At 38.7% G+C, this 72,089-nt stretch overlaps 1 protein-coding gene across 1 annotated transcript; it reads right to left on the reverse strand.

Annotated features, from left to right (window-relative positions):
- Nucleotides 1–30,420: 30,420 nt before the first annotated feature.
- Nucleotides 30,421–60,302, reverse strand: pcgf3 (polycomb group ring finger 3). The gene is made up of 8 exons (XM_079249614.1): nt 60,185–60,302; nt 54,595–54,691; nt 50,419–50,474; nt 50,013–50,120; nt 42,934–43,022; nt 36,311–36,448; nt 33,145–33,225; nt 30,421–30,730 (listed from the first exon to the last, which is right to left on the reverse strand). Exons 1-8 carry the CDS (start codon nt 60,291–60,293, stop codon nt 30,683–30,685), a joined length of 726 nt encoding a protein of 241 aa, XP_079105740.1. The 5' UTR covers nt 60,294–60,302; the 3' UTR covers nt 30,421–30,682.
- Between the last annotated feature and the right edge of the window lie 11,787 nt (nt 60,303–72,089).

The raw sequence follows: 72,089 nt of genomic DNA on the forward strand, positions 1-72,089 counted from the left end.
TAAATTTATAGTTTACAAGTCTAAAAATCCTCACACAGCAGCAGAGCAATTACTTCCCTCCATCACTGATATAGTTTTAACAGTAACTATTGAAGTAGCTACCAGTAACCTAAAGACTACTTTCTTTGTACGTGTTGTTGTAAACGTACATTAACATAGATGGAAAGATGGACCCTGCAGAAAAGGTTTAGGAACAAATGTCTTAACCTTCTAAAGCCAGACATACATACAGTTTCTGAATAATGTTTCATCACTTTATAGTAAAAACATAACTTAAATCTGTGTTGTACATCATAATATAATGGTCTGCACCCTGGAGGAAGCACACACTACAATGTTTTTGAGCTATCACGTAGTAATAAATGGTAGGAAATACCAAAACAATAAATTGTTTTTTGTTTGTTTGTTGTTGTTTTTTTACAGGTTTTGTTAAAGGGTGAAATAAAGATTTAAAATTGTAAAAATTCAATTTTTCTCCCCAGTCATTCTGAGGTTGAGATTTACAGAGTTAGATTAACTTTATAGCTGGCAGGTATAACATCAGGAAACAGCAGTTCTTAATCACTGATTGGAATCTTAGCTAAACTTGTTCAAGGAGCAAAGATGGCGATTCGGGACATTTCCTCTGAGTCGAGTCTGTCATGTTACATTATCCTATAATCTGAGTTGCTTCTGATGTATTTTCAGAACATTTAAGTCTAAATAAATTGCAACATGACATAATTTTTTTCTTGAATCTTTTCAAGACTCTCATTTAAGTTTATAAAATTTCCAACTGAGATTCTGGGAGTTTGAACATTAAAACCGAGCTGACAGGTTTTTCAGCTGCAAGGGAAGTGAGCTGAATGTTTTTCTAATCATTTTGTTTGCAGTTCAAATTTCCAGCAATGCTCTGCTGCATTTAGTCAATTTGTTCAGTGTAATATTTGGAGTAATACTGGAAGAATGATTTATCAGCTCAGAAGAAAAGAAAAGCGAAGCACAGCAAAGCATTGAAGCCTAAGGGAATTTTTCTCTTTTTTCATGGTGAATCTAAACCTGTGTACAACACAACACAATCTCTTAAAAATCTTAAAGTATCACTTCACAAATAGGCTAATAATGATATTTGTTAAAAGCAATGAAAATTGTATTATCATTTAGTTTGAGAGTGTTTGTTATTAATTTATTTATTTGTTCTTTTACTATTTATTATTTTCTATTATTTCATTCATTCATTCATTTTTCTAAACCGCTTAATCCATTCAGGGTCGCGGGGAAGCTGGAGCCTATCCCAACTGTCTATGGGCGAAAAGCAGGGTACACCCTGGACAGCTCGCCAGTTCATCGCATCGCATCTATTATTTTTTAACCTGTCCTGTCCAGTACCCTGGCAGCTGTCGTATTGTGCTGAACAAATTTATTCTTCCAAGAGGAGCTTTTTGATGTAAGGGTTCTCTTTAATTCTTAAATTTTATTCTTTATTTTTTTATTTACATCATAAAAATGTTATGTCTGCTTATAACTGCTGGACCAGATGAGAGGGAAAGAGACAATGGAAAAAGAGGATGGAAAAGAAGATAAAAGAAAAAAGAGAGATAATGGAGAGAGGAAAAAACAAAAAAGAAAATAAATGTTTGTGTGTAATGTGTTTGAATATTCACAAATTCTGTGAAAGTATCAATATTTAGGCTGTTATTAATAAAAGGGTTTTGGACTGGATAAGCAAACTTCCTCCGAAACCCTTTTTGAACTTTGAAAGTTAGATTTTTTTATTTGTTTCTTTTTAGCTATTTTATAGAGTATGTGTTTATTTTAAATTGTTTTACCTGTTCTTATTATTTTAATAAAATTATTATTTCACTTTATTTTTATTTAGTGATATTTAACTCTGTGCGGCACTTTGGAGACATTATGTTTTTAAAAATGTTTTTTATAAATAAAGTGGATTGGATTAGAATGGGATCTTTGTGTGACATTTTTTCACCTTATTATGTTGGTAACTTTTATTTTTAGAGGAGAAAATACATTTACATGACATTGTGCAAAGAAATTCTTATCTTACAAAAAAATGTGTTTAAATATGCAAAATTATCAGGCAACTTCTTGGAAATGTCATTGATGCTACATTTTGTCCCATTGCCAGTAAAATAATGACTTTATTTAGTTGGGAGCACAGTGATGTTTTTGCTTGGTTCTGATTAGCTGCCATGCCCATTCTTAAGCTGCTCTTGTTTAAGCTAAGAGACTTTAATTTGGAAGACTAATTTATATTATAGTGTCATTTTTCATCAACTGTGTAATTAAAAGTGAAACTGTATTTCTGCACTTTGCCTCTATATTTTATGGGTTCATCCTGGAACCAAACCTGGTCTACTGTATCTGCATCTCGGTGTACTTTACCTTTTTATACACACTCCTGCAAAGGATTTTACCACCAACCTTTAGGTTTTTGACTGTGTTTTTAAATTTATTTACCCAGTTATTGACCTCATCTTTTGAACGGTAAACACAGTTATAACAACCTAAGGCACTGTTTGTTCTGCATGTCGTCCTCTGCAGGTCGTCATCTGCAGGTCGTCCTCTGCATGTCGTCCTCTGCATGTCGTCCTCTGCAGGTCGTCCTCTGCAGGACAACACACTCAGCTGACTGAGGTGCTTCATCTTTTCTGCAAATCCCGATAGGCTAGTGCTTCACTTCATTCTGCAGCCGATGGATTAAACAGCAGCTTAATGGAGCCTCAGGTGACTGATGCCGAGTTCTGAGAGGCAGATTGGGCGGGGCCGAGGAGGTGGCGGGTTTTACTCTGCACTCCAGTAGAGAGACTGTGTCCTAGTATTATTTGTGTGCTTAAAATGACCTTGAGAGAAAAATTTTGCTGAATATCACAAATTGTAATGTGAAGAAAAAGGCTTCATCTGCTTCCCAAAGAAACAATTTAATCAAACTGCAGACTCAGTGTGCCACATCACAGGAAGAAATAAACCTAAAGGGGGAGCTTGATTGATTAATATAGGGAGGATTTACTGATTACTGCTTTCAGTATTTATTTGAAGTTTTGGCATTTAACACTCTGTAAACACTTCACCCAACCACATTCTTCCTGCAGGCTGAGTGACTGATGGTGAAAAACAAGCCTGGAGTACATGCTTTACAAGTTGTTTTAAAGCCATATACACTCCAAATGGGAGAAGAGGGCTGCATGTTGGTGTTAGTTTGATCACAGAGCTGCAAAAAGCTACTGGACTGAGATCCATCTGACCAAACAGCCCCTTCGGTTTTCTGCCTTCCACTTACTCATGAACCCTTTGCTACTGTCTTGTTACTTGCAGTTGGTTTAGGTTAAAAGTTAAAAGCAAATGGTTGGTGACAGAATTCATTAAAAGGGCAAGATGGAGTTACAGATAGATGGTTACACATAACGACTAAACATGACTTAGATTTGTTGTAGCAGTTCCTTTTAAAGCATGACTATGTTAGGCCTTGACTATGTTTTCCTTTTGCATTTACACGTCGGACAGGTATTTTTAACAAAAAAACAGTAAAGGTTAAAACATGTAAAAGTACACTGTCATGCCACTTTATAAAATCCAATATATATATATATATATATATATATATATATATATATATATATATATATATATATATATATATATATATAGCAAAGATTCAACGAGGCCCATATAAACATGGTAGCATCACACAGTATCCCCCCTTCCATCACATCCCAAAGCTGTACTATTGGGTTGAAATCTGGTGACTGCTGAGGCCAATGGAGTACAGTGAACTCATTGTCAAGCTCTAAGAACCAGTTGGAGATGGTTTGAGCTTTATGACATGGTGCATTATGCTGCTGGTTGTAAATGGTATAGGATGTTACACTGCGGTTACAACAGGACAGGCATGGTTAGCAACAATACTCTGACAAGCTGTGTTGTTTCTACCATGCTTAGTTGGTACTAAGAGGCGAGTGTGTGCCATACCACTACACCACCAGCAGTCTGAATCAAAGCTACAAGTCAGGATAGATTCATGCTTTCATGTTGCTTACCCAGTTCTGACTTTACTATCTGAATGTGGCAACTGAAATGGAGACTCATCAGAAAACGCAACATTTTTCCTGTCATTGTTGCCCAGTTTTGATGAGTCTGTGTGAATTGTAGCTTAAGTTTCCTGTTCTTAGCTGACTGTCATCTGGTATCATTGGCTGCTACTACGCTTCAAGGTTTAATGTGTGTGCAGAGAGGGTATTCTGCACACCTTGGTTAGAATCTTTCTATCATCTCCAACCAATTAGCCCATTTCCCTTTGGACATCTGACATGCAGAGCATGTAGATCTGTTGTGGTGCATTTTGATTTGTCTTTCCTGTCCTCTCCACCCCGACCAATAGAGGCAGATGGCTGCCTACCCTGAGTTGGGTTCTGCTGGAGGTTTTGTCTTCCTATTAAAAGGGACTTTTCCTTCCCACTGTCGCCTTATGCATGCTCCCAATAGGGGGTTGGATTGAAGTCAATATTCATCACAATCAGGGGATTTCTATTAGCTAGGTTATTTATCATGAATTGACTTGAATGTATGTGTGTGTAAAGTGACCTGAGACGACATTGTTGTGAAGTGCTGCTATATAAATAAAGCTGAACTGAATTAAATCAAGCATTTTCATCAAGATAACTGCTGTTGACTTGGTTTTTCTTTTTTTTTTTCCAGATCATTCTCCGTAAAACCTAGAGCAGGTTGTGTCCAAATCTCAGTAGAGCAGCAGTTTCTAAAAACAAAAGTTACTTAAATCCAATTTTTTCCTCATTATTATGCTTAGTGTTTACTTCATTATTGGCTTTGTTTCTTGTCATCACTGGTGTCTCCTTTCATTTTAGTATAAAAATGATTAATAATTTAGTGAATATTGCCAAGTAACAGTTAAAATTATGTTAAGTATATGTTACATGCTAAGTGTGAGATTATACATTTTTAGTCATGAGCCTTTGAGAGGCTTGAACTGTGATACTTAAGTTGAAATATACAAAATCAAAATGTAGAATTAAACAATAACAGATTGAGGTGAAATACATTCTTTTTACAATATAAAAATTGTCCCTATAATTGGCAATTTTTACAGGTTGCCATGGTTACATATAAACAAAACACCTTATGACAAAGGTTTGTAATTTCCTGGTTGGCTTTATGCTGTTGTGTCACTTATGTCTTTTTGATGATTATAATACATTTTCACAATGCCACTATCACTGTCATTATCGCCATTTTTGCCCCTCGTGTGTACAAAGCAATACAAATGATGAAATGTAAACATAATTTATATTTGTATGCATATATGCAATGTTGATTTATTTTTTTAAAGAGAACATTTAGCAAAAGAAGAAATATCTTTGATTACTAGCTTATGTGTCTCTTTGTTATTTCACACTTATCAAACAGATGAGGGTCAGCATCACCTTCCTGCACGCTCACGCACAGAAAGTCAGTTTTACAGAACAAACTGGTAACGTTAAAGCAGAGAAACAAGTTGCACACACAATGATCACTGCAGATTTCAGCTCTTAATTGCACCAAAGCTGTCACCTAATGACAAATTTAAAAGCACTGTTCGAGCAACAAGCTCATTGTTTGAATGCAGTTATTGAAATCTCCTGACAAGTTCTCCCTGCCATTTTTAATATCCATGAATGTGCAGTCTCAGCCATGAGCACCACCTTAGACAGATTTAACAACAATGAACAATGTAGAGAATGGAAAGTGTTGAATTGCAGTTGTTATGGTGAGTCATGTCATGAATGCTGTCATTTTCTGACATTTTGAGATTGCTATTTCATTTCTGAGTCACTACTCTTTTAGAATTTTGGAAAAGACAGACTGATGTCCCGATTCGTGTGTGTGTGTGTGTGTATTTTATACAGCTGATAATTTACCATTAAATTGCAGCTGAGCTGAAGATGTTAAGAGGGTGGAATCTGTCAGCCTTAACTGGTCTAAAGCAGAGATGTTGAAGAGCTTATCAGCTGACATGAGTAAGAAACTAAAATATCAGGTGTTCAGATCACAAAGTCAATCATTTCACATATTTAACTTCTTGTGCACAAGATGAAGAAGCAGCCTGAAGTGTGTGTAGGCGTGCGTGTGTGTGTGTGTGTGTGTGTGTGTGTGTGTGTGTGTGTGTGTGTGTGTGTGTGTGTGGTAGTGGGGTATTAAAGGCTGTAGCTTTCCTTTTTGTGGGGAAACTGAAAAACCTCATTCACAAGAATCCAGATTCACAGTAGACTCATGGGTGTTGGATCCTCTTCCTGTTATTCCCTGGAGAATAATTTTCCCATCTATTCACTTCTTGTTCAGCCAATGTGCCACCTGCTACTGCAATATGCTCCTGGACAGCACCTCTGTGGATCAGAATTAACTGTCAGTCGTGAATAAGATGGTAAATGAGAAGAAAATGCGACATGCTAAGTTAACTATTAGCTTTCTGTTTTCATTGCTATACATAATTTAACAGCAGTGTTGTGCAAATATCCCTGCTCAGACACATCAAGCTGTCCACATGTGATGATGTAACAAACCCAAAGTTTTCTCCATTCAAAGCATAAGAGAATTTATCCATGCTGTACCAAATCGGTGACTCCTATTAGTCTGAGTAAACAAAGATCTACGTGTTGCTACTGTTTGAAGCTATTCATAATGCTAACATGTATATTTTAATAAAAACCATTTACAGGAGTTTAAATGGTCTTATAGCTTTGACTCCAGATTTTTACTGGTTCTAAATCAACATCATGTACATTTCCTAAAGCACCAGTTTGTAAGTACAAAGCTCCAGATTCTCTAAGTTTCTATTCATAGTACCTGTTGCTAAAGAGGTCTCTTGTGGACATTTTCTGGACTTTTTTTCATCCTATTGTTATTGTCAGAGTTGTCATTGCATTAATTTCCTACTTATCCAGAGTCACTGCATTTGGACTAACTGTGAATGTTTATTATTCGTCTTTTTCAGTTCACCAAACATACCTGAATACACCCCTATAAACAAACCTGATCATTATTTGGTTAACTGGAACAGAAGTTACTCATAAAAGTGCACCTGTTGGATCCAATGAAAGATGTTAACTGAGCTCCTGGAAAGCTGCAGTTTTCCTTACCCGAGCTTTAGGCAAGACTTGTGCATGCTATCATTTATATCCCAGTGTTATTTCAATTCATTTACAGTTGTCATTATTTTGTTTATTATTTCTATAACAAAAATGTGACAGTAACCAGATAGAGAGTAACATGTGAGGACAAAAATAAAACAAATATATCCATGTGTCCATTTAGAAAAAAAGGAAGAGATTTTCACCCAAAATAAGATCCAGTCAGACTTGATTTAATATTTTAAAAAAGATAAATAGGTTTCAGTAAAATCCAATCAGATCTCACCTCTGTGTGTGGTAAAGAAGGCGACACGTGTTTGATCTATACCGGGAAAGAAGACACAACTAGCTTTGCTGTGTTCTCATTAATAATTCAACAAAATGTCACCACCTGGGAGCAAGCAGGGAGACGACCTATAGACACTTTTCACATAAATATGCAAGAAAACAAAATAACATGCATTGTAAACTGTATGGAAAATGAAACAATATTTCGAGAAAACCATGCAAAGTTCAGCATTTTAAAGCTGTTGTAATGTAATGAACAACCAACCACTGGTTGGACATAAGACAGATTTTTGCAAGGCTGGGAACTTATCGATCCACTGTTGCTGTGTTAAAGTTACTGATTAAAGACGTAATCTGTGATGTAAATCAACAGTTCACCAACAAAAATTGTAAAAAAAAAAAAAAAAAAATGCAACTGATATAATAAGGGGTGATATTTTTCAGATCCACATCATTTGCAGAAGGCATGAGATTACGACAGTGGATAAATGGGATGAATCGTATTAATGAACACTATTCAACGGGAGCCCCACTTCAGATCCATCTCAATCTGGGTAGACAGACCTCCACTTTAAACCAGGAACCCCGCTGATCTTATCTTGTTCCTGGTAGGAAATGTCTACACAGACAGACTGTGGCACCCTTTTGAAGTTGGACCCTGAGCCTGTTGTCCATCACCCCAGGAGGTCCCTTTGTATCCACAGCACACAAAGACCAAATTCCAGAGCACAACCTTTAAGCTCTGAATTCTAAACTGTATAAAATAATGGATGTATCCTCAGCACACCTGGATAAATGGACTCTTCTTCCTTTCTAAATTAATCCAAGACTTTAACCGTTTTTCAGATGTGAAATCCACAGAAGTTAACAAGTTAGTTAATTTCTGTGATTCCTTGGGTGGAGCAATGGCACCATCTAGCAGACACCCTCGAACAGGTTGAGATATGCATTTCAGGCTGAATAAATACACCGTGAAATCCATATTATATGCTGTTGTTATTAACGACTCAAAGTAAGAACTTGTTGTATTGAAATGTCTTGAAATGTCTTGATGATATGTCTTGTACCTGTTAACAAACCTTTTCCCCTTTTGACAGCAGCACAACTGTTTTAAAGTTCATGTTTATAAGGATCATTCATACTTCTTCTCATCTACAAATGGATTTTATAGATATGTTTTGAGGTTGGAAAAATGTTAAGTTTAATTCCCCAAGAATTTATTTTTGACCAAACCTTCAGACCCCATGTCCTGACCCTGCGCTCTAATTGGATAATCTAAAGTCCGCCCCAGAGCGCCGGCAAACTTAACTGCGGGTCTTCCCGGAACTCACCTTTTTTTGTCTTCCTCTCTTACCTTTTTGTTTTTTCCTGCTCTTGTTTTTCTGCTCTCGTTTTTTCTCTCTCGTTTTCTTTTGTTTCTCTCTTGTTTTTTTCTTTTAATTTTCGTTTGATGTTTGCTTTAGTCGTGTTTTTGTCCGTCTGGCGTCATGTTCGTTTTTAGTAAGTAAGCTCGCTCACTCGACTGCTTAACACCAGAAAACTCATCCAATTCTGGCTGAACAATTTTTGCTTCTGACACACCGTCGAAGCTGCTCTCCCGGCCCACAAAGACTGTGACCAGTAACGTACGGACGACCCGAACGTTACTACTCCAGCTGATCCCAGGACTTTGCCGGCACCCGTGACCCGTGGATTCTAATCGGAGTTGGGTCCAGCTTCAGACGTAGAACCAGGCGGTTCCAGGCAAGCTCCTGACTTCTGTGGAGGTCCCCTTTGGACAAGTATCAGGACGACCACTGAATCCTTGCCCACTGGACCCAAGGTTCGGGTTCTCGACCACCAAGGCGCTGAAGTAAGGCCGACCCATTATTCCACTGTCTCCGATCCAACTGGTGTCTTAGCAGAAGCTGCCCTTTTTTTAATCCATTCCCCCGGTATCCGCCTGATAGTCTACCCTGACATATTTAGTTAACTTCATTAAACTTGCCATCTTTCCAATCTTCCTAGTTGTGTAAGTTATGTAAGCTGCTTACATAACTTTACCTTTAATAATTTATTTTACATTTCTGTTGTTGGCTCGGCTCGAGCTTCCATTCTCTCTCTCTCTCCCTCATCTTGGCTAATTCAGTATTTGATGCTTGCTGACGCCATTTCTAGTTTACATTATTAATTTCATTTGTGCCTGATGATTTTAACCAGTGTGGTTTTTAATAAAGTGTGTTATATTTTAAGAAGTAATGGTAGCGTGATCAATCTTTAAGGAAGTGATTTGTTCCCTCTGACGAGAACTTACAGTAAACATATTTTGAGACTGATGGTTATCTGTTATTAGACAAATATCATTGTCATATTACAGTATTCCCTGCCTGACCGTATAACAAATTTAGGGCTGGGTGGGGCCCCGAGATTATCCGCTTTTCTAAGGACACAGCGAATTAATAATTAAAACACCCATTGTCGCTCCGACATTGGATCACAGGTTAACGTTAATGATAATACGCTACACAGCCAATCAGTGAGCAGTCTGTGCAGCTACAACAATGGTGATGAATAAACAGAAAAGATGCTGACAGGGTCCATAATGGCAACTGACAGTCCAAACATACCAAAAATATGAAAGACAGACTCTTATCAATGTACCATTTGTGCCTAATGGCTGATTTTTATCTTGGCTAAGCAAAAGACATGACTACATTGTGGAGGTGGACATGTCATTTGGTTGATACCACATTTTTTTCTTCTGGGAGAAGTAAATGACAGTCATATTGCTAAAATACCACTAACATAAGTTACTAGGTTTTGAGAAACAGAGATTTTCTCGACCAAAATCGTGCTGTGTTGGTAAACAGCTTCCTGCAGTTGGTGTTGCAGGTAGGTCTACAGAGACCAACTAGAACATGTCCACATGTACTGTCTTCGTCAGTCTCAGGAGAGGCTGTAATATTTACACAGATCACCTTCCGCGATGCTGCTAATTGGCTCAGCAAACACAGGCCTATTTCTCCTTCACGTGTGCACATGTGTATAACTTATAAATCTGTCAGGTGGTTGGAGGTTTACAGTCACCATAGGGATGAGACTAGGGCTTTTGGGAGATGCTCCTCAGAGCATGATTAATCCTAAGCCATTCTGTTGACACCATCAGTAAGCTAATTTAGACCTGGATCTGTCAGCTAATTTTGGCTGCGTTGTTAAGTTACTACCAAACACAGTGACACACAGTGTTTTTTTCCCCTTTATGAGACATGTGTCATATGTCATCATCTTTCAGCAGTGACCTAGTGGCAGGTTGCATTTGCAAGTGGCGTTTACAAGTTCAGTCAAATACATATTATAATATGCACAGAGGTGGCAATTCCTGGTCCAGAAAGTAAAAGTCCTGTCATGTTTTTGGATCTACCTGTACATTTAGAACAGGTGTTTTCACCATAGACTGTATATAAAAAGATGGACGGCACCTCTGTGACGTCACCCATAGGTTTCTGAAGAGCTGAATTGAAGCTCAGTGGGTGGTTTTTACCAACACCATCTTGGCAGAGGCATCCGTGTCATCTCGACCGTAAAATACAAATATAGGCAAAGAGGTGGAGTTGAGAGGGGGCTGTGAATGTCATGGTGGATGATTGACATCAAGCGAACTCCGAGCTTTCTGTAGCTAAGAACTAACCAAGGTAACCTGGAGATAATAGGAGCTAACCGGCTAACAGAGGTAAGCGGGCTAAAGCTAAGTCACGTTGTTAACCGGCTAAAATGTTCAACGTTCTTCTCACTTCAGGCGGGAGAGCGGGTACCTGTCAATCAAAAGGACATGCCCCTAAATATGCCAAACTTCGAGATTAAATTACTTTTAAACGGGCGAGTTAGAAAAAAAATTCACTCCCCTCACAGTTGTCATGAAGGTAAACCCGTCCTATCAAACCAAAAATGGATTTTTGAACCAGGCTGTAAACATGTTTATTTCTGCCGTGGAGTTGGCCTTTTTAACATGGGAGTCTATGGGGACTTGCTCTGTTTTGCAGCCAGCCCCTATTGGATGAAGGGAGAACTGCAGTTTTACGCACTTCCACATAGGCTTCACTTCTAACCGCTGAAGGCTCCGTCTATCTTTCATATATAGTCTATGGTTTTCACTAACAGGCTCGTTCACCTGGCAAATAAGCTCCGCTCATTAAATTCAGCTCGTTTGGTGACTGGTTGGAACAGCTGCAGGACAGGACTTTTACTTTCTGGACCAGGAATTGCAACCTCTGACTATGCTCCATGTATGAGTATATATTCTAATTCCCTAAATTAAAACTCATCAAATCTCAGCCAACACAATGCAGATTGCACCATGATCGGGTAATAACTGTTGGTGGAAGCAGTGTGATGGTGTGGAGCGGCATCTGGAGTAATTGGGCTTGTCTACACTAGAACGAATTTCAATACTGAGATGAGATTCTGTAACCAATGGCGACCCCATACTTCTGCAGTGTGGGACCAAACTATGCTTCAAGATGACCAAGTTCAATACCAAAAGTGGACTTCATCAGAGACTACTTCCAGAATATAGAGATGGGAAGGCCATCCAGACCTCAACCCCAGTGCCAACAGGTGCCAGAGTGACGATCACGACCCTATCAGATGAATTGTGATAAATGCTGGTCAAAGATTGACAGTATTCCACAGCAGTGCGTGACCAAGAGACTGACCAGCATGAACGAGAGGTGCCGGACTGTTGAGGCTGTGTGGGGATTTTCCACATGCTGCTGAGGCTCCTTTTTGTTTAATGAGTGCATTAAATTACTTTTCAGACCTTGATCATCCATTTCATTAAAAAAAAAAAAAAACTAGAGTAAGTAGCAGAATAAACTCTCTAACACTGGCAAAGTAGCTTTGGCCATTTATGCTCATCCCAGAAATCTATCATCCTTACAAACATGCTCCCGTTTGTAAGGGAAAGCCAAGAACCATAGCTTATTTACATGCCTTAACACAAAAGCACTGGCTCGTCTTCAGACAGTGCAAAACTCAGCAGCAAGGCTTCTGACTAGAATCAGCAGAAGAGCCCATATCACACCCGTGTTGAAGTCTCTTCACTGGCTTCCTGTTAAATATTGTTTTAAAATCCTGGTACTTACTTTATGAGCCCTACATCAACAGGACCCTAGTTACATTGAGGACTTAATAAAGCCCTACAGTCCGGCTCGAAGTCTGAGGTCATCTGGGAAACACCTGTTGATGGTCCCACAAACCCATTTTAAAACCCGGGGAGACCGTTCTTTTAAACCTGTTGCTCCCCAACTATAGATGGAGCTTCCTGAGGATCTGCACTGTCTGTATTCAGTAGATACTTTTAAAAACCTCTTAAAAACATATTTGTTCAGGCAAGCATTTTAGCTCCAAAAAGACTCGGTGACACTGCTGTGTATTTATACTGGGGTTTTTTTTTTCACACGTTGCAGGTTTTCTGTTTTTATTGTTGTGATGCACTTTGTGATCTTGTGTCTGTGAAAAGCGCTATATAAATAAAGTTTATCTTATCCTATCAGTGTTACACACAGAAATTACCCAAACACAAATTTCTTTTTTGCTCAACTTGTTATGCTGATGTTAAGTGCATGGCATTCACATGCGGACTCGGCTCGGAGTTCCAAACAATACTTTATTTGTTTCTTTCTGACTTCGGGTTCTTTCCAAGGTGGATGCAGGAGATAGGTTAGTCAGCAGGCAGGCAAGCGGGGAGGTAAACCGGCTGACAGAGAGGCGAGCAGGCAGGCGGGCGGGCAGGCAGGCAGGCAAGCGGTAGGGCAGCAATCGGGCATGTAGGCAGGATCTCTGACGGGGAAAAAACACACAGGTTAACGATCTGTGATTCACACTGGAAGAATCTTTCAGGCCGAGAGTTGTACCGCAGGGCATTCAACAATCTGGCGATGAACAGCAGGCTGAGCAGGTCTTAAATAGTGCTGTCGCTGATTGCCCAGATGAAGATCAGGTGCTGATCCAGGTGCTAGGATGCCAGACATGCCCACCAGGGAATAGGACCACAACACAACTTCTAAAATGAATTTTGCTTGGACGAATTCAATGAAAGGTCCCAACATTTAAATTAATTAAAATTAAATCCATTTAATTCTTGGGTTCTTGTCTGATCCCATAATGTAAAAACAGTGTTTTAGGAGTTCTATTTGCTTTTTAGTATCCAATGGTTTCTTCTTTTTATAGCTGAGTGATTATTTTGTACCACCTGTGTCACAGTTGATGAGTTATTGACCTTTCTTTTCTCCACTAGTGTCTCTGCCCTGCATTACAGACCAGTAATAACCTGGAGCAACAACAACCCATAAAGGACCAGAATCTGGAGGAAATGAAAAGACATAAATAAGGTTAAATATAAAGTCTGAAGGATCACACTTTAGCAAGCCTGCAAGGTTTTTCATCTCTGCAATGAAATCTTCACAAACTGCTCCGCTGCTGAATGGAGTGTCATATTGTACTCATTTACAGATTGTAATTTGATAATGACTAAACTTAGAGAGCCTGTCTTACACAACTGACACCCAGACAGGTGAAACACAGAACTGAGTCACTGTAGCTCTCCAAGCTTTGATTTTTTTTCAGTCGCAGCAAGAGAGGAGACTGAAGGGGAGGATGCTGTCAAAACCAGCAGTATGAGAGAAATCACACAGCACTGGGCTGCTCTCACTGTCATTCCACCCATGGCTGTCTAGACACATCAAGAGAATTGGGCGGTGGAGCTCAGAAAACAGTCATGCAACTTACCATCCATCCACTCACCTCCTGCTGCATCCAGCCTCATCTGCTGGGCCACTCAGTGCAAAAGTCTTGCTTATCCATAAAGCTGTGTCAGGCCTCACTGATCTGCTGCACAACAGCAGTCAGAATTGATGAATGGATGATGATATAGATCATAGATGATAATTGGTAATCATTGAATAAATTACTTCTTAATCAAAACGAAGTAGATAGATAGATAGACAGACAGACAGACAGACAGACAGACAGACAGACAGACAGACAGACAGACAGACAGACAGACAGATAGACAGATAGATAGATAGATAGATAGATAGATAGATAGATAGATAGATAGATAGATACTTCATTCATCCAAATTCAGGGTGTTCCGATTGCGGCTAGAATGAAGGACCTTCTGAACCTCTCAGTCCTGCATCAAAGAGAGATCAGTCTCTCACTGCAGCTGCTCCTCTGTCCTGCCAGGGTATTATGGAGGGGATGTTTTTTATTATCCAAAATACCCTGAAGTTTTCTCCTCATCCTCTGCTCCACCACAGCTCTGACAGGGTCCATACTTCTACTGAGGACAGAACTAGCCTTCCTGACCAGTTTGTCCAGACGTTTGCAGTCCTTGTTTGTAATGTTGCTCCCCCTGCAGACACCAGCGTAAAACATCACACTTGTGATGAATAGGTGATGGAACATCTGCAGCAGGTCACTGCAGACATCAAAGGACCTGAGCCGCCTGAGGAGGAAAAGGCGACTCTGTCCCTTCCTGTACGCTGTGTCTGTGTTGGCTGGCCATTCCAACCTCTGGTCCAGAACCACCCCCAGGTACCTGTAGTTCTTCATATTCTCTATTTCCTCTCCATCAATGCAGACTGGCTATATGTGTGATGTAGATGTCCTGAAATCCATCACAAGCTCTTTGGTCTTGGAAATGTTCAGGAGAAGACAGTTCTTGTTAGTCCAGTCAGTGAAGGCCTCTACCAGGTCCCTGTGCTCCCCTTCCTGTCCACCTCTCACACATGCCACAACAGCTGTATTATCTGAATACTTCTGTAGGTGGCAGGACTCTGAGTTGTGTCTGAGGTCTGAAGTGTATAGTGTGAAGAGAAAGGGAGCTAAAACAGTCCCCTGTGGAGCCCCAGTGCTGCACTCCAGAGTTCCAGAAACACTTCTCCCCTTCCTGACGAATTGTGGTCTTAATGTTAGATAGTCCATAATCCAGGATGTCAGGGAGGGGGCCAGCATGTAAAGAACTCAACTCCTAAGTGTTTCTGGTAGTCAAACTAGAGAGGGTCGAGATCCTCAGCAACCTGGATTCTCATGAGACGAACAAGGAGCCGCTCAAAGGTCTTCAATGTGTGAGATGTCAAAGCTAGAGGTTTGTAGTCATCCAGCTCCACCGGGTACCCTTTTTGGGCAACGGTATGAGAAACGATGTCTTCCACAGAACCAGGACTTTTTCCATCCTAAGGCTCATATTGAACAGCCTCTGAAGAGGAACGGCTAGCTGCCCTGCACAGTCTGTCAGGAGCCTTGGACATAACCCATCTGGACCTATAGCCTTGCTTGGTCGGAGTTTTCTGAGCTCAACTGCAACCTCTGTAGTTGATACACACAGATGGAGAAGCTCAGCGGGCTCATGGGGAGGATTATCAGCAGAAGTGGAAGCTACAGCTGCAGTGCTGGAGACAGCAGCCACATATGTCGAGGAAACCGCCACGGAGGTGGAGGAAGTAACCGCAGAGGTGATGGAACCAGCTGCAGAGGTGATGGAACCAGTTGCAGAGGTGGAGGAGCCAGCTGCAGAGGTGATGGAGTCAGCTGCCGAGGTGATGGAACCAGCCGCAGAGGTGATGGAACCAGCCGCAGAGGTGATGGAACCAGCCGCCGAGGTGATGGAACCAGCCGCAGAGGTGATGGAACCAGCTGCAGAGGTGATGGAGTCAGCCGCCGAGGTGATGGAACCAGCCGCAGAGGTGATGGAACCAGCCGCAGAGGTGATGGAACCAGTCGCCGAGGTGATGGAGTCAGCCGCCGAGGTGATGGAACCAGCCGCAGAGGTGATGGAACCAGTCGCAGAGGTGGAGGAGCCAGCAGCAAAGGTAAAAGGGGCATCCACGAAGGTGGATTGAGCATCGTCAAACCTGAGGTAGTACAGGTTGAGGGAGTTGGCTTTGTCTACATCATGCACTGTAGAATGACAGTTGTCCAACTTGTAGCCAGTGATGGTCTTCATTCCCCTCCACACCTTTTTGATCCCTTTGTTTTCCAGTTGCTTTTCCACCTTCTTTTTGTACTCCAGCTTGTCATTCCTCAGAGACCTTTTAAGCTCCTGCTGCACATTCTTCTGCTTTTCCTTGTCCCCTGACTGGAATGCCCTCCTTTTTGGTTCAGGAGACCTTCTATGCCACTGGTTATCCATGGTTTATTATTATGATATCCAACAGTCCTGACTGGAACCACAGGGTCTCTAAGGAACAGGGCCCCCAGTTCTCTTCCAAAAACATGACACAAACCAAACATACACAGGCTTTACTTGTGTTTTGGTAACTTTTCAACACACATATCAAGCCAGTGACCCTTTTGTTTTTTTAGGAGCATGGTTCATCCTGCCACAAATTTCTCAACTCCTTGTCTGACGACATAATTTTATCATTTAAAGAGTTTATATCGTGCTTACAAAGTTTATTCTTCTCCTTCAGTGTTCTGTGCTTGTGTTGAACTGCCTGAAAGTGTCTTCCCAATGTTTACATTTTTGTCTATTTGTTTTCCTGTTAGCTATAAAACCTGACAATAAGACATCAAAATAGCCTATAGATATGAAAGCTGCAATTGGGCACAATTTGCCCATTGAAAAGTTTGTGTGTGTGTGTGTTTGCTTTCCTTTTTTATTTTCAATGTTTATTTTGAGACATTAAGAAACTTTTCACATTTAGCCCAGATTAGCTGTGTAATTGGATATAATTGAGGTTTAATTACAGTATAATTTCATATTATACAATATATACCATGTAAATTGCTACAATATACAGTGTATGATTATGTATTACACTCAGGAAATGAACCCGGGACTTCTTTCTGTTTCTCATAGCTATGCAACCACTATACATTAACTGGCCCCGCTACCTGGTAGCCTACACCTACCGAGTTGCTTGTTAACGCAAAGCCAGTCACACTGCAGCAATTTTTTCATTTACATGACTTCCTGAGGTTCAAGAATGAGCATCAGAATGAAGAAGAAATGGGATTTAGGTGACTTTGTAGTGTCGGTTGTTGGTAAAGACAAGCTGTTTTTTTCAGAAGCTGGGTCTACAGAGAATAGCCTGAAGAATAGAAAATATCCAGTGAGAAGCAGGTGTCTGGACCACAATGCCTTGTTGATGTCAAGGTCATACCAGACTGGGCAGACTGAATGAAGATGATTAAAAAAAAAAAAAAAAAAAAAAAAAAAAAATGGCAACAGTTATTCAAATAGCCAGTAGTTACAACCAATGTGATCAGAATATTATATTTGAGGCTACAATTCACACAGACTCACCAAAGCTGAACATTAGTAAATGAAAAAGCCATTGCATGTTTCTATTTCAGCCTTAACATTCAGACAGTAAGCAAAGCCCAGAATTCAAGGATGTTGGGACACCGCAGAAACAAAACGATTATTTGTGGATTTAAACAGAATCTTTTACTGTGACAGCGAACTTTCACATACAGAAACTTAATTCCCTCCAACTCTAAATATAAGCCACAAGACTCCACTTATTTCCATGCACAAACTTCTGCCTCTAGACTTGCAATGGGATCACACTTCTCCTTGCTGTGATCCTGTAGGATGAATGAAGGAAATCTTCCCCCCTTTGTCCTCGGTTAGCCTTCTTGCTAACCTGTCCAAGAAGTGACCAGTCTCCTTCTAACATGAACCCAAGGCTACATAACCGAGACCCACCTGGACACAAGTGGATATGAGGTGACAACACAGGTGATTGTCTTTATTGGACATATGTTGCATGGAGCAACAGTAAAACAGGAAGTAAAACCTCCATTAGATGTCGGCCATCTTGCTTCAACTAGTTGGGCATAGATAGGACAGGAAATACAGCAAACAAACCCCTTAACTCTAAGCCAGGGAGACTTGCTGAAGACAGCAAAAGAGAAACACGAGTTAATATAAACCATGTCACATATTTATACATGGAAAACAAAGAGCAAGAGAATAAAAACTGCAAGAAAGTGTTCCTTACATCACCACAGCACCATTTCAGTGACTCATGCTGATAGACTGCAGTGAATTGGATTCTTGTTTCTCCTGCTGTGTAATAACAGCACCATGTGGGAAAACACACCAGCAATGAAAAATAAAAAAACACAATCTCAGTCTCCACACCAGACTTGGTTAATGAGCTCATAATATGGTTTTCCTCTTCTCATTTTACACATCTGAGCTCCCCGCCCACAGATGCAGACTGAAATAGCTGCCATCTTAATGGTCCTGAGAAAACAAACAACTCATTGCTTCCTGTTGTCTCCTGAGAGTAATTTCTCCTCAAACAGCAACAGCAAATAAAGTTTGACTGTTTGCGCCAGAAGTGGCCGCTGATCCAAAAGGAATTCGTGTTTGTAATTTTCAAATAAAGCATCAGTGGCACTTTAGGGAGAATTAAAGTAGTCCATTTATGTTTAATGCCATGCATATAATCATTAAAGGTCTGTTTATATGGCTTCTTTGAATAAGCTTTTCTCTGTTTTTACATGAGTTGTTGAACAGTATTACTATTTCAGCATTAATGCACAGTTAAATTATAGTCATGTGGGCTTAAATTCCTGGATTTTTGTTGTTTTTCTTTCACACTTCACACAAAAAGTTAACTTTTGGAGTATAAAAAAAATTGCAAAAAGTTTATACTACATTGATATTACATCATGAATGTCAGACATTTAGGGGGAACAATGTACTGATAATTCCTAAAATTATTGAAATAAAACAGTAGTGGGTATACCACAACATAAAAATGTCAATGTCGCCATCATTTATCACATGGGCTGTTTTGATCTGATGTCTAAATGTGAGCAGTCCATTTATGTTCACCTGTAAAGGTTATTGTACATCTAGGTTAATTCTGACATCATATAACAACCTTAATATCCCCAACTTTTGTGAGTACTGTGTGATTTCTGTATGAACAAACATCTGACTGTAATAATTAATATGACTACATAGCAATTTATTCAACTGCACATCTAATTCCACTTTATTTAGCTGATTTTTCACTTTCTATCACATCATTCATGACATTTCTTATTCAATTTCAGTTTATTAAAATTAGCCTTTCTTTCATTTTGAAGTCAAAACACTTAAGCAAAAAGTTAATAATTGATTAACATATTGTTTCTTCCCTTTTGTTATCATCATTCAGTATTCTTCAAATACTTTTCTCCAAAACCCACTAACACCTGTAAAACAACCACATCTCTCAGGCTTGAAATCACATTATAAGTTCAGCTATTAAAGCCTCTTTCATGCAACATGGATTAATTATTTTAGCTTGATAAATAAAAGCTATTAAAGTGGAACTATTATGTGCATTTCGGGCGAATTTAATTTTATTTCTGAGACCAGAAGGGCTGGGATTGATCGAGTTATTGTCACAAATCGCTTTATTTACTTCAGACCGACTCTCTCCGTAGGCTGTCAGATCAGCCTGTGGGCAAAACGAGTGGATTGAGACTCTTAAGCCCCGCCTCCCGCCACTGCACTACATCGGGGGCGCGCACTGCACCTGCTTTCGCCGTCATTGTAACATCTCATAAACAGAAGGATTAGGCTAATATGAACTCAATAAAAACAAAATACAATGTAAACACATAGCATACAGCCCTACATGTTGGAACCTGAATTAGACCCTGAAAACGAAGTGGAAAACAGCAACCCACAGCAACGAATGCAGCAGGATGTCTCTCTTTGGTAAACTCACCAGCCATCGTTGGAAATAACTTTATCCGACGTTTTCCACCCGCCTGATGTATTTGTACATGCCCTTGTTAACCAGTAGAAGGTAACCAATCACCGAACCTTATCCCCGGGGACGTCACAAGGATTTCCAAGTAGAAAAAACTCTCTAAAACGACGCGTTTTTCGTCGCCATGGAAACCGAACGGAGAGCGTGCTGGAACTCAAACTCAAACTCAAACATGCGTTTAGGTGATAAAAAACAGTGCTGTTCACATGTCTGATGAGGATTCAACACTGTAACACTGTAGAAAGCTCAGAAAACTCAAAATACCATGATAGCACCACTTTAAATGAGACACAATCTGTTTTAAAAACCATGTGCCATACGAGATGTACATACTGACTTTTGCTGAATTGTAATATGTAAACTTCTGCTAGATGAGTTCACAAATGTGTAACATACCTCGATAGGCATTGTATATGAACAGACGAGGACACGTGAGAAGCTCCTACCACATCTTTTATTAAAACACTTCCATCTCATCTCCATATACAGTCCGACCTTCTTTTGGGTCCTACCTCTAACATTGCACCGTGGTTCCTACTACCATTCAGTCCTCCTACAAAAGGGTGGACTGAGTTTTTAATATTCTCCAATATGCATCTGACCAGTCTGCATTACATTCATAATGCACTTGCATCGGCCAAAAACAAAAATTTGATTTAGTCACTTATTGTTGCTATATTACAGCTGAATGACACATCCGAATAATTCTAATGTTTTGTTTTATTTATTTTACCGCTAGTCCTGTCAGCTAAGTATGACAGGTGATAAAGGTGATAACTCTTGGTTAATTTCAAAATATTTTTCTTCAATGAAAACTTGCTAAAAATGCTATAGAATGCTATGAAATAAATTACTTATAAGCATATAAGCTGGTAATAAACGCGGTACGCTGTATGTACTGCACACTGCATATTACTTAAAAGCATATAAAGTTGTCATTTTTGGAAACTACTAAGCTACATATGGTTTAGAATAGTATGGTGTCTTTTTTTTTTTTATACAGTTTATCCATTTCACACGCTAGACTCAGAGTAAATTAAGGTGTTTTAGAGTGTTGATATGCACTTGAAGTAACTAAATTCAACTACTACTAGCATTTTTCCAATATTTCATATTCATTGCTTCACTCATCTTGTGGTTAGTTAATAAGTGTAGCGGTGAAGCTGGAGCTTATCCCAGCAATCATTGGGCGAGAGGCAGGTGACATCCTGGACAGGTCACCAGTCCATTGAAGGGCCATCTTTAGCATGTATTTTAACAATTCTTTCTTTATTTTGATTATAATCTGGATTAGAATTTATAAAGTTATACAAATCTTTGAAAACAGATGCTTCGCTCCCAATGCAGTAAACACACACATGGTGGCAACATGTGCCTGCAGCTAAAGATGTTGTTGGTGGCTAAACTAGAACCTACTTCCTTTGTAAGACCACCTCTGTGTGCAAAAAATTCTTTTATAGTAATAAAGAAATTTTAAAATGTACGCAAACTATAAATATTCACTATGATGTATCTTTGATATCTTAAGGACTTTTGAAGAGGTGATTCTGTATGTGCCACAATTCACTTCATTTGTCCATCCATCGCCACTTATCCGGGGTTGGCTCGTGGGGTCAGGAGGTCAAACGGGGAAGATTGTCCAAGAGTATCTTGAGGCAATCCCAGGCCAGCTGAGATGTGTACTCCTTCCAGCTTGTCCTGGGTTTTCCATGAAGCGATGGCTTCAATCCAAACCCTTTCCAGACGAATGGACCTCTCACTGTCATCTCATAGCGAGAACCCAGCCACCCTCAGAAGGAAACTCATTACGGACACTTGTGATGACAATCTCTTGCAGTCTTTTAGTCAATAGGTGGAACACATGAACAAAGACTGACATAAATTAAGAGCTCAGTTAGTTCCATCTACACTCAAACAGACCAATGCTGTCAGTCTCCCTCTCTGTTTCTCGCCCATTCCTGACAAGACTCTGAGGTACTTGGACTTCTCCACACAGATCAGGACCTCATTACTGACCTTGAGAGGACACTCTACCTGTTTCTGGCTGGTCAAGGTCTCAGGTTTGGATGTGCAGACACTGATGCCTTCACACTGGGTTGCAAATCACACCAATAAGAGTTGGATATCACAACCTGATGAAGCTTGCAGAAACACATCATCTGCAAAACTGGATGTTCAGATTGTTCAAAAATACAAGCACTTCCTGTTGCTAGACGAAAAGCTCAACTGGTCCAGTCACACCCACCATCTCGCTACAGGAAAGGTCACAGTCAGCTGTGTTTCCTGAGGAGATTGCAGTCGTTCAGCATCCTTAATAAGCTCTTGGGATGTCAGAGCAGTCAGCAGTGAGATGACCTTTTACTGTTTTTAACACTGTGCTGTGAATGGTGATGCAGGAACTTCACTTTCAAGAAGAAAACCTTCTAAAGGGATTAATAGAGTGTGTGTATCTAAAAAGCACAGACCAATCTTCGGGCCACCAAACCAAACAACTAAACACCTCGGTTACTCTGTCAGTTCTGTGCATAACGGTAATTAAATGATTTGGCAACAAAGAATAACCTTGGCAGACACCAACCCTCACTGAAAATGAATCTGACTTACTGTCAGCAATGTGGAGCAAGTTCTGACACCGGTCGTACCAGGGGGTCCAGTACTCCATGCTCCCAGAGCATCCGCATAGGAGACAAACAATTTATCTGGTGTGTTTGAAAAGTTATTATATAGTTAATCCTCAATATCTCCTCAAACAACATAGTGTGATTTTCTTTTTTGTACCATATTTTAGGGTAAGAACTGATCCATTGCTGAAGGGTCAGTGTTCTGTATAGCCACTATAGCTGACTGATTATTGTTTAGTCCTCATTAGCAAAGTGCTAATGGATTAAAGTGCTGGCAAAACCTGCACTGTTGAGCAATTAACAAGGTGTTAATTGCACTGTTGAGCAATTAACAAGGTGTTATTTAGCTCAAAGTTACTTAATTTCATTTTTTTTAAAAAGTTATTTACTGCCAGTTTATGAGGATCTAATATGTAGTTTGTACTTCAAGCTTTGAAGCACTTCTCTTTGCATTTTGTATGTGAGCCATGCAACTGCAGCCCTGTACATCTGTTAAAAAGCAGGAGGAAAGACCTGAATAATAAGCCCCACTGGCTGAATATATCTGAAGCCTGAGTGTGAGCAGATGTAAACCTGAGGCTGTGCCACTGACTGCCTGACATTTAACATCTGCCACCATGACAGAAGGCAGCCGGTACTGGCAAATACTCTTTTGATCGATAGTTTTGGATTGTGTGCGTTTTGCTTGTTTCTTTTGTTTTTTTTACACCAAAAATCCAAGAGAAATACATTTCTTGCTCATATATGAAAACCAAAAGCAGCAATGCTTCTTATTTTTATGCAATTATATTTAAATCCCAAGTTTAATTGTTTTAATTGTGAAAAAAATTAACCCTCTGAAAGGTTCAAACTTTTACATTTACCATGCAAGAATCCACTTATTTGTTAATTTATTGAAACTCACAAACTGTGTTCGCAGTTATTTTAACTAGAAAAAAAATAGTGCTTATGTTCAGAAACGCAGGGCTGTGATCTCAGCATAATGAAACTTCTTAAGAAAAGCTCTCAGCAGACATGCATCCTTAGGGTTGAGATGAGGAGGGAAAAAAAAGTTAAATATAAAATGGTCGGAGTTTAACAAAAATAATTACGTTTATTCTTGGCCTTTAACTACATGATCAAAGCTATAAAACAGGATTTTGAGAAATTCAGTCTCTTGCTTGGTTAAAAACTATGTCAAACTTAACATGATTATTGAGGAGAATAGTTTCTAAATATGACAGCACCATCAACAAAAATGAAGGCAAACTGACTAATTATCTGATAAGACACTTTACACATTTTTATTCACAAAATAGACATATTTTCCTCACTTTTTTTTCCCCCTAATAATAAAGGCTACTTCTGCATGTATCCTGCATCCAGTCTCTTTTCTGGTTTCCCTGCAGCCAGTAAAAGTTAGTCTGATGTTGGCTCTTTTTCTCACCACTTGTTCCATCACTTTTTCTGCTCAGATCTTCCAATGTTTCTTTGATGAATCCGCCATGTTGTATGTTTAAAACAGGGTTGCTATTCAGTTGCATGTGACTCGATGCAGTAAAGAGATGAAAAGCTGTCATGTGATGCCCAAGGCTAGAAAAAACATTGTGCACAGTGGTTCCTCAGCAACTAAATGCTGCAAGGCAACAATAGCTCCAGGAATATGCAGTCAATGTCGATTTGTCATTAAAACCAGTCACAAGCACAGTTTTAAGGTCTGAAACCTTTGTGTTGCTTTAAAGCAGCCATGTGTTGTTGTTTTTTTTTGTTTGTTTTTTTTTAATTCTCCACTCGGTGGAAATTTGCATATATAGAGAACAAAAGCTATACTGATTTGTATATCCAATAGACATAAGTATATAAAAAGGGCCAAAAAGCCCCAACATTTTAGGGTTATTTCCCAAAAGAAAAAACACTGGAAAAAAACCCAGAATTATACTGATGATGATTTAATATGAGGGATGTAAAAGTACAAACAAAAAGCAGATGAACAGTTTTACAGATAATTGAAAAAGAAAAAAGAAAGAAAAATCACATGACCAGTAGCACTTTTAAAGGCATTTATTCATGAAATACACATTTAGGTTTTTGACAAAAAGCTTCTGTACTTCTGAAGGTAAGAAATTCCAGCCCCATACTAGACCCCAAACTCCTTGAATTAGACATGTTTAAATGGAAACCAGTTCAGTACATGTGCAATAAATAACAATAATACAAAAGGAGGCAAGGAAAAGGACACCAGAATAAGTGCCTGCAGTAACCTGGAAACAAAAAAAAAAAAGGTTAAAAAAAAAGTTTGAAGGTTTGTTGTATAAAATGTTGGAGGAAAGAAAACAAAGAGACAAGACTAATAAAAATCCAGTCATTTGTATTTTGGGTGCATTAGTGTATGTTCTGAGATTTCCTGGTCACCCTCAGGACCAGAAGGCATTTAGTGACCTGAGGAACTGACTGGAAAAAAGGAAAACGGTAAAAAAACAAACAAACAAACAAACAAAATAAAATAATAATAATAAAAATGGAGTTCTATGCTGAATCCTGGAACCATCTGAGAACCGTATATTGCACATTTTCCTTGCAAATACAACCACCACATTGCCAGATTCACACCATTTGTGTTCTTTTACACTTGACTAAGAAAAAAAACAACACAACCTTTGTGTTTGTTACACCGACAGAGCATTGCGTAGACAGAACACAATCAACAGCTGATGAATAGATAAAGAATTAAACTGTGAATTAATAATTTAAGCCTTTTCCTGCATGAGTCTGGTAGCTTTCACAGAGAAGAGAAAATGCAGTCGGAGCAAAAAAGGACAGCAAGTCTCAAATAATTATTCAAGAAGAAACAACTGCAGCAGTCACTTTTCATCGGAAATAAATAAGCGCACAAAACTGGACAGACTTATTGGTGATCTCCATCATGCTCGTCGCTAGCCGGGGATCTGGTTGCTCTTAACAGTTTCATTTCATTCTTTCCCCCGGTTACTAAAACCTGCAGTGTCGATCGTTCAATCACTGAAGCTTGACTTTGAATTTGTAAAAACAACAATCGGGATCCTCAAGTGGTAAAAAGGATCCATAAATTGAGCAGCAGCGCGCTCTGTACACAGCCCCACCTACAGCGGTGTGATTCGGTGCATTGGAGCGCAGCGCAGCGCTCTTCAAAGCCTTTCAGAGCTGCAGCTGCAACGCTGCAGCATCACTGCCAAATTCCTGTATTTATAGGAGTGGGTTTTTTTTTTGGTCCGTGAGTGACCCTCATGGTCTCCGTCTCTCCGCTGCGCATGATGCTCGCTGGTGATATTACTGAGCTTCACAGAGAACTCATAAAATGAGGGAGGAAAAGTCAGCTGGACAACAAAGAGCTTCTACACTCCCAGTGTCCCAGTGACATTTGGTGATGCCAACACACAAAAACCGTTTCAAGTTGCCAGGAATGATTCTGCAGCCACAGATCTGGCTACTAGTATTAAAACCAATGAGGAGGCTTGTGAGACACCTTGGAGTTCAGAAACTGCACAAAGCAGCCAGAGTGTATTGAGTAAACTACAATCTACTCATACAGACGGTCCACAAGAAACTGAAAAACCACCTCAGAAGACGCAGTTCTGACAGATCAAGGCCTTGCTCCACACAGGAAGCCTTTCTCCTGTATGCAGCGAGGCACACCGGCCTCCTGTAAGCTTCTCTGCTTGGCTGTCGAGCAAACGGACACTGATGACTTAATGTTGGTCCCGATTTTATTTTATGTGTTATGATGAATCTAATGAAACCAGCAGTATCCACACACTCATTGTCATATAGCCAGATCTCCCACAAACCTTAAGACCCCGTCCAGAACTGAAACTAAATCTCCTAGATAGCATTTTAAAGTCTCACAGAGTCAATTATCTGGAAGAGATTGAAGCAAGTCTCAATCTGACAGAGAGGTGCATACATCTCACCAAAGAAGCCTGTAATGAGTGTGATTTCTATTTGAGGCATGAAATTGGTGCGAGCACACCCAATTTCTCACCACTTTCCTTTATTTTTCACAGCATCAGCCCCGTCACAGTCTATGACTTGTTTAAAATTCCCTCAGTTTGCTTCCCAGAGCAAGTCTAAGCTAGTGGGCAAAGCCAACAAATCAATAAAAGATGGGAGGAGGTGGGGGGGGGCTTCTTTATCTGCACACACAGGTAAGCAGCAAAGACGTGTGGAAAAAGGCGACAGGAGGATTTTCTCACAGTGCCTCTGTCTGCGACTGAATCTGTCTTAAGAAGTCTGAAATGAGGAATTGTTAGCACCATTAAAAAAGCACCAGCCACAGAGATGACGCCTGGCTGTCACTGTGACCAAAGACCCCCGTGTCCTCCATCAGGTTCCTCAAACTGACCGCAATCATACAAAAAATGGAGTTTTGTTCGCGCAGGTTGTTGAATTCAGGCTTTTTAACCAACGGCGTGGTACATTTGCACATACTCCGCTTTTAACTACAAAAAGAAAGCAGATCAGCTTTTTATTTTCATTCTGATGGCGACAGAAAAAACTCTTCAAACATAAATATCCTCATTTGCCTCTTTTTGTCATCATTAAAAGTTTTCCTTTTTTTTTTTATTTATTTTTTTTTTAAGAAAAGCGACGTGCAGGCTGCTCGTCTTCGTTTCAATTTTTTGTGCTAAGCCAACACATCTGCCTACCCCAAGTTAAAGGCTCACGACAGAGCGGGCGACGCAGGGAGACATCTGAGCGTCTTCACATTGCGCCACAATCAAAATAATGATTTCCTTCCAAAGAGGAGAATTGGCTCATTGTGGGAAGATTCAGGGAGAAACCACACAGATGCGACCTCTGTTTCGCTTCTAAACAGCGCCAAATGGTCCATTCAGTGTTCAGCGTCAAACAGAAATGTGTGTGTGATACCAGTTTTTGTTTGTCATAATTAAAGCAGCACCATGTTGGGTTTTTACAGCTTAATCGCCTGAAGAAAAAGCTGATGCACAGTAAAGAGATTTCCTGGCTGAACGATTACAGAAGCAGGAGGTGACAACAATGAAAACCCAACAAGGACTGGGAGGAACAAAGATTCCTGGACTGGCAGGAAATATTTGCTGTAAAATAACTGCAAAGGCTAATAAAACTCAAAACCACAAGCCAGACTGGCAAAATGCAGATATTAAAAGCACCATGTTCATGTTTTCTCTTAAATAATTTGTATAAGCCTTTCAAACCTCAAATACATAATACATAATGTGTCACAGTAAGTAACATTTGCAGTAATTTTCATCAACACAATGCCCTTTAATGAACCGAGGAGATGGTGATGCTCATTGTTTTTGGCTTTTAAATATTTTATTTCAATTTGTTTTATTAGTTTAATCTCTAAAAAGGGTAAAAAAAAAAATTTTTTCTTTTTTAAAAAAGTGGCTGAAAGACCAAAATAAGAAAACATAAAGCCATAGTTTAATTATGTTTAAAATAATTTGTACATTTTGAACATTTTCTTTAAGATTTAGTTTCTAACAAAGCTCAACCAAAGATGTGTAGCTCATCTTTGGCTGAGCTAGCGCCATCTGAGAATTTCGTAAATCTTGGTAAGGTGATGGAGACAAGCCAAAAAAAAAAAAAAAAAAAAAAAAGTTAAATTTGTCACTGATCACACAAGTTACTCTTAAAAATTAAAAACAAGAAATTTTTATCTTACCTCTTTTTAATTTTTTCTTTTTTTTTTTTTAGTCCACAAATTAAATTCAGCCAACAAATAAACAAAAAACAATGAACAGATTAGTTTGGATGAATGGAGGGCCTTAAGACTTGACTTATTGTAAGTGAAGTGGAACCACCAGGAATTTTGCTGAAATGTTTTCGGAAATAGCTGCGATTCATTTCAATGTCCAACATTTTTTCCCCAGACTTCTCAGATCTCAGACATAAAACACACGGACAGAAACACTTGCTGTGGCCTGATGCAGTGCACAAAGGTAAACTGCAGCTGAGTTGTAGCGAGGTAATACTGCTTGAGGTTTGACAGCGTTCAGGGATTCAGCAGTGGGTAACGTCACAGAACGTTCAGGATATTTAACAAACAGGATAAGACCTTTATGTTAGTTTGCTGTCTCACAATTAGGAGCAGCGTGTTGCTGAGGAGCTAACCTCAAGTTTAAAACAGACATTTATAAGCACCAAAACAACCAAACAGTGGTCATTTTTTTTTCTAAATTCCATTATCAAAATGTTTAAAAATGCTTCCTGCTAAACCTGACTGTGTGTTGTGTTCAAAAAGTCTTTTGCAAAGTTGGTGTTGAATATTTTACAAAATTCCAATTTTCATGCTGATTTTGTGACAAAATGATTTCTAACTTTCGGAAATGCCTTGAAAGATCGTGAAACAATTTTTGCATTTCCAGCTGGCAGTGAGACATAACTGAAATTTGCCCGAGAAGCGCAACGATACAAGATCAGTTTAGGAAACTGGATCATCCAAACTGGATCTGGATGAATGTGATGAGACTGAAGCGGTTAAGAGGAGAGAGACTAGTGAGTTTTCTCGTTACTTGTACAAAAAAAGAAAATCTTCCTATCGCAGCTTTGGTAGTTTTGCAGTAAAATTCCAGCAAATGCAGCTGAAGGAAAATTCTGGTGCGACAGCAGCGAAACAAGAGGACGGACGATGTGAGGATTCAGATCAGAACAGGAGCAAAAATCTGAGAAAAATTACAACTACTCTGCCCAAACAGGAATATATTTTACATCTTCCAGGCATTAATGGGCAAAGTTGTTGATTTTTATGATAAAAAATTTTTTTTTAAATATTTAAAGGTAAATGTTCTCCATGAGAGGAGGAGCATGGATGTGGGAACCGTTTTTTTTTTTTTTGTTTTTTTTTTGTTTCAATGCTTACTCTTCGTTCTCCAAGCTAAAGTCTCATATCAGGAAGGGAAATATTAAAGACTTCATATACACATAAACCGAGGAGGATTTGATAGAGCTGTTTTGTGTCTTACCCAGACAACATAAAAAGATGCTTTTATATATTTTGATACTGATAGTGAGTCTTGTCTTTTAAAATCCTAATTTCTGAGCTGCGGACACTTATTCGCCCAACGTATAGATAGCACTTTAGGGATCCACTCTTAACAGTCTAAAGTCTCTCTTCAATCTCTATAATGACATTTTATGTACAATATTGGTATATAGAACATAAATTACTACACAAAAAATTAGCCTATTCACAATTGACAATCATCAGAAATCCAATAGCAAATTAGACAGAATTGAATAAAAAAAAAAAAAAAGATCTCGAGACAACTGCCTGCTGTATAACTTTTCCATATACTTTCTGTGCTCCCAAGACAAGTGTGAAGAGATGCCTTTTTGTGTGTGTGTGTGTGTGTGTGTATACATATATATATACATATACATATATATATATACATATACATATATATATACATATACATATATATATACATATACATATGTATAAATAAAAGACTTTCCTCTTCTGCCAGCCAATGTCTGAGGGGGATGAAGTCTGCAAGAAGCTCAAAAAGACGGTCACATGATTCCCGACATCTTGTTTGCGTGTAAACAGAGCACCAGTAGTGTCTTGGTTCATGTGTCTCTTCTGTACAAAAAGTATAAATATATGCTTTCTCTCCATTTTTTTTTTTTCCAATTTTTTCCTGTTTTTCCTTTTGTTCACATATGTAGGATGTAGCGGACGAAGAAAAAAATGGTTGTTTTAGCTCCTAGAAACACGCCAGCTTTTGTCATGTCAGATGTTGATTTGCTGGCTTTTGTTGACTTTTACCGTCAGTTGTTTTGCTTGGTGTTGGTTGATAGTCTTTGCATAAATAAAAAGGTTTCGGCACAGTCCGGCCACCGGGCCGACAAATTAATAATAAAACAACCACTGGGTCCATTTTAGCTACAGCAGGTCCATCTTGGGTCTGTAATGGAGCAGGAGAGGAGATTTCTGAAAGGGAAACAAAACAAAACAAAAACGTTTTATCTTGTTGACAACAACACAACTGTAAAAAAAAAAAATAATAATAAAATAAATTGACAAACATTTACAGTTGCAGTCACAATTATTCAACCCACACTGCAAATTATGTTAATGTTCAAAATGTCCAAACTAGCAACTGTTTGCATTAACAAATCAATCAGGAAGCATTTAAATAGCTCAACACAACTAATAGAAGTGGTTTCTTCAAACTCAACAGAAAATGTTACTTTCAATGACCACTGCAGTATCAGAATAATTCAACCCCCTGAATACAAGTCTTCATACACAAATCAGGTCTGGTCTGAAGCACACCTTATACAACAAATCAAGGTGTTAGCTGAATCAGGTGTGCTTGAGATGGAACACCTCAGATACCTGGATTGTTTACTGTGATGTTGGATTGCATGTTAGAGATCAAGTCAAGAGAACTGTTCAGAACTTTCAGAGTGGAGATCAATTGCTTTGAATGAACAAAGAAAAGGATGCAAAAGATAACCAAGACATTAAATGCACCAAAAGATACAGTTGGAAATATAGTTGGCGAGTTTCCAGAAGAAACAGGGGCTATACTACCTGGATGTGGCAGAAAGAGGAAGATATCAGTGGCTGATACCAGATTTCTGAGATGGCAGGTGGTCAAAAACCCTCATCTGACTGCAAAAGACCAGTTGCAAGACTTGGTGGCAGCAGACACTGAAGTTTGTTTCCACATTAAGGTGCACATTAAGGAACATGCCTAACAGTCTCCAATTTGCTCAACACTAAAGAAGCCAAAGATGTTTTGGGATCCTGTTCTGTGGAGCGATGAAGCAAAACTGGAACCTTTCAGGCCTGCGGCTCAGCGGTTTGTCTGGAGGAGGAAGAATGAAGCAACACCTTTCCTACAGTGAAGCATAGCGGTGGAACAGTGATGCTCTGGAGCTGCTTTGCTTCCTATGGCACTGGAAACCTACAGCTTGTGGAGGGCAAGATGGATTCAATCAAAGTATCGGGAAATCCTGAAAGAAAACGGGATATCATCTGCGAAGAAGCTGAAGCTTGGGTGTCATTGGACCTTCCAAAAGGACAATGATCCCAAGCAGACCTCAAAGCCCACCAAAGCTTGGTTCAAAAGAAGTCCTGGAAGATAGAGTGGCCATCACAGTATCCTGACTTGAACTCCATTAAAGATCTTTGCTGGGGTTTGAAAAAGGCAGTTGCAGCATGCAAACCCAAAAGCATTAGTAAACTGGAGACCTTTGACCACCAGGAATGGGCTAACGTTCGACAGGAACTAGAAGCTGGTGTCTGGCTATGCATCACGTTTGCAGCAGGTCACAAACACAAAAGGGTGTTGTACTAAAAATGCTTGTGATGAAGGGGTTAAATAATCTTGAGACTGTTGTGGTTACAGAATGAGGCATTTTCTGTTGAGTTTGGAGAAACCACTTCTATTAGTTGTGTTGAGCAATTTAAATGCTTTCTGATTGATTGATTTATGCAAATTGCTGCTAGTTTATTCATTTTGCAAATAAACTGAATTTGTAGTGGGAGTTGAACAATTCTGACTGCAACTGTAGGTAAATTTATTGGCTGCATTACACTTGTTTTGTCACTTTTTGTATTCAGCTTCAGAAACCCCATGTGAAACTTTTCTGTTTTTCAGACTAAATGAGCTGTGCAGACTTTTGAAACCAAACTGTAGCATCCTCATTGAAGGCTACATGTATACCAAGGCGCTGTGTGACCATCGATGCTGCGTGGAGCTGCATGCTATTGTCTCACAACGGTAAGAAAGCTAGCTATTATATAAAATGAGTCTTCAGTAAAAACCTTTGTTTTAGTGGTTAAAGACAGAAGGGAATAGAGAGACCATTGTCCAACAAAGCATCTTACAAATACCAGAAAATAACAGAATACTGGCATGTTGCCCTGGATGCCTGAACAAAAGATTTGGTTTGTTAAAAACAGCATTGTGATTGGTCTTTGTTGATGATGCCTTCAAGCACTGCATGAAAATTAAACTCTTTCTGGTAAAAACCAACCAAGAACTTGATCAACAGTATACATTTTAAGTTTTTCCATAAATAATCCATTTATTATTACAAATGTTTCGGTTTGTGATATATAAAACGCCAACTATTTTGTTTTATGTTTTGCATGTTGGGGAAAAAACAAAATATTTCCTTTAAAAAAAAAAAGTCTTTAAACTTTAGACTTACATACGATACATCCCACTAAAGAGATATGGGGAGTAATTTTATGTTAATAAATTAGATTTAAGTACATGCATCAAATTAAGTCAGAACTTGAATGCATCATACATAAACCTTGAAACAGCAGACAATACTAAAGTACAAGCAGACCAACGCCAGTGTTTGACATTTTGAAGCAACACTTACCTTAAATCTCCATCTTGTTACAACAACAAATTTCAAAGTGTGGTCCTTTCCCAAGATTTCTTCATTGCATAAAATATCCAGCTGTAAAAGCAGAGAGGGAAGGAAAATTACTGAATGATACCAAAGACGTTCAGGTAGTAAACATCCATATTCTTTAATAAAACCGCAATATGAGAAAAAGGGATTTTAAATTCGGCTGCTTGTCTTTGGATCTGAGCAGTGATGAGGAAGCACAACCTGCCTAGCCACACTCAGACAATGTACTCCCATATTTCCCCTCTACTCAGACGTCTCTGCTTCCTGTGAAAAGCTCATTTGGACATGAAGAGGCCTCTGGTTGCTGCGCAGATAATACTAAGGTTCAATATTGAACACGCGACCAGCTCAAAGAATCTACCACCCCCTGTGAATCGGCATTGATATTCTGCTGAGCAGCGCCTCACATCTGCCAGTCAATACTGTGAGGGAGAGGGGGAGGGAGAGCCAGAGCGAAAGCTGTGGGAGAACACTGTCACGGCGCCACCTGCTGGTTCTAACCAGACGTTTATGCACCAACAGAGATGCTCTGATTTGGTCCAGTGCAGAAATGAGTTTGTAATAACGTCCAGAGTTTGTGTCAAAGTGAAAGATTTTCAGCTTTGAAATCCATTAATAACCTTTTGTAACGCTGTACAGTTTTAGGAAAATGTTCATCCTTAACCCCTTATTGATAACATCACAAACATATTATCTAGATATATATGACAATAGTACATTCCAGGATTTTACTTACATTGTACAAGGTTATTTACCTCTTCTTGCAATGGTTTTGCAGATATTTTTAATTGATACTGTTCTGTTTGTTTGTGTTATAAACACTAATGTACACGGAATGTGCAACAACTACATTTCCCAAGTTGGGATTAATAAAGTACTTCTATTTTATTGTTTTATTTTTCACTGCCTTTCAAGACAGAATTGTAGAAAACAGCCTTAGCCATGTCTACAGCTTGGTTTGTAATACATAAAGTTAGTACATGTGATGCCAATACTTTTTCTAGTTATGATTATTTAACTAAAACCATATGCTAACACTGGTTCTTATAATTCTCCCAGGTAAATGAAAACATACATGAAAAGTTTTGGTTTCTTCTTAATGCAAACAGAGTTCAAACTTGTGCTGGGAAAAGGCTGAAATTTGCATGATTTTAAGTGAATAACACTAAAACCAATGAGCTGCCTTTTAACACATTAGCTGCTAAATATTTCATGTACATTTTAACTTAAACATTTATAGGATAAAACACTACAGAATACAACGATGAATGTCAGGATCTTCAATTTAAAAAAATCTGTTTTATATTTCAAATAACTTTCAGAAATTATGACAAATATTCTTAAATGCAATAATAACAAATATCCTTTTTGTTGGTTAATTTGAGCTTTAAAAAAACATTTGAAAATTAACAAAATTTAAAACATTTTAAACATTCTCAAAAACTGATTTAATTCAATTTAGCAAAGATAAATCAATCTAGGATTTGATGCAGAAACAACTACACTACAATCAGAAGAATGGTGTTAGGTGAGGGTGTCAGGCTTGGGTAAAAGAAAAGAAGTATGAGCAAAAAGCTTAGATTTTCATCAATAAATGCTAAATATTCATTCATTCATTCATTCATTCATTCATTCATCCATTGAATGCTAAATATTATATTTCATAATGAAAGAAAGTACAGAAAATCAGTTTCTCAGCAATTACAGAGCAAATCAGGAATCTTTTTTGGGGGGAAAAACAGATTTCATTTGATGTTAAAGAGGACATTTGTTCAGGTGTTCAACAAAGACAGCTGCAAGAGCCAGCATCTGTGATGGTATGAGGGAGCATCAATGTCCATTGTGTGGATTACTTTATATGTGTGAAAGTAGCACTGATCCAGAGGTGGATGTTTGGGAGCACCATGTTCTACCACCACGGTAGTAATATCTTTTCCCAGGTGGTCTGGTTATTTCAGTAGAATGAAGCCAAAGCTCGTTCTGCAACACTCCAGGCAGTGTCTCTGCATACATAATGTGTGTGTGACTGGGCAGCCTGCAGTCCACATCTTAGACTGTAAGACTGTGGACATCTTCTATTCAAACAAGAATGAACACAGAATCCACTGAAATACTGCAACTATTAAGATCCACTGCTCTTAAATGGTTTCAGTCTAATTTAAAGAAAGAATGATGCAACAGGGAGGTAAACATGCTTCTCATCAAACTCATTTTGAGTTTGTTGCATCACTAAATTGTAATCAAAATATAAATATAATGGATTTTCTAAGTGAAGACGCTGAGAATTTAGTTCTGTTTTAGTATCTAACATTATTCTCAGAAGACTTGTGTTAAAAGTTTGTGTCTCTCAGTTTTCTTCTCTCTCTGAATTATTAACGAATGCTCTTCCTGCTCAGACGCGCAGATGTGTGGCATAACCACAATAGTGGGTTTGCAAACATGAGCCTTGACTAAGTGGTGCGCCATTCTCCCCAACAAAGCAGCGAGTTGTGAAGCTGCGCATTTGGCTCGGCGCTGAAAGCTGAATCGCTTCGAACATCTTTTCATACTCAGAAAATAGCACAACAATAGCTAGCAGAGAGGAAGCGTCCGCCTCGCCACCGTTGTGTTACGGAGGCCGATGATATGATGGAGCCTTCCCACTCATCTGTGTGTCAGCCAAAAAAAATAAATAAAACACAACAGAGAAAATGGGAAAATAGAGGAAAAGAAGGCCACTGTGGTGATTTTTCACAGCCATCTAAAAATCCATCTGTCAAATTCATCGCCCACTCTCCCTCCTGCTGCTCTGAATGAGGAGACAATATATGGAACAATTACATATCATAAGGGCTTGTTTTCATGCTAAACATGACAAACACAAAGGCTGAATACAAGTCAGAGCAGGAAAATGTTCAAATCTGACTTTTGTGTAATTTTATGTATTTAAGTAAACTTTCTGGCTCAAACCACCCAAAGATTTCAGACGTTTCAGAGTTTTGCTTTGAAAAGAAAAACGAATGGGATCATTCATTTTCCCTCCTGAATTAGCGCCCTCGGTCTCCGTTTCACATTAAAACCTGCTTTTACAATGTGAAGCTGTTCTCCTGGCGCTGCCCTACAGGCTGTTGGAGCGTGCCGCGGTAGGTACCTCATTAAACGATGTCAGGTTAAGCTTTTTGGCGATGAATTTCTTCAGGTGGAGGACCGTTGCTTGTGCTGAACAGCGAATCCACTTGCGTTTCAGACCCCGAAGTTTGCTGCTGTTGCACTCCAAGCAAATGCTGACCTGTTGGGACACACACACACACACACAGACACACACACACACACACAATTAATCGTGATCAATAGCATTCTACGTACAGTGGTGACGTCGCTGGAGTCATGAAGAACAATAACCAGCCAGTGACGGAACTCTGATTTTACATTATAAACCATCCTGTTTTTAATTGTAAAACCTGAAGATAAAAATCTCACCATGCCGGAAGAATTTAGAGACAGATAAAAAAAAACAAAAACCTCTAAACATGCATCATTTTTGCTCTCCTCTGACCAGGCTTTCCATCAAGCTGCTTTTCCTTTTGTCTAAGACATTGCTCCTCTTTAACCCTCGCTTCTTCTGCAGTTCCCACTGGAAAGCTTAACATTACTTTAATTGGATGAATAACTTGAATTTTGAACTGGTGCTTTTTTGGCACAATTATTGTTTTTACATTGAACAAATATAGTTTAATTTAATAACTTAATTTTAATACAATGACTGCTCTCAGAGTCATAAAAATAGTTGAGAATGCCTCACTTGTCTGTTAACTAGTGCAACCGGAGGTAGACGTGAATGGAAGGTGCAATAAAAAAAAATTTCCCCAGTCAGAAGATGGAAACTGTCTAATACAATTCATTATTTCAAGAAATTCCAAAAAAAAAAGGAGTTAGGAAAAGACTATTAACACTATTATTCTATCAAACAGTATTTTAGCCACTGCCATGTCATAACGATCAATTTTAGCTGTTATATTGTATAAAAACCTTTAGAAAAACCACAAAAGCAGTTGTACGTGATCAAAAAGTCTAATATCCGCCCTGGTTATATTACACTTTAATCATTCACTTTGAGGCTAATCAAGTATTGACAACTTCTAAAGAGGCAGACTTTATGTGAGAGAAGGCTGAAGTGGAATAAATCAGGTTGTTGTAAACATTGATTTGAGACCTTAGAAAATGGTTAATTTAGGTCTCTATCAAACCTAATAACTGGCTAATAGCTATTTATGATAGTTTAACATGTTACCATAACCATGTCTGACTCTGTGAAGGCTTCATTGTATGAAGTCAAAACTTACAACAGTGAAAATGCAGAACATTAACTGAGGCACTAAATAACGTTTGAACTAATGTTTATGGAAAGGAGAGCATGCGTGAAAGGGCCTGTAGAACAGCATAACAACTTAAACATAAAGGACCAGAAACATAAAGGACCAGAATTTGATGTTTAAGTCATTACTCTGCTTTTACAGCACATCTCACTGAAGCAACACTGTCAACAATGCTTGTTGCTTTGGCTTCTTTCATGCGGCTCACTTTCACCGCCACTGGCTGGTGCACTTGTTTTCTCCCAGAGGTGACATGGTAGGTGGTTTTGGCAGTCAGTGGTTGCAGAAGCCTGAATGCATTATCGCTACTGGGCCTCTGCCCTTCACATTTTAAGAGGGAAAAAAAACAGCATTTCTTTATGTGTGTGTGTGTCCGTCTGTCTCTTCACATCCACTGTGGAGAGATGAGGAACAGACATTAACCCGATTTCTGTTTAAACTTGTAATTCCTCTCCATGCTCAAATGCACACTGGCACCAGATCACTGCAAAGCCTAGCCTTCAATAAGCAATGCCTAACATGGTAATATATTCCTTTTCCAGTCGCGGTGGCAATGAGAGAAGATCATAATGTGAATAAAAGCAGGACCGGTGATCTGGACTCTGTGGCGGCTTCACAGCAGGCTGCAGCAGTTTCATTACATTACAGTACATTAATGGTAAGCCAGTGGAGCCGAGCACGGCTGCTACAACTAAACACACAGATGTAGTAATGCAATAGTGAGACACATCAAGAAAATATCATGTGTGCTTTTTGCGTCATGCAGCGAGAGCTTCAGGCTCCTAACTGAGCCCTGCATCCTTGTAGATGTCTGATGCAACATTTCTATCTGTAGTGTCCTTAAACCTTTTTGTGTGCAAAATAAAGTTTGACTGTGTGACTTTTGAGCGTCAGACTTGTACAAATTCAGGTCATAGTTTGGAGCAAAGCCACTTTTTTTTTTCCCCCCCCTAAGCTAAATGTAGCTTTTCAACTCGTACTCACTTGGGGAACATTAGCCTAAAACCAAAAATCCAGGAGATATTTTCCTTTACTGAAATTGTGCCAGTGGGAATGAGTGGCAGATGTGTGAGCATAAATCTCTCTACACTTTTCTCTAGAAGACTGTCCTGGGACCTACGTGATATAAAACACAGTCAGACCACACAGCCTTAGGTCTACCCTACCTTAGCCTGTAACAGCCCCAGTATTGTATATTTGTTGTTCAATTGTATTTCCAAGCGATGGTCATTTCTAAAGGCCTTTACAGAACAACTTTGAATATTTCGTCCAAATAATTCGCACAGCAAAATTTTTTATTGGATCAGTATAAAGTCAATGGGAACGTTAATTTCAGTCACAAAATTTTTACCAACGGTTTTACAAGTTTTAATTTTTTTTAAACTGAAGTTGATTTTCTTTTTGTTTTTTAATATTCACATCCGACAGATATCTAATCGACCAAACAGAGAAGGCGTGTTGACTGATAGATCATCGGTTGCGAGCTATGCAGGTGTCACTTTCGCTGTTATTTCATACAAACTTTGCATCATTGTGGCGGAGCGTCTTTAATATTTCTTCTCTGCTTCTTAAAGCAAAGAGCTAGCAGATAAAGCAGATCCTCAAACTGTTCCACGGACATCCAAAAGTCTGTCTGAAAGTGGCCATGGTCCTGGATTAAACAATGAAACTCCCCAAATTCTCTTCTCTTTTCTAGAACAGGATGTAGGCTACCCAATGCCTCTTTTAGCCACGTTGCAAGTTTGGTTTATTTGTGTGTTTTTTCTTGTTTTTATTAGAACTTTTCTTTTATTTCCCAATTTCACATCACACTTTGTTTGCGTAAACAAACATTAATAATTCATCTCCGAATTATTCACAATTTAATGTCGTTTATACTCATCGGCCCCAGTTTGTGATAGGCCTTAAGAATACATCCACACAAAGACAGAACCAGTTTTGTTTTTAAAAAAAGATGTAACCATTTCATGAAATACGCACAGGCCTGTCACAATAGCAAATTTTGCCATGCAATTAATTGTCTCAGAAATTATTGCGATAAATGATAATATTGCGCTAAGCAATAATTGGTGTCATTTCAAGACCATTTTCGACTAAAATAACAATAATGCCATAATAATTCAAGTACACCCTTTCAAAGATCAACATACTTTAATTTCTAAAGAACATTTAGATCGATGTGCAGACTAGTTTATGCTCATCCAGTCCCCAGTCTGCTAAAACAGATCAGGGTTTCATCTGGGGTTTTGGCAACGTGGTTTTATGTCATTTTTCATGTCATTGTAAAGTTGTGGAATTGCCATTTGTAACATGCATGTTCATCCAGACAATTTATACTGGCTGTGAAATGTTAGCAACAATTTTCAAAATGTTGTCTTTTTTTTAACAACATTAAAGGGCAGCATCTCTTTCCCGACCACTCTGAGTGCACACAATGTTGCACTGTTTTCCTTGTGTTTAATCGGTCGGTTAAACACCCAAGTGATCGTGGACTGTCGGGAAGATGGAGCTAGCCTGTTTGTTGAGGTCTTTTTTCCCAGCTGGGAAAACTGCAGTTAATGGTTGTGTTTTAAGTGCGGATGGAAGCTTGTTGTATTGCTGTGTTTATTTAATATTGTCTTAAAACAAATGCAGCCTTCATGCTCAAAAGAAAGGCAAATGAAAATTATTGCGTCCAGCAAACTTATTGCATGCATTTTTTCTTATTGTGCATTTTAACTAACTTATTGCGACAGGCCTAAATACGCATCTACATAAAAATCACTGAAAACACGATGGGAAAGTAATTCCGAACCCTATCAAGGCCCACTATCACGCAGGAATTAGATGATATCTGCCAGGTCTGTACGGGGCGCTCTAATGCTGCCATGGAAATACACTAAACCCTTATATCAACCCATTAAGAATTCAAGTGAAATCATGTGATCGGTTTATCGTATCGTGACATACGCACCTACTTTCCTGTAAAAGCACCACCCTATCAATTATACACACCAGACTGTTGGGATTTTTGTTCATACATGCCTGAAGCAGAATTGTGCAGAAATCAGCAGACAACCTGCAAGCAGGGCATCAGCCTTATTAAATGGGTATCACCTTCAGGTCCCTCCCCACAGAGATGTTATCAAAAAGGTGACCCTGGCACAGACTTCATACTTTATCTGGAAAAAAATAACTTGTGAGATGTTTTCATGCTCTGCTGATAATGTAGGTTACTGTGATTGTAGTTTTGTGCATGTAACAGTGAAATTAGCTTTTCCTAGACCGCCTCATCTAACATTCCCACACACATATACACACACACCCCTCAAGGTTACACTCTGAAAGGTCGTCCAGAAGGCAGCATGGAAGTGTTCTGGAAATCGGCCACGCGTGTCGAAACGCCTGCCGACTCTCGCATCTGTGTGAAGGGAGAGGGGAGGGAGACAGTGTCATAGTTTCAACTTTCTTCCAAAGCTTTAGCTTCTTTTGTTTTTCCTTTCTTTGCTCAGAAATGCATCTTTTTCATTTGAAGTTGATCGCTCTCAAAGGCCTCCTGCTTTCATACTGTTGTTTACCTTTTATCGTTGCTCCGACTTCTGGCCTCTGGATGAATTATATATCATTAAGTCTCCTCATAGTTTGATGGAAATTGGAATAAACTAACTAAGTGCCAAGCAAAGGAAGTTATTGTCATATGGGAAACTATTCATTGCATTTAGCGTTCCTCACAGGACACATTGAACTGGAGGAAAGAGCATTTAAAAACAATGCTCCAGTTGGAATTAGCAGGAAAACCAGCTCGTGTTTAGGGAGATGGTCTAATTAAGCTAAAGTGAATCAATATTAAATTATCCTGAGGAGAGCACTCAGATATAAACAGCTTAATCTCAAACTAAAGAATATTTACTGCATCATTCTACATTTTATGATGTCATTAAAAGATACAAGACAACAGCGCTGTACAGACAAAAAGGACCTTTATACCTTTATTCTTTACTGGAGAGCACCTGCATGAAGTTCTTTAGATTATATAGAAGATGAAGTGCTTATATGACTTCAATAACAATGATTTATAATCTAAACTAGTATTTTGATGCATTGTGCATTACGTAGCTTTTTACTGGTGGTTATAGTCTCAACTACAAAGTGAAAAATGTGCACGTCATTTCATAACCATCTCCCTTCCTCCATCCGCCCTCCACCTCCAGCAGTTTCCTTTCTTCCTGTTCTGATGAGACTCACCTTTTCAATCACCTCACATGTAATTCCCTCCACATCCTGCAATTTTACAATCACCTCATCACCCTGCCTGGTGACTTGTTACCATCAGCGGCTATTTTTCCCTCTCAATCCTGCAATTTCTCCCTCTTTTATAAGTCATCTCATATTTCTCTGCTCTCTCCCCTCCACCTCTCTCCGTGACATTTGACATCACTGCATTCAGAGTGGAGCATTAAATATTCTGCGTGCATTTTGCACCACTGCTGAAATTACAAAAGGGCAGGATCTTCACCCACGTCGTGTCAGCCGATTTTTCCCTGCAAAGAAGCGGCTCTTTGGAGATGGCTGGCTTGTATTTTTGGTTGTTGCGGTTTTTAATCACCTTGAATCTCATTTTCTGATGGAATGAAACAAACAAGTTTGAGTCATTAAATCAAACTATCTGTCCAGCAACAACCTCAAATTTATCCCCTCTTGTATCAGCTACTTTGCAGAACTTAGAAATGAAAATATCATTTTGTGGAAATGGAAATGCGACTGATAGGTGGCAGTGATGTGAAGCCGCACCGTCTGTATGAAGACATCAAACAACCCAGACAACAAAAGAAGCCAGTAATTGTAAATCAGCCTGGGAAACCACAAGGGAGGTACTTTTATAAAAAGCAATAATTGTTGCTCAAGCTTTTAAGTTTATTGTACCAACAATTATCACAAACACTAGTTTCATCCCATTGGGCATTCATCTCTGACAGAGCGCTTTGTAATCCTTAATTATTTACCCAATTTGCTTCCAATCTGTGAAGCAAAAGAGAGACCAATCCTCACCACTTCACTGAAAACTATATCATTTACTTCCATGATCATACCTTTAGTGGTACATAACCATGCAAATAGTTCTTACACATCTGACCGTCGCAGAAAAAGGAAGATGTCAAATATTCAACATTTCTTTCCACAAACAATCTCCCTGTTTTTGTGTGAATAATCCACTCGCCCTGCTGTCAACAGTTGCTTCAGAAAAACGTAGTTTAAATTAAAAACTGTCGACAGCAGTTTCTGGGGGATTAAGTTATCTCAAAGCAATAAGAAGAAAAAAAAAGCTTTTCTTTTATTTGACTAAAGAGAGGCTGTTATTGTGGAAGGTCCCAGAGGAGAAAAGAGGAAATAAATTGGTTTCCATCAGGAAAAGAAGCCTTACCTGCTCGTCACTACGGTGATAGTCGTTGTCCTCCTCGGGTTTCTCCTCTCCTGCCTCCTTATTGGCCGTGTCCTCTGATTTGGCATCGCCTGTTTGGGAAAGCAAAGGCAGGAAATGTCTACAATTTATATCTGTAAGAAGAAATTATGTATCGCTGTTGTGCATTTGTTTTTGCTGCAGTCAACCTGCTGTTAAGTTAAGTCATGAGGTTTTAGCAGAGCTGATGTGCACGATGCTCCAGTTGTAATTAAGATATGTCTAGGAAACAGGCGTGTTGTCTATAAACCACCTGTGCCTGCTAGAGCATAAAACCACCTGCAGAGGTCCATTTACAAGGCAAGTGCATGTCTTGTGGTGCCAAAGCATATTTTTATGTGATGTGAAAGATGCAACTACAACACAGGTGGAAAGAAGAAACACAATGAAGCTATTCTCCAATTTCATAAACCAAGAGGAGCTTCTGACTGACGACATCTAGTTGAGCTTTTTCTTCCAACAAAACATAAGCAGAGATGTAAATCGGAATAAAATTTCCCTTTTTCAATATCTGTGCTCCTGGTAAGGCATTCAGTGTGGACTTTCAGGACTATGAAACTGTTGCAGAATGGAGGTTCTGGTTTTCTGTCACAATTTGCAATAGCAAGCCAGGGCGGCTCTAGAAAACTTGTGATGTGGGGCCCGCTATGGGTACAGACCACGAAAAGGGGTGGTAAATGAAGGGTAGAGGGTCAGGCTAGATTTTAGAAAATAATTCCTAATTACAATAACATTAAGATATTATAAGAATAACGGACGATTCTTCACACCATAACACAACACAATGAAAAAACAAAACAAAGTTTGTGTAGTGTGATGCTTCGCCAAGTCCAATGTAAGACAGAAAGACTGTTTTCCCTCTGAGCCCATTTTGGGCTGTATCCAGTTTTTAATCTATTATTGATCTCGACTGCAGGCAGGCCTACCCCTTAAAGCTCAGTCTAAGTGTTTGAGTTTTCCGTGTCATGATGTCAACTGCTTTTTGCACATAAACAGAGTCTAAGACATCTCAGCAACTGATAGAACTACAGATACCACAGCACCAATGTGTTCAGGAAAGCTGAGGTTAGAGTAAACATTTCTTTATGGATTTTCTCGTTGGCTGTGATATTGTGGTGCAGTAGTGTTGATGTGAAACTTGGTTATGAGAGTCAAAATTGTGTTGCTCTGATGAAATTGCCACGCATGTGAGTATTGCTTTTCTGTAACCTTTAAAAGAAAAAAAACAACGAAGAAATTCAGTCATTTCTTCCTGGATTTGGTGGTAATAACTCGCCGTTTGCGTGTGTCTCTGTGAATGTGTGTGGACGGTTTACTCCTGCTCAGACTGCAGATGAGATTGTGTTCACCCCTCTGTGACTGTTTTCTGTCGGGGCCAACTGTTACCAATTCCTGGGAGTATTACAGAGCTTTCTCCACTGTCTCTATGGCGATTGTCTCCAGTCAGCCTAGCTTATTGCTTTTCAGGAGGGACTCGCTCTTATCGCATTTAACCTTCAAACGACCCCTGAGCGACTCTCAGACATGAAGTCCAGGTTTGTGTTTCAGGTGATGGGATTGGTGAAAAGGAGGACTGGGGAGTTAAAAGCCCGGCTTCTTAAAAGTTTTCCTTTGTCTCTCCTTGTTCAGTAGGACAATCTGCCTCTGTCGCTTTTATGATTTATGGGGTTGTTTAGATCCCAAAGGCTTGCACAACATGGAATGGGAGTTTCTAATGCCAGGGAAGAGAAAAGGTTCCTTACTTATCATTGCTCCTTTTCCATCCATCTTTTCATGTTCAATGCTCAAGAAAGAAGGGAATTTAGAAAAATAAGCTTGTTGCGTGCAGAAGGAAGCAGAGTTTTTGTTTTGCTAGTGTCAAGCAGAGCTTAACAAGTCAGTGTTTGCACTTAAAAGTGAACCGAACAGATGTTGACTTAACAATCAAGACTCTCGATGTTGTCAGTAGTTATAAAATGATGGGCTTGCAGTGCATGCTGTGTGTTTTCTGTTTTATATCAGATGTATTTGAGACGGCTATTAAATGTTTTTCAAATAAATCCAACAACACTGAAAAAAGATTTTTCTATTGTTCCTCCTCCATATATATGTTCTGACTGATATCACCTTCTGTTTTATCTGTAGAGATGTATAAGGATGAGATAAGGACCTGGAGGTTCTCTCTAGCGCTATCACACTATGTTTGTAACTTACAGCCAATCAGATAACAGGCAGACTGTCTGCTGCCAAAGAACAACAAATATTTCACAAACACTTTCATGGCTAAGTAATGTACAGGATGCCCCCATATATCCTGCTCAATTATAACCTCATTGTTACTCTGCCTGGCAGCTGGCTCATTCTGTGAATGTGTATTTAAGCATAGCCGCTGTCCTTGAGGAAAATGTCCAAATGAGCTTCTTTGTTCCCAGTCTTCCCTTTTCAACTCATAATTTTTCTCATCTCCTTTTATTGCCTCTTTTAGACGAGCAGAAAAAAAGAAAAAAAGAAGCATAATGGTTAAAAGTGAACATTTGCATCACTGACGCAGAACAGATTTTACTGATAATGTTAGCTTAACAAGTGAACATGGCTTTACAATAGTTTGTGTTGTTTTGCCTGAACTGTTCCATTTCCTTTCCCCTTGTCATCATCTCAAATTATGATACAGGCAATACTTGGTTTATTTATAATAACATGGAACATTTTAAAACATCTACTAAAATAAATAAATAAATAAAAGCCTCTGTGTATCAGTATCAGAAAACTATTCCACGTCTTTGGCATAATTTCAAGCTGTTGATCTGTCATGTGTGATTAAAAGGTGTGGCAGATAAGGATGTATTTTCCTCAGCCATCTGGAGGTGCAGCTTCTATTGCTGAGGGATTTTGGGTAAACAAACCAATAATTAAGTGTAAAACAGTTTAAGTTCTGGCAGAGGAAACATTAAAGTGGTCACTGCTGTGGGTAGTTAGTGCAGCGTGATCTGTTTTTTTTTTTTTTTTTTTTACATGTGTTAACTTTGGGATGCTGCTCTGAAAGAGGACCTAATGAGAGCCTCAGTTTTCTCAGATGGGAGGGTGCAGCAGGTCGGATGTAAACAAATAAGTCATATTTAAATGGTGATGAAAAGTACTGAAATAAATTCTCAAAATGACTAAACTTCTCATCTTTACAGTCTTTAATACACTCATCTATTTCAACCATTTACTGCAAGTTTCAGAAACCAAACACGCTGCATTCTTGTGCCTTTGACTGGATTATCGAACCCCTTTGTGAACATTTCACATTTAAACCCCGATCCAGGACATTTACGTTGATCTCCTTTTAGCTTGTGTTGTGTATGTATGCAGTGATGGTTTCAAACTAATGGCTTTTTCATGGAGCAGTTCATTAGGCTACTCCCCCACTTCTTAATGAACCACACACACGTACAAACATGCTTGTGCATATTAGTTTGTCGCAGACATTTTGAGCTTGGGTTAATGCCAATACTTGCCCTTTAAACATTCTGCACTGACTCATTAATATCTTTTTTTACCCATCTTTCAACTTAAGACATCTGTTTCAGCGTAGGTGGTGACATTCATTCAGCAACATCTTGTTTTTAGTTTTGTCTCAACTATCTGAGGTCCTTTCATCAGAGAAAAACCAAACCTGAAGCTGGGATATAGTCGATGTGTATGCTTGCTGCAAACAACGCAGGCGTGATGAGGCCATAACATTTCACCGCCCGAGCAGTCCGCAGCACTAGGGTTCTGAACTAGTTAAAAAAAAGGTCAATCCGCAGGCAACCCGTGGCATTTTGGTAAACAACAGTTTACCGGTCTGTTGCTAACTTTTAGGCACGAGTGTTTGTCACTGTGAAATGGGGAGTGTAAACGTACATTGGTTCAGCTGCCCCACTAGGGGGAAGTAGCGAGTAAAAGAATGTACAGCAGCTTCTTCTGTGTAAATAGAAGAAGAGAAAGGAACGGTAGAAGGAAGGAAAAGAAGTTGTTTGTGACTGGTGTTTTCGTTTTTATGGTTTTCATTTCAACAGAGCGCAGGAGACGCATGCCTTTTTACTATTCAGCCCGTCGTGAATATTGAATTCAGTTTGGCTTATAGCTAACAGTTACTTCAAGAGAAGGCCAATAAATCGCATAACATCAAGATGTCTTGTCCCTTCTCTATGAGGACTGTTAGCTATAAGCCAAACCGAATTCAACATTCACGGAAGGCTGAATAGGGAGGAACAATTATAAAAATGCTGGTAGTTACCAGCAAGGTTTGAAAGACGCTCTTCAAAACTATCCGCCATTGTGTTTTCCCTCCGATCTCCTGTTCAAGCTCTTGTTTGCATGAGCGCCTCTAGCATCCAAGCCAATATGGCACCTCGTGCATGCGACACATTACCTTGCATCAACACACGCAGCCTCCGTGCTAAAGGAACACTGAGAACCCATGGGCGCCATGATGCGTACGCATTGCCAGCAGCAAGTATATGCCAGTCCTTATGAACCTCTGCATCACCTTTCCTGACGACAGTCTGGTGTTGCTGCTTTAAATATATTTGATTTCCAGTTGGGTCAAATGTCTCCAAATGTTCTAAGAGACTTTCAACCAACTCTTCTGTAGCTCCAAAGATTTAACCTACACTCCAGCTTTTAATTTTTTTTCCTAAACAACCCAGTTATGTCCCGAGAGTAAAACTGCTGGGACAGAGAAAGTGGAAAATGTTCAAAACTTAAAGCTCACAACTTATCCAAGACAATTTAAACTGGTTTCCACCATATCTTATGTTCTGTGACACCCTTTCACTCCCTTGAAAAAAGAAAAAAATCCCTGTTCTAGGCTGACACGTCATGTATGCGTTGTTACCCCCTGGACGCAAATTAAAGCAGCCTAAGATTTTTTGTTTGCTTGCTTGTTTCCATTTTCGTAGGCTTCTGTGCAAGAACATGTATCTGTGTTTGTGTTTGCATGCTTCGCTTGAAACTGACTTCAACAATGAGGCCAGGGGAGCACTTCCACTTCCATTTGAGCCTTAATTACCAAAATCAGAGAGTGGGATTAAGTGTGCGATTAGGGCTGTTGGTGACAGCCCTCCGGATACACATCCTCACATAAACACAGACTCTCAGCAGCAAACTGGTTTGGGAAAGTCGTTGTGCATCATAACCAGCAGAGGCTCATTCTGATTGGCTGCATTTCCTTCGTCTGTACTGTTTAATGGCTTCCGCTGTTAGGTATGGTTGAGCTTTTAATGCAACTTATTAAAGGTTTGAGCTTCACTCTTCATTTAGTCCAATAAAAAGAGCGAAAGGTGACTGTTGCGGTTGTTCTGGAGATCAATTTATGGTAACATGTAAAAAACTGTATTTTCCAGAGTTAAGCCTACTTTCATTCTGAACTACATGAAGTCTGCCAGCAGGGGATGACAACACGGCTACATGTCTGTGGCCCAGCATGGAAGCAAACCAGATATGAGTCCAAGATGTGATTGTGACCTCCATTAAACCCCAGCAGGTTCTTGCACTGCATGATCAGCTCAATCAATGTGTGGCAACGACATAGAGACAAAACCAGAAGTCGTGCTTTGCTGCCTCCTCAAAAGCTTTGGTAGCTTCTCGACACTTCTTCTTTTGAATATAAGTTGCACATAATTCAGTTTGGAGCGTGTATTCATACACAATGCCTTTTTAAAAAAAGTCAATACTAATCCAATAGCAGATCGGTAAGAGCCTTTCAAATGATGATTATTACATGGATGATCACACTTTAGCAAGTTATTTAAGCCTAACCGATGCAGTGAGCAGCTTCTCATTTCTAAAGCAACCATGCTGGAAGACACATCCTGCTGTTGTGGAAAAGATGTTTGTCTGCTTCAGCAGGATCAAATTATTACTAAAACTACTAAAGCTGGGTTAAAAATTGTTCAATTCATTATTAAAAACTAGACTGATAATAGGTAACCTTTTTTGAGAAGGAATACTGGTGGAAAAAATGCCATCGGCAATCATGTTTGGTAAAATCACACTGTAAAAAAAAAAGACAAAACCAGAATTTATCAGGCTTAAATTTATGGGGGATTTGTAGTATAAGTGTGCGAACACTAGACTGGCCCACCTGCTGTCTAGATCTGGCTTCCATTGAAAATGTGTGTTGCATTATCAGATTTAATACAACAGTTTAGACCCAGGATGGTTGAGCAACTGAATTTGGACATCAAGCAAGAATTAAAAAAAGAATTCCACCAACAGAGCATCAACAATTCGTGTCCCCAGTTCCCAAGAACTGTTTAAAGAAAGGTCATGTAACAAAGAGGTAAACATGACCCTGTTTCAGCTTTATAGGGACATGTTGCAGGCTTCAAATTTAAAATGAGTGAATATTTGCCAAAAAAAACCCAAAAAAAACACTTAAGTTTTAACTTTAATTATCTTGTCTTTGTTGTGTATTGAACTGAATATAGGTTGAAAAGGATGTGCATTTTATTCTGTTTTTATTTACATTTCGAACCAAATCCCAAATTCACTGCACGTGGGGTTGTAAACACAGCAGATGCGCAATAGTCGTGTTTGCAATGAAGAAAGCGCATAATGAGGATTTCCTTTACGTATTTGATATTGTGGTGGAACCAACAGCTGACCCTGTAGAAGCAGCCTGTCCTCTTTTACATGACAGAATAAATGAAATATTACCTAAAAAATAAGAATTCTTTGACTTTAAATAAAACTAAACTACCATGTGTGAAACTGTGTGTACGTGCACAGAAATCCTCTTCAACCGTTTCCTTCCTAGTGTGTTTTATCAGGTTGTTTCATCACTTCAGAAAGCTGACCATTCTGGTATTTGGAGACCAACAACACACAACACAAGTCGCCCAATAAAGCCAAACACAACATTGTGACATGCTTTAGTCTTCAGTGTGTGTGCCTCCGTCAGGCAGGTCAGTGGGTGTATCGATCCATAAAGTTTAGAATAAACAGAACCAATAACAAGAGTTTGCTTATGATTTGTGATGTGTAGACTGAACCAAATAAACAGCAGGAGGAGGATGTGTGTGCGGTAGTGATACCATTGCGCTGGTCTAGATGAGTCTTCATGTTGCACAGCTCTCCTTTAATGTCTCCAGGCACCTCCATGCCCAACTTCTGGTAGAACTCCCTCTGCTTCTTTATCTCCGCTGTACCACGGAAAACCCAAACAAACAAAATAAGGTGGGTTTTTTTTTTTTTTTAGATTACTGCTAGCATTAGCCTTTAAAGCTTTAGCAGATTGTTAGACTGTCTGCACTGAAAGCAGGTTCATTAAAGCCTCTCAATCCAAACATTAAGCTAAAAAATGTAATTTAAAAGTACAAATTTTGCAGCAGTCTGTCAGCACATGCAGATGGTGATCAAGCAGATCCATCTGAAACAGTAAAAGCTGAAAATCTAACAGGTTATTGGACAGATCTCTGATAAAAAGAGGATGACACTCACCCTCTTGAAGTCCCGGTACCAGTTTGTAGACGATATCTTGCATTGTTCTGTCATGGCTGAAACGACATGAAATTGATGTTTGAAATTCATAACATAAAACAAACATCTTAAACATGTCTGATCTGCACTGGTGTCCAGACAGTCGTAGGATTTGTTTAAGATCATAAACAGCACAAGAAAACAAAGTAAAAACCCTAAAGCTGCAGAATCGTGTTTCTATTTAAAACCTCCAATCTGAAGCTCTAGTTTTTATGTTATTAATTGCACCTATTCACCTTTTATGTACAGCCGCACTAGAAGGAGCAATAACTGCATGGCTGAACTAGTCAGAACCTGTTGATTTATGCAACATGTGCCAAAACCCACACTCCCCCCACTTCAGTGTGAAAACCTTGCATGGTAAAAAGCTGCAAATCTCAGGATGACATTTGTGGAAAAATGTCAAATGTGTTATGACAAAAAAAAAAAAAAAAAAAAAAAAAAAGGGAGGAAAAATTCCAATTGACACTCTCAGAGGCTGGTGTGCAGCATATGCTCATGTCAGTCATGGTGTTAAGTAGCCTTTCCGTGTGCTGGTGACATGGCTGCACAGTGGGGGCGGCTCAGGTCTGCCATCACCATGACGCTGCGTTTTGACACCCAGGCCTGACAACCAGCGAAGAGACGCAATGTGTTGCATTTGCTGCAGTGTTATAAAGGACTGAAACTAAATAAATAAATAAACCCAGCAAGCGTGGCACGTTTGTCTGCCCTGCTGTCCTCTGAGGGGCTGCTGTGCTTGGGACCAAAAAGCAGCGAAACACTGACCCCTGCTGGACAGAGTTAGTAGCAGACCTTCACTGCCAGCCCCTGAAGCAACACTCCTGATATTATTTAATGGTTAACAAATGCATACTTCAGACTTTTTAATCTTTCATATGCTAACCTACAAAAGAAATATATTAAATGCATAAAAATTCATTCAAGATGGGATAAAAATAAATGTATCTTTGGGAAATTTGGTTGCTTGAAGGATGAATATTCTACTCTGAAAAGCCTCTAAAAAATCTTGCATGTCCATGAAGAAAATAATTAATTTTGCACACAATTCAAAAGCAGAAGAGTTCCTCAAAGAGATGCAAGTCAGAAATCTTCAGCCATTAAAAAAAAAATTCAATGCAATTCAAGTTACCACAAGCAGGTTTAATAGTTTAGAAAATTCAATATATATTCATATTTTAGGTAGTAAGGCTGTGACGATATATGCTTGTCCCGATTCAATTCGATTCCAATTTTTTGGGTGCCGATTTGAAATTGCAATTCTCACAATTCTTCGACATTGCTGTTTTTGTGGAGACTATAAATAAAAATAATATATACAAAACATTTTTTGCTCATCAGTTCTCTTAATTTCAATTAGGGAAAAAAGACACAGTAGCCAGACCATCATTCAGCTGCTATAATGCCCAAGAAGACAAGTTACAAGATCAATCAAAACAATTAAAATTACAAAAATTTTATTATGGATTATTTGTATTTGTTTGAAAAAAAAAGTTGATCTTTTAAATTTAAAAAAAAAAACTATTCTAAAATAATGAAGAAAAAAATCCCGATATTCAATTTTTTTTCTATTCGACTTCCCACCCCTATTAGGTAGGAAGAGAAATTTCTGTCCCTTTGCTGTTTTAAGGGAAATAGGAGAAACCACAAAGATCTGAGTGACTTTCACAAAGGTTAAATTAGGACAACTGAATGGCTGCAGCATCCCATGTTCTCAGTGGTCAGGATGATGTGGTCTAAGGATGTTAACAGATCAACTTGTGTGGGGTCTTGGACAGTCTAAGCTCACTTTTGCATGTGGGAAGTGAAGGCCAACCTGTGCTTTCAAACTGAAGAACTAATTTAGCTCAAACTGCAAGAAAGGCTTTAGCATATCAGGCTGCATGGCCACAGGCTGACGTTTCTTACCTGTACCCACAGAGAGAGCCCACAGGAGGCAAGTGAACATCAGAAATGGACCACCGAGCAAAAGAAGAAAGTGGCTTGGTATCCTGACAATGCTTACGTTCATATCTTGACACACTGTCAGGATAAGCTACAGGTAAAAGGTAAACCAAACGGTGCAGTGATGCTCTGATCTGGGCCCTAACATTCACATCTATGCTGCTTCATCACAAACAAACTACCTAAACAGGTTCTGGCAAACTATATTCCTGATGGCAGTGACCTCTTTCTGACAGACTGCAGCAAACAAACAGGAATTAAATTCTCCCAATCCAAGTATATTTAGGAATCTTCAGGATGCATGTCACCAATGGAGACTGTACATCTTGGTGCCACATCACACTGTCAGACTTTGCACCTTGACAGGCAGTTGTTGCAGGAACATAGGGACTTAAAAAGTCATAATAGTTTTGGCTGATAAGTGCAAATCCCAGCAGTGACACCAAACCAATTATTCCAGTTCATATGTGGAGCTTTTTTTTATAGAATTAAAAAAGAACAGAGTACTTAAAAAAATAAATACTTTCATAGTATTTTGTTTGCTGAATTGTGAAAATCGAAGATCAAAAACAAAATCTGCATATAATTTCCTCCTCTGAGCTCCAGACTGATGTTTAAATGCAACCAGACTGGAAAACCAGCTAATTCCCTGTAAGGAGACATTTGAGTGTGATTTTTAGATCAGTCTCCGACACTGACTGTGATCAATCTTCTCAATGAGCAGATGGAGTTTGCCTATCATCTGTTAGGACATTTTGCCTTCAAATCACTTGCGATTGTTCCCATCAACTCCAATTTCCTGCAAATGATGAGGCAAAAAACCAGCTGTGCAAAGAGCTAGCGTGTTTGATAAGAAGCCTTTTCTTGCAGAATGAGTCTACAGAAGCTTGGTTTACACAGCAATCACCAAAACGAGTTTCACTGGTATTAATCAGACATTAACACATGGGTGCTTAGAGGTACAATCCCTCACAAGATGAGAATTTAAGCAGTCAGACAACGTTGAATAACAATAAGAGGAATGTGAAACTCTCCCTGTGAATAAAACATAAGAATTGATCCTAACAGGGTTCATTCAGAAATGTGTCCATCCAAATGTCACCGCAGTCTACTAGAAAGCTACAACCATCTTGGAGAACAAGACCATGACTTTTCTGGAAGACAAATGAGCAAAGTCAAAGGAGACCCTGAGAGAGAGAGAGAGAGAGAGAGAGAGAGAGAGAGAGAGAGAGAGAGAGAGAGAGAGAGAGAGAGAGAGAGAGAGAGACAGACACACACACACACACACACACACACACACACACACACACACACGCAAATTTACAGACAGACAAACAGTGGAAACCACATCCTAGAAAACACAAACTCTCAAATCACTACATGACACATAACACAACAAGCTACAAACTACAGTATGAAAGAAACAGTGAAGACAAGTCCATGTGGCGTAATCGTAGTCATGTTGTATCATCTGTTTGTAAACTGTTGGCTGGAGCTAAATAAAATGACACAGTTTCCATGTATTTTTATGTAGCGGAGCGAATTAAGTGACAAGTGGACCCTGGGTCCCTCAATAACTATCTATCTATCTATTGAGCAAATGCGTTGGAAACTATTGGCACATCAGACAAAAACAATCCAGTATGGTGCATCCCTGGTCTGTGGCAACTGTAACGCCCACTTTACCTGAATAAAACACCTGCATCTGAAAAGCTTCAACGTGGATCAATTCTGAATACCACACTGCGCACAGGCACGATCATCTTCATGTTCACCAATATGTCGTAACACTGAGCTACTTCTCATTCCAGCCACAGATTTCCGCTCAAACTAATCAATGCAATTATATTAGTGTTGATTAACATGCAAATCTGCTCTCACTCAGCTCTCCAGGAAACGGCTCATTTAGTAGTTTCTCTACTGTACCTCCACTGTATTCTGCTGAGTGCGCGACACGGTACTGTTTTGAGGAAAGGCTGTAGTGAATGAGTTTAGGATACAAGTGTCATTTATTAGGTAAACACCTGACTACCTCAGCAGCTTGGGGCCGTGATTCTTCCTGCAGGAGAACAGAGATAAATGGAGAAAAAACACAGCCATCTGCTCTTTGGTCCTTTGTGTTTCATAGTTTAGTGGCGGCGTGGTGCGATTTCTGTCAGTGTGTGCGCATTTCTGCGGAGGTTTTTCACTCACCCGATGTACTGCAGTGGATGGCTCTGATGAATAACAATCCTACACGTGGGGCACGTGTTGTTCTCTTCCAGATACTTCACAAGGCAGCTTCTGCAGACTGCAAACACACACAGCAAACAAATGGTCACTTTAAATGTACACATTTATACCACAGGTGACTCTTTCCATCTCCAGCTGTTGTCAGAGGAAGCTTTAACCTGAAGCCTTTCCATGTACTTTAAATCTCATCATGCAGTTTGTTTTCCCTCAGCATCAATCTTGTGCTCCTGTATCTGTTGTAAATTAACTGTAAAGCCTTACTTATTACTCACTTGGTTTCATTCATAAATCTTTATGATTGTGGCTACAACTGTGAGCATTATTAATCACTTGATGCTCTAGCAACTCAGTGCTTTATCTTGCTTTAAAAAAGATAAACTATAACAGTCTGATACAATATAAAAGCTCAGTATTTTCAAATGTATAATAAGTAAGTGAGAGTAAAAACGTAAATTTAAGAGATTCTAGAAAACGAGCTCAGTACTAAGTTTGTCCACTAGAGAGCACTGATTGGTTCAATTTCATGACCTGATTTACGGCACTTTACAAGGTTTGGAGACGCCCTTAATTCAGTAAATATTACCAAAAACTGGAAAGTAAGTGCAGATATGTAACTATTTGAAAAATTGAGTTTCAGTTCAGTATGAGTCTAAACCCTGTATGAACAATTTTCTTGGTTTTTTTTTTTTCTTTCAGTAGGCTTCAGGAGTTATTCTTCAGACTTCTTGAATGACCCCTAAAGCTGTCGGTTACGTTTTGCTCCTTTCTCTGACTCGAGGATCCCACACTGCTTCAACAATGTTGAGGTCCAAGCTCTACGAAGGATTCATCACAACCCAAGACCTGTTGCCACTAATTTCCAACCAAGTTCTTGTATCGTTGAGCATATTTCCATCTATTTTTCCTCCCCGTTTCCCTTTCTTAAAAATGGCTTCTTAACATCCACCCTGGAGACCATTTCTGATGACATTTCACTAAACAACTAACGCATCAGCTCTCAGGTTTTTGCTGAATTTGTTCCCATTTCTCAAAGACATTTTTTTCAGATAGTGTTTTCGATTCTATTTAATGTCTAGTTTCCTCAAACTGTACAAGTGCTAATAGCTCTTTGGAAATCACACTAGTGCACAAACACTATACTATGTCTCCCATATTGTTATATTTTTTGTATGTGCAACTAAAAAGATGGGAATAAACGTTGGGTCTTTATTATAGGCTGCCAGTAATACTAGCAACAACATTAAATATAATATTTAAATCCCGCTCTGGGTTCATTTGTGTGCTTTGTGCCACTGGTTCATTGCCTGATGCAAACTTGGCCGTAAAATCACATCCTGAATTTCATGCAGATTTCTATAAAAGATGTCATTATTTCAGATGTGGTCCCTTACATATATGTACAATACACGTAGTGTATAACCCTTTTGTGTAATTTACTGCTGCTGCTTTGCCGTGAAATCCATCTGTACCTCACAGTTTTATTACAGGGGAGCTCGGTCTGTGAGAACAGCTGCAATGGTGACGTGATGTGAATCTCTTTGTCTCGGCTCTCCAATGGTGGAGCCCCTTCTCAATCTGAGACAGAGAATCAAAGCGGCGCGTCTGGACTCAGATATTTGAGGTGGGCAGACTTGTTCCCATCTGTGATCCATGAGCTCCCTCTAGTGGATAGATTCAGTACTAAACACTGAGTTCATATTGCACTCCATCATGCAAGAGCTCCTTTGCTCTGCTGTTTATAATTAAACACATTTATGATTTGTTTTTGTGTACCTAAAACAATATGGTGTATTAATCAGCTTCTAAAGATTTAAATAAGTGGTTTTTCACTTAAAACAAAGAAAAGCTTTCCCCTCAGTGTAGGAGTGGCACTGACTATAAAAGCTCTCTTCTAACTGTAGAGCCTGAGCATATAGTTGACGCACGCTTCCAAAAAACCACTGAAAGTCCAAGGTTTGTTTCTATGTTCTTTACTAAATCTTTTCAGCGTTACAGGTAAGAGGAAAAGGATATACAAAAAAATAAAGGTACTCCTTCTGAGTAAATACACTTAAACATGTTCAAAGACGAGTGCGCACTCTGGGCTCCACAGCAAGAATTAACAGAAAAGTGAAACTTAAACTTCATGGATGGCTTGTTAAAACCGAACCAATCAAAAGCCAGAGCTCAGAGCGCTCTTAATTGTCCTCAATTAAGCTTGTTAAAGCCCAAAATTTTCTCACAATTAAACAACTGAATATTTTACCTACAATATTAACTAAAAGGCTCTAACACTCAGTTTGGTCCATGAGAACCAGAGCATGTCTGCATTTGACTTTTGAAGATTCCCGTCTACCAAACACAGAGATCTGTTGTACTGAAAGCCCTATAAAAGCAGCGAGCAGCCTCCAGCTAAAACCCCACAGAGTAGTTCAGTTTTGAGGACATTTTTCAGGCTGGTGGAAGTACACCGTCGGCTGTCCCCTGCACTGACTCACCCAGATCCCATGTGAGCATTAGAGGGCTCTTAAGTTTACAGGTGAGGTAAACAGGCCAAGACCTCATAAACTCACTGAGCCCAGAACAGCTGATATAAGGCTGTGTTCCTTTATTCTCACCACAACAAACATTAAAAAAGCAACACAGCAGGCCACAGTAGGCCTTGTCTATGATGGGAGAATGGGGCCAAATATTGCATGGTGCAACCGTTAAGGATAAATGACAGCTCTCAGATTATACAAGACGTATGCAGCTCCACGGTTGAGTCAACTAAGAGCGATTTTGGCTTTTGAACTTCAATAAATACCCGAAGCAATCTTTTGAAAAGAACTCTCATACATTTTTTTTTTTCCAAACAGTATCTGCTTGTTAAGCAAACCCCAAACATAATGGTCGTAAACATGGAAGTATGGCCCTCTGACGCACACGTCTAATCAAACAGTCACATTAAGACCGAAATCTTGAGGGCCAAATGTCAAACTTCATGCTTCAAGAATCAACCAGTGATGTCCTGGTGGTTACAACCACCAGCTTTGTATATAGAATCTCTCATTTTCGCAGGATACCACGTAATCAGAAGCAAACAGCAGCTAGTTAGCTTATAGACTACAGAAGCAAAAACAAAGAGGCATAAACAGAGTCCACACATTTCAAATGAGTTTAAAAGTCAACATTCGTTATGCTTTTATTCTCCCAGTCTGACTCTTAGACATGATTATACTGATTTCTTTAAGTGGTCTTCAGGTACAGTTGTCCAGACTAAAGGCACATTCACATCAGCCTTTTGGATTCCAATCCTAGTCTGCTTGCTCAGAAAGTCTGCTGCTTTGTTTAGGGATATTTCAAGTGCGCAAACAAATTCTGATTCGGATCAAAGAAGCAAACTCGGTCTGCCAACACATGTAGGTCTCAGTCAGTTTCAAGTGGACCAAATACAGGACTTGTACTACAAAACAAAGTGGATTATGGGTTCAGTGCATGGCATTGTGGGTAAACACGACCAACATATTCACGCATGTATGATAATAGACGGCTTGGGATGGGAGAAACAACTCTAGATGAATTTGGTCAAAGTTCTGATAGAAATCTGATCCGTCCGGACCACTAGGATCTGATGCATCTCCATATTTTCTTTGGTGGGGAGTGAAACACAGTTTTTAAAACTCAGTCCACTTCTCATGAAGGGGCAGAAAACAGCAGATGGATAAGATGAGGGTCCAGCTTAACTCGAAGGTCTTTGCTGGATTTGTTCCCATTTCTTAAGGACATGACTTTAAGATCCTGCTCATCTGCTGCAGTGTTTGTTTTTTCAGCCTCGACCCTTTTCTTGTTCCCTACTTGTCCATGCTGACATCTTATTGATTAACAAAATGCCTAAAGATCCAATTTCAAATAGGTTCTTTGCCAAGTTCCTCATTATTTTTAGATAAAAACAATTCAACAGGGGAATTTAAGTTAGGGGCCCTGCGATGGACTGGAGAGTTGTCCAGGGTGTACCCTGCCTTTCGCCCTAAGACTGCTGGGATAGGCTCCAGCTTCCCCCTCAACCCTGAATTGGATTAAGCGGTTTGGAAAATGAATGAATGAATGAATTTGAGTTAGGGGAATTTTTTTATAATTAAATGATTTATATATCAGCTATAAATGGCTCAACAAACATACCACAAGGAATTTACTCAATATAAGTGAAAAAGCAGCTAAGGTCCAAAGAGGAGCTTAGAAAGACCTCCAGAAAGTTTTTTTTTAAAAAAGAAAAAAAAAGTGTTGCTCAAGATCGCTTTAACAGTCCGTGCCAAAGTCCAGCATTTTGGAAGTGAAATATGAAATAGTGAAGAATGGATCGAGATATTTCCACAATGCTAGATGCAGTTCCTTGCAGGACTTGTAGAACCAAAGTTTTTCTCTCCCTCCATGATCTTCGGTCAAGCTAGCAGAACATGCCACAGTCTGACATGGAGACCAACAGAAAGTGACCAAAACTGGGACCAGGAGCTCTCAATGTCTGAATATCTCAGCAGTAAGTTGGTTGTCCTCACATGTGCACACACACACTTCTTTTTTTTATCCGTTGCAGATTTTACTGCCACTAGGACAAAATCCCATTCTTTACCCAAATCCATGAAAAAGGCCAAAGTCCCTACAGCTGAAAACACACAAGTCATAGTCGACAAAGACCTGCTTTGTCACAAAGTTAAATAAAGTATTAAAGCAATCATGCTGTCCAGTGCTGCTGGTATCTGTGCACATTTTTTAAGTTACATAACGCAAGAACAGCAAATAGTGCATGAATGAAAGCACAAAAAGAAAAACTGGAACAAAGTAATGCTGATGACTACAAAACTGTCTTCTCGTTTCTCTCCAGTTTTGTTGGTTTAGTCTATTAGATGTAACTTTTTGCTACAAATTCAGTCAACAGCTAAGAGACACCTGACATCTCCAGCTTAACCACTAGATGTCAGTCACTGTTACACAGCAATAAAATAATAAAGTTTAACTAAACTGTGATGGACTGGTGAAGTGTCCAAGGTGTACCCTGCCTCTCACCCTCCAGTTTCCCGGCAACCCTTAACTGGACTAAGCGTTTAAGAAAATGAATGAATGAATGTTTAACTACACGGCATCTATTTGAGATTTTTCATGGAACCAGATTTTAAATCAGGAGGAATCATGTGTGTGATAGCAAAAACCTAATCACCTAACATAATGAAGAACTACAGGAGGACGCAGATGGTGTCATCTTACTGTAATGAACCCAACTAATGATGCACCGCAGTCTGAATAAAATATGACACCATCTCCCCTTTATATAAGACTAATGTGCACATTACATGCGCTCTGATCCCACTTGTGTGTGTGGTTACCTGACATTCAAGGAACTGATTCTGTTATTTTTAGAGAAAACACTGCAGTAAGTGAAAAAGCTTAAACAAACAGAGCTGCACACGACTCATCACTTTTACAAACACCTTCCCAAGACAAAAAACTGCCAGTGTTCAGAAAATAAAAGGAAAGAAACCAAGAGAAAGAGCTGATGACAAGGCAGAATGAGGAGAGAGTGCGAGGAAGGACTTACAGGTGTGTAAGCACTCCGTGACGGTGGTGGCGTCGATCAGGTAGCCCTCACACAGGCGGCATGTGATGTGGGCGTTGATGTGACACAGCTTGATCTTCCTCGTCAGCATGTCGGGGTTCTGCAGAAGAGAAAGCAGAAAAGGATCATCAAGATTAAAAGTTTTAATTGAATATTTAATTCAGCAACTGATGATGAAGCTGCATTAACCATGATGTCAGCTGTGGAAGCTCAAAATGAACATTTTTCTGACTTTACTCCACTTAATTCACAACACATAATGTAATGTTTATCTAAATGATTATATTTTATATGCATCTGAGACACAAACAGTAAAAACATAGAGATGATGATTTAAAGGTTTACTGTCTTTTCAAGTCACATGTTTTTATATTAGGGGTGGGAAAATTTAATTGAAAAATCGAAAATTGGGATTGTTTTTGCTTCACAATTTTTAAATAGATTTTTTATTTTAAAAAAATTTTTTTTCCTCAAATAAATAAAAATAATCATTTATAAATTTTTTGTCATTATTATTGTTTTTATTGATCTTTTAACTTGTCTTCTTGAGCTTTGTAGCAGCAAAATGATGGTTTGGCTACCGTGGTGTTTTTTTCCTCATTGAAATGAAGAAAAATAATGAGCAAAAAATAACAAGTAAAAGGAAAAAAAAGTTTTATACATTCATTTTGTTTTTAATCTACAAAAATCATCAATATCAGAATTGTGAGAATCGCAATTTAAATTGAATTGGCACAGAAAAAAAAAATCAGAATTGAATCAAATTGGGACAAAGCATATCATGACAGCCCTGTTTATTATATATAAATTTATTTATTATATATAAATTAATATCCTACTGATTATCATTTAATTAAACACAACTACTCAGAGGTGGAAAACAGCAAAGTCAGCATTTATATTAAACACAAAACTTTCTAGAAGAAAATTAAACGTCACATTTCTGAGATTACAATATAAAAAAAATAAATAAAAGAAACTGTTGGGTTCTGTCCTCCTCCAGCTGCAGTCATGTCTCACTTGTGTCTTTTTATAGTTGGATATGTAATGATTTAACAAAAAATCTGACAATCACTCCCTAATCTCTATTATTTACTGCACTGCTTTCTAACGGCAGCATTAATTTATTTATTTATTTACTTTAAGTTTCACCTTTGTATGTTTCAGTATTTTGTTTCAGAAGATTGTTGAGGTTTTTAATCTCCTGCTCACCGACCTTTACAAGGAAGCTTAAAAAAGTTAAATGAACCTGAGGAAGAACACAAGTGATTTCCATATGACTTCTGAGGGGGTGTACTGTCTCTATACATGATCAAATATATTTTTAGATATTTCTGAACGCAAATTATACTAAACAAGTAGGTTATTTAAAACATGGACAATTTATTAACAGCTAATTTCTGACTAAACATATGTATGATAGTCCTGTTCACGTTTGATTAACAATTTTTTTTGTACTTACAAATTTCTTTTGTGAGATGAAATTGAGGACTGCTTAGTAAACATTTAATAAATGAGGGCCCTGGTGTCCCAACACTTTTGAAGCCTGAAAGCTTTGGTCAAACTGGATGTATTAATGGTGTTTATTCAGATTTCTTCTTCGGGTTTGTTTTAGAAGAAAAGCTCAATTTCTCCTGAAAAAATTATTCTAACCTGGCTTAAATTCTGAGTATCTCCATATATCAATATACTTTTCCATCCTTGGTTTGCTTTCATAGTGAGACTCCGACTCAGAGCGAGAACAATGAATAATAAACCATTAAACCAGGAACAATGCTGATCTAATTTGGAAAAAGAATTATTCTTCACACTTTGTTTGCTTTATAAAAAGCATATAAAAGGCAGATGACAGAACGACTGAAAGAAGTGAAGGTTTGCTGCTGGATTGGATCTGCTGAAGTGCTGCGCTGCTCTTATTAGATGACACGTTGCAACAGTTTTCCTTTTCAGACTGTGAGTGGGAGTTTTGTGTCTCTTATCCATCAAATTACCTCTAATGCAACCAAATGAATCAGTTTATCCACTTTATTTGCCAACAAGATAAGAAACAGCTCGAGTGTTTCTACATTTTGTTCCTCAAAGAGACATCAACCACTATGCGAGAGGCCTACCTACCCACTGCATACAGCTATAAACACGTAGGGATGTAATGTTCAGGGAATGAAATAAAGAGCAGACAGGTGATATCTGTAACCTAAAAGCTTAAAAGCTGAACCAAAGTCCTCACTGAATGCTAGAATTATACAAACATCTGGACTTTAAATAAGACAAACAACAAATCAAACCCTGTCACACATGTTCTGGTCATGTGCAAAGTTGAGGGATTACTGGCAATCAATATTTACATTCCTCTCAGATGGTCTAAAAGTAACTATAGAGCCCTCGGCCACCCCCTGTTGTTTTTGGACTCATCCCACACGATCCTCATTGCAGCCATCAGGTAAAACATATCATTGCCTTTTCAACACTCCTGGCAAGACAGCTTATCCTAAGTTGGAGGAGAAACACCCCCCAACATTTAATATTTGGTTTAGAGACCTCCTAAAACATCTAACCTTAGAAAAGATCTCTCACACCACAAATAGGTTCTTGCCCATTTAGTCTGTACAGACCACTCCGACTTTGTACTGTAGCACAATCCCTTAACTGACCATGACCCTATTCTGCCCTACTCGGGCGAGAGGGATTGTTACTACTCAGCTCTCTGGCATGGCGTGGGCAATCCCCCTGATTACCAATGTTAACGAAGAGAAAGGGGAATGGGGAGAAAGAGAATGGAAAGGAGAGGGACTAGAAGAAGAAAAAGAAAGAAAGGAAAGACAAAAAGGAAAAATAGGGAGAAAGAGAATAAAAGGGAAAAAACGAGGAAAAGGGGAAAGGAGAGAAAGAAAAGGGGGAAAGAAAAAAGAGAGAGAAAGGGGAAAAAGGCAGAGGACAAAAGACAGTGAAAGAAGGAGAAATAGCAGATTAGGATTTTCTCCTATTTTCTTTTAAAAATTTATTTTAGCTTTACTTTATTCTTATTTGTATGTATGTTTTTTTTTCCACTGTGAGTAAGTGTGTGTATACATATGTATATGTATGTTAATTGTTATATTTAGACAGTATCACACTTTCATTTACCTTTTTTTTTTCTTCTTTTGTTTTTAAAAAAAAAAAAGGGGGGGGGGCGCTTGTTTATGTTAGGGAAAAAAGGGAGATTGTGTTCCACCCAAGCGGCAACTTTTAGCGGTTATGTGGAAGTGCATAAAAGTGCAGTTCCCCCCTTCATCCACTAGGGGCTGCAAAACAGAGCAAATCCCCATAGACTCCCATGTTAAAAAGACCAACTTCACAGCAGAAATAAGCATGTTTACAGCCTTGTTCAAAAATCTATTTTAGGTTTAAAAGGTCAGGGTTACATTCATGACAACTGTGGAGGGAATGCATTTTTTTCCTAACTTCCCTGTTTAAAAGTAAATCCATCTCAAAACTCGTAATATTTAGGGGCATGTCCTTTTGACTGACAGACACCCGATCTCCTGCTTCAAGTAAGAAGAACATAGAACAACCATAACATCCACGTTGCAGCCGGTTAACAATGTGACTTAGCTTTAGCCCACTCGCCTCTGTTAGCTGGTTATCTCCTGTTAGCTCTGGGTTAACTCCATTAGCTCTTAGCTACAGAAAGCTCAGAGTTTACTCGATGTCAATCATCCATCATGACGCTCACAGCCCCCCTCTCAGATCTACCTCTTTGCCCATATTTGTATTTTCCGGGAGGGACGACACTCGTGACGTTACCCAGATGGCGATAGTAGGAACCACCCTCCAAGCTTCAATTCAGCTCTTCAGAAACCTATGGGTGACGTCACGGAGTCTCCGTCCATCTTTTTATATGGAGTCTATGGTTCCACCCCCTGAAGACATTGTCAACTTTCCTGTATATTTTTTATGAAAATATTGAAAATCAATAAAAACACCTTGGAGGGGAAAAAAACGAAATAAATAATTCCACCATGGTTTAGAGTTACTTACAGATGTGGACAAAACTGTTGTTACCCTTCGGTCAATGAAAGAAAAACTCACAATGGTCACAGACATAACTTGAATCTGACAAAAGTTTTATAAAACAAGGCTTCAACAGACTTATACACAAAAATAAACTCATGATATAGGCCCAGACAAAAATGGCAGTACCCCGAGAAAAGGCTGAAAATAATGTTACCAAAGAGACATGTTAGTCCAAGGTGTGTCCACTAATTAGCATCACAGGTGTCTACAGTCTCTACAGTCAGTCAGTGGGCTGATATATATGACTACAGGTAGTCACTGTGCCGTTTGCTGACATGGTGTGTACCACAATCAACATGGATCAGAGGAAGCAAAAGAAAGCATTGTCTCAGGAGATTAGAAAGTACATGTAGACAAACATGTTAAAGGTAAAGGCTATAAGGCCATCTCCAAGCAGCTTGATGTTCCTGTGACAACAGCTGCACATATTGTTCAGAAATCTAAGCTCCATGGGACTGTAGCCAACCTCCCTGGAGGACGCGGCCGCAGGAGGAAAACTGATAGCAAATCAATGTATCTTTTCTCTCTGGCTTAGCTGAGTTATATACAACTAAAACTGTTTTCACATGAGAACTCAAATGTTTTTAGAAGAACATGTGGACAATTTTCCCAGTTTCCTGTTTCTGCATGAACCTTAATTTTTAAAGGTGTCTTCTTACAGCTGGAAATGCAAGTAAAGAGTTGCAGGGGTGTTGCCAAAGTGTAATGGCAAATTATTTTTACAGTTTTTATTATGGTTTTAAGCATTAAAGGGGTCCTATTATGGTATTTCGAGTTTTCTGAGCTTTCTACAGTGTTGAATCCACATCAGACATGTGAACGACACTGTTTTTTATCACCTAAACGCATGTTTGAGTTTGAGTTCCAGCACTCTCTCCGTTCGGTTTCTATGGCGACGAAAAACGCGTCAATTTAGAGAGTTTTTTCTACTTGGAAATCTTTGTGACATCCCGGGGGATAAGGTTTGGTGATTGGTTACCTTCTACTGGTTAACAAGGGCATGTACAAATACATCAGGCGGGTAGAAAACGTGGGATAGCGTTTTTTCCAACAATGGCTGGTGAGCTTACCAAAGAGAGACATCCTGTTGCCTTCGTTGCTGTGGGTTGCTGTTTTCCACTTTGCTTTCAGGGTCTGATTCAGGTTCAAACATGTAGGCCTGTATGCTATGTGCTGACATTGTATTTTGTTTTTTTATTGAGTTCATATCAGCCTAATCCTTCTGTTTATGAGATGTTACAATGACGGTGAAAGCAGTTCCGTTGCGCGCTCCCGATGTAGTGCAGTGGCGGGAGGCGGGGCTTAAAGGTGCAGTGTGTAAGATTTTCAATATTTTTTTTAAAAATTAACTAATAAAATAACTACAATCATAATTAGATAGTTTTTTGAACATGTAGGTTCCAGTCTGTCCATATTTGATGCGTTATTAAATTACAAGTTTAATTAATGACATATGACAAAAAGCACTTTTTTTTTACTGGTAGGAAAACATTTAGGAGGGGTCTTTGTCATTAATTAAACTTTTAATTTAATAACACATCAAATATGGACAGACTGGAACCTACATGTTTTAAAAAACTAATTAGGATTGTAGTTATTTTTTTAGTTCTTTTTTTTTTTTTTATATTGAAAATCCTACATACTCCACCTTTAATGCGGAAGAGTCTCAATCCACTCGTTTTGCCCACAGGCTGATCTGACAGCCTACAGAGAGGGTCGGTCTGAAGTAAATAAAGCGATTTGTGACAATAACTCGATCAATCCCAATTAGCCTGAAATGCACATAATAGTTCCACTTTAAAGGTTAACTTTTGAACAGAGTAAAGACGTCATCGCCTTGGTACTGATCACATGTAACTTTATCTCCTTGTCTTATTAACAACAGGAACTGTTGAGGAAAACATGTTGAATTGTATATAAGCTACATATATGAACTAGTTTGTGGTCAATGTCTATTTTTGTCTTGAAACATCACTTTATCCTTCACAATCCAGAGAAACTGAGATTATAATCCTGGTTTTTATCTGTTCCAGCAGGGAAACACACCTGATGGTTGGAAATTCACTATGACCAGCTATACATTAAAAGACTTGTTGCCTTTTAACATAGAAATAATTAAATTTCCATTTCACTGTTTACGTTGAGATTCACTGGAAATATTCGACTGCTATAAAGAAAATATTTGTTAAAAGGCAATTTATTTGAGTTTAAAAAAAAAATTTTGTTAAGGTCCTGTACTTCTGTATATTCAGAGGTACTTTTTCTATAGATGTTTGCAATAAACCACTTTTTAAACACTATTTGTAAAAATGCATTTAATTGGATTAAAATCATGTGATTGATTTAAGAAAAAAATGTAATTGCTAATAAGCATTAGCATTTCTAAAACTAGCCAAAAACAGCAAAAACGCTTGAATAATCACAACAAGTACGATGTTTGGTATTAATGTAGAACTGCCAGCTGGCCGAGCATCACTGTTTTCTATGATACTTCTACACAGCACTGACAGAGCAACTTCATTACCAGTCCAACAGTCTTTTCATCCTCCAGCATCTAAAAACCTTTTAACAACCTGCTGAAGCTTCACGGCAGTTTGATATTAAATTTTAACAGAGCTGTCCCATTTAATTTAACACCTACCTGAGAATTATCCCCCCCCCCCCAAAAAAAAGAGGAGTTATGAATTGCAAGCAGTAAAGACGCATTACTAACTTTTATGCACAGTGACGCAACCAACTGTGCTTGATGTACCTGAAACTGAAATTCAGGACAAACGGGCTGCAACAAGGAGCTCAGCTGGTGAGTCATGGTCTGAGAAAAGTGCATGAGAACAATATAGAAAGCACAAGGTTAGTTTGTCTTGTGCAACTGTGTAACGAACAGTGGTTTCACCTGGTAGACGGCATCTTTAATAGAAACCTGGGAACCACAGAAACTCGGCTCATGTGTGAAAGCTCAACTTGTTTATCAGCCCAGAAATTTAAGTCAGTGGCTGACAAAAGCAATTTTGTTGATATTTGTGCAACTAATGCTTATAATCATAATGTAAATGCCTTTAACTCTATATATACTGGAACTCCCAACGTCCGTACATCGCCCTCGGTTTAGATGCTGTGATTAAAGAAATGAACCAATTCAGTTTTAGAATCCAGTGGCGAACATGCCAGAGATTGTGCTACGTTTTCGCTGGATTTAGTCGGCCAGATTACATTACAGGTTTACCTTCCCTGAAATACAAGGATCTTCTTTTCTGCATCTTCATCTACTCTCTTCTCTCTTTCTTACTTCATAGAACCTGGAATAAAACATTTACCTTGAAACGTGTTGATTTTCACACAAAAGTACACCTGAAGGAGGGAGGAAGCTTATAAAAGGAGCTAAAAGCAAGGAACAGACCATATGTGTGTCCTTGGTGTGAGTCACAGTATGCAACACTGTAAAGTGAAGGACTATGAATCAATCAAATTATATCAAGGCTGGAAAAGTTCACTATTTGATGAAAAATGGGTCATTAAACCCGTCAGTATCTGATGTGACCACCATTTGTCTCACACAGTGTAATACATCAGGTTGTTCATTGTGGCCTGTGGAACGTTGGTCCACTCCTCAACATCTGTGGCACTATGCTGTGTGATAAAACAGCAGATTTTAAAGTGGTCTTTTACTGTTGCCAGCCTAAGGCACATCTGTGCAATAATCATGCTGTCCTGCTGAATATGTCATTTTTCTACTGAATTACACGCTCTAATAACAGTTGATATTTTCCCCCTGTGGACAAACTAATCAGTTAACTTTATTTGCCACAAATCATCAATTTATCAGGGTTTTTTGTTTAGTTGTTTGTTTTTTTTTATAACTAGTTACTCTGATTCAGGGTGGTAAGAGAGCTACAGAACCATCCAGCTGCTATCACCTAAAAGATGAGGTACACCGTGGGCAGGTGTACAGGCCATCACAGGGAAAACACAGAGACTATGAAGATTAACATCTATTTAACTCAGAGTACCCAGAGAAATTTCACATATGCATGGGAAGAACATGTAAACTCAAGAGAAAGAACACAGTGTCAAATTAAGTTGACACAAGTTGTCAGTATAAACCACCACACTGCTGAAAATATATTAATAAGAAAATCTGTTGTCAAAGCACTGCTACAGATTTACTTTCCCAGTACATAGAAACCAGACTTTCAGACATCCAGCGTGAAAATAATAACATCATCAGCTACAGATGCATAAGTCTTAAGAGATTAAAATACATCTCAATACAAAATATTACATATTTTTATATATATATATATATATATATATATATATATATAGTCGCCCAAAGCCAGCTGGGATAGGCTCCAGCTTCCCCGCGACCCTGAATTGGAATAAGCGGTTCAGAAAATGAATGAATGAATGAATGATATAGATATATAGATATATATATATATATATATATAAAAAACACATATACACACACACATTACAATGTTAAAATTTATAACAGTACTTGCTACATAGTATATATATATACAAAATAGGTTTGCAAATATAAAAAACTGACATTTATAATAAATTAAGCATATTTAGCACTAAAGTAAATAATTTTTTTTTAATGGATGTTTAGTCAGCAAGTGAAAATGAAAGTGAAATTAAGAGAAAGATTAGGAACAAAGTTGCAGGAATTCTGATTGTTTAAAAAAAAAAGATTTTTTATGTAGCAATGTTTATTCATATCTGTTTATCCAATAAACTTTTAATTTGCCATTTTAACTTTTTTTTATAGATAAAAAAAAATTATTTAAAACCTAAAAAAAAACAAAAAACAACTTAACTTATTGGTTTTAATATAAATTGGAAAGCAAACTTTAAATATTTTGATATTTTCTTAATGGTTTTTATACTTCCGACGAGTGAAACATTTGATTGATAAGATAATTTGCTGGTCTATCATTTTAATTACAACTATCTTCAGGCACCAACAAAATCGTCTGAAACCTAAAACTGAAAATTTGACTAGAAAAAGAAAAAATCTTTATTTAATGATTATCACAATTATCACGTTAATCAATTTCCCAACACTATAAAAGTTCTTAATAAGGACTTTCAAAATTGACTAGTTATGCAGAGATTAATCTGAGGAATTAACATGTTTTTGTGCCTTATTAATGCAATAACACCAAAACAACAAGGCATTTTAAAAATCAGATTTTCTTTCCCATCATCTTGGCCAGAGAGGCTTTCTTTGGCCATGTAGGCGCTTTCTAACAGTGGTGAAACCCAAAACCACCTTATCCTCCTTATGAATTAATTTCTAACTATCTTTAAGCCTTACATTCAGACAATGGCTGCAGGATGACCCATATTATATTCTGTTGTGCTCATCTTTTGTTATGGTTCAGGCATGATTTTTTTCTGCAAAGTGACACTAATCAGGGACTCTTACAATTAATCAATCCTGGCATTTAGTACCGTGATTAATTGAAAAATGAAGTACTCATGACATCCCTGTTATACATATTACAGACAAACTTGTTGACAGCATGTTTCCATTTCTTCGGGTTTTAACACTGATGAGGAGAAAACCAAAATCTAATAGGTGGTTCTTACCCCTAATACCGCCATGCGTTGACTGTGGATGTTGCAACAGCCACGTCTCTTCCTGTGGTCGTGCGGCCAAAAGTGTTAGCTGCTCATCATGGAGTGTATCTCATCAAAGCCTGTAGACAAAGAAGAGGGTAAAATAAAATTTAATGTACAATATAATCACTTGAAGATTCAACATTTTATTTTAAACCTCAAAAATGTTTTTAAACAAACAGCTGACGCAGAGCGTCTAAATTTAGTTCTCGGGAATTAAATAGTTCTTAGAAAAAAAACTTTTACTGTAAATGACACTCCAGCATTTCAGAGACAATCAATACCACTCTTGTGTCTGTATGCCACCACTTAGCTTATTAGCTTAGCTGACCATAAACAGGATAAAGAGCAGACACACTGGACAACATGGTGGAAAAATGTATTTGCTTTATAGAAAATTAAAGTGTGCAAAACATGATTTGAGGCATTGCAAGGTAGCTTTGCAAACATGGCTTGTGACGAATGAGAATGTACTGGTCCCAGTCAAAACACATTAGATGCACCAGAACAGAAACATAAGGAAAGAAAAAGAAAACAATAAGCAAACCTGAAATCCTTTAACTTTAAAAAGTTGCTGTTGTATTTGTTTATTTGTTTGTCTTTGTTGTGTTTAAATTAATATCAGTATTTATTTGTCTTTCAAACAAAACTAACAGTGATTTTTTTCATTTGTTTATTTATTGCTTAATAATATGTTATTCCATCTTCAAACAATGTTTTAAGACCTAAAATAAATTATTCATTTCTATCACTTCATGTAGAGCCATACATTTTTTATTAAAAATTTCTATGTAGACGTAGAATATTTATTCCACCTACTTTTACTTGAAATACATTAGTTAGACTAACAGCTCCACACTGCTGGACAGTACGACACAGGGCTGTCTGGAAGACCCATTATGCCAGTGCCCACCTGTTATTTGGTCCTGGTTCAGAGGTGCTGACATCCAATCAGAATCCTCCTCTGCTCACCTGGACTCAGCTGCAAAAATTCTCCAGTAAACTGTGATTTTAAAAGAGTAGCTCTCTTTTCTGCCCCTGGTGGAAATGAATACAACACACACCAGTGCATTATCAGTGGTTTTGCTTGGGGCTGCTTCAATATCTTTCTGCTGTCAAAGAAAAGCTCATACCTGGGGGAGAGTTGGATCCTAATTTTAGCTCATTACATTTCACTTGCCCTGAAACTGACATCACCAACTGAATGCCAGAGGGGAGGATGTTAATTGTACTTTTAAAAAAGTACATTTGGTTTTATTTAACTGAACAAAAGTGAGAAAAGAAAAAAAAAACAAAGTGGAAAGTCAAATGCCCGGTAGAAAACGAGGGCTCAGCAGCCCTTGCATCACCCACACCGAGTGATGAATGATTGTTGAGAAGGAACACACAAGCAGAGGATCTCAAGTAGCACTGCTTAGAAACACAAGTCTTACATCGCACTACATTCCCCAACGCCATACTCATCCTCCACAGAGGGCCGCAGATGTTTGGGCTGCAGCGACAAGTCCTGGCATCATTTATGTGATTCATGGCTTAATGGTGGGAGTCAGCCACGAGGAGAGAGGCACCACGAGGCCCACACCCACTTCAGATTCCTCCTCCTTCACCCACGTTTTAAAAACACTGTCTTTAAAATGTCCAGTCACGATGGCGGGACTGCCAAGATGTCTCTTATCAGCTCATCAGACCTTGAAATTAGCCCAGTTAGTGGACAGAGATGAAATGTGGAGAGGGTTGCTGAGGACACACACTGTACTGCTGCCCACTGGAGAAGCCTTCACGCATGGATGCGCTTCACACAGATGTTACTGTAACACGATGCCAACGTCTCCTCTGTGATGTTGTGTGTTTTTTATTTGCGTGTCCATCGGGTCAAGCCAAGGCTACAGCAGTTATATTTTATTACATTTAGTTTCATTTAAGCACATATGGACAATGTACTTATATTGCCAAGAAAATGGGAAAGAGGTGCACTGATATATATAAATGTTAATATTAAATAAATAAATAACATTAATTACAACTTGTACAAGCGTAAAGTTCTTGAAAGTCAATATTTATCAAAAGCTTTATTCTTCTTCACAGACTAAAATCTTTCTGATCTTTAATTAGTCTTCAGCAACACCTCTCCAGGCTTCTTGGAGAACTTTCCTAACTTCTCTTTTGGACACTGGAAGCCTTTCTGTCATGTTCTCTATCATGGTGA

The sequence above is a fragment of the Telmatherina bonti genome (genome assembly GCF_933228915.1).
Source record: "Telmatherina bonti genome assembly, chromosome: 12".
Taxonomy (NCBI): domain Eukaryota; kingdom Metazoa; phylum Chordata; class Actinopteri; order Atheriniformes; family Telmatherinidae; genus Telmatherina; species Telmatherina bonti.

Coding starts and splice junctions, on each gene's coding strand:
- pcgf3 (XM_079249614.1), bottom strand. CDS start 60,293: ATGCTGACGAGGAAGATCAAGCTGTGTCACATCAACGCCCACATCACA. Junction 50,121..50,418: donor GGTACCGGGACTTCAAGAGG/GTGAGTGTCATC, acceptor TCCGTGGTACAG/CGGAGATAAAGAAGCAGAGG. Junction 43,023..50,012: donor TCATCTAGACCAGCGCAATG/GTATCACTACCG, acceptor TTTCCCAAACAG/GCGATGCCAAATCAGAGGAC.